Consider the following 72,089-nt stretch of genomic DNA (forward strand, 5'->3'; position numbering starts at 1 on the left):
AGATAGAGTGAATGATTGAGTTGTTCTGAATAGTGGATCCTACATAGACTAATTAAACAATGAATAAGAATAAGAAGCGTTACGGGAAGACATCTAAACCAAAATATGCTTACTGTAATTGCAGAACCTCCAAAGGGACACTAAATCTAATTGCAGAGAAATAACAATACTTTGATCGAGAATCTGCTATGGAAAAAATTACACTGGATTTGGATGTGGAGGAAACAGAGAGAGATAAAAAGAGAAAACTTTAGACACATCTGCAATCCGATACAATCTCTTCAGTATATAAACTTCTGAACAGTTACAACTCTTAAGGGAAAATGGTTCCATTGAAAATCTGAGTGTGAAAAGATACAACCTTTAAGGGAAGATAGATAATTTGTTTAGCGGACGCCTTTGAAGAGGTATGATGAAGCCGTCGATTGTTATCGTGAATCTAGGACGTCATTCTTTTGTTTCTAAACAAAATATTAACCGTTAGATTATATCATAGAGATAACTCTCAGCGCTAGATTTTTTGCTTTTTTTTTCCTATAATAAAATGATGATGTCATCAGTTAGATAAAAAAAAGTTTGCTATTATATATAGATTAGAAAATGATTATAAAAAAATCTGTTGAGGTCAAAATAATGGTGAAGCTCGACAAGAATGGACTGACAAAACCAGAAAGAAGTGTGATCCTAACAAAATAGCAGGGGCAAGTTTTCTGCAATGGTCGATGTAAGCTTATGGGCTAGCAGAATGGCCCCTTGTGATCGTTGAGTACTTCCGTCAGGGTAACGTCTGAGCATACTATCACTGGTTACAGCTCTTTGAGAGACGATACTGGCACGTCGCCCGGGTTGCATTGGACGCTGAGGGGCTTTCTCGTTCACATGAGGGGAAATTCTGCTATTGACATCGACATCGAGGGAGTGGTTCTTGAGATTGAAATTGACATGTTCATGGTTTCGACGATTATTGGCTTGCTTTGTGCTTTAGAAATCTTTATGCCCCATGGTGAACGCCAATTACCAATGTACAAATAAGGTTTAGTCAACAAAAGAAAAATTAGAAAGAAGTGCGAGTACAAAATTTCTGGAGCAGAGAAAGAATAACATGTCATCAAGGGATCTTAGAATAGAACTTCAATCGTTACAATGAATAGATTGTTCTTAAAGAGGTGTGTTTCTCTTGCAGGTCTCGGATCCCCTTCTTATGACAGATTATTTCTCTTTATATAGGTCGAGTAATCTTCTTCTTCAAAAATGGGACAGTGGAATCCTAGGCCATCATTGACCTAGCCTCTCCTGTAGTCTTCAGCAGTTCAGTGGCAATTATATTTGACGCTGCATTTAGGCTCCCACTACTGACACCCCTAGCTATCTCATTGCATGTTTCATGATTCTTTGTACTGAATTTATGATGAAAGATCAGCCTTTCTTCAGATGGCTCGGGATTGCTTCTTGAATGAGTGTAAAGTATAATAGAATACATATATTATTGTGTTGTGTTTGATATGAGAATACAAGATGCATATATATAGTGATAACATTAACATAATGTTAACACTAGATAATGCTAACTTTTCTAAACACTTAATGTAAATATGCTAAAAATGCTACAAAAAAACGAAACTTTAACGAAGAAAAATAACGAGGAAAAAAGTCCTCGTAAATTTACGTCATATTTATGAGAACTCTAACTTTTAAGTTTTGCCGTAAAACCGACGCAACGTAACGTAGTTTTTACGAGTAAACAAGACTTCGTCGTAAAGTAGACGTAACTGTAACGAGGACTTTACGTCGAAATTTCGAATGCACCAACTTTTTAGTTATAAACATGTTTTTTGTTTCGGCTAGCTAACTGTATTTCCTCGTAAATTTCTAGTAAATTTGACCTATCAGATTCAAAAATTTCCTATAAATATGGCGTTTTTGTTTCATTTGAAACACACCAAAAAGAAAAAAAAAGCTCAAAACGTGAAAGAACAAAAATGTCAGGTGGTGGGAATATATTCGAGTTGCGGAGGTGGATGTATACGTACAGAGATACTAACGGGAGAGTGACAAAAGAATATCTCGAAGGGCTGGAGATATTTATGCATCAAACATATTCTACACTGGTCGCCCAGGAAATAGGTAAGATGTTCTGTCCTTGTCGAAAATGCAACAATTCAAAATTGGCAACTCGTGAAAATGTATGGAAGCATTTAATAAATAGAGGTTTCACGCGACATTACTAGCAATAATGTTATGGAGAAGGTTATAATTATGGGAATGAAGCTAGTAGTATTAATAGCAATTTTCAGGATGAACCAGTTTATCATTTGCCTAATGAACATAGTTGCCATCAGGAGGAGCAGATGGTAGATTATGATAGGGTTCATGATATGGTAGCTGATGCATTTGTAGCTCATGATGAAGTTGAAGAACCTAATATATACGCAAATTTTTTTAATGAAATGTTAGATACTGCAAATCAGCCAATTTATAGTGGTTGTAGAGAAGACTCTTTAAATTGTCGTTGGCTGCTAGAATGATGAATATTAAAACTGATCACAATCTACCTGAAAGTTGCATGGATGCATGGGTAGACTTGTTTAAAGAGTATTTGCCGGAAGACAATGTGTCTGCTGATTCTTGTTATGAGATTCAGAAACTAGTTTATAGTCTTGGGTTGCCTTCGGAGATGATAGACGTTTGCATCAACAATGGCATGATCTACTGGGGAGATGATGATAAGTTAGAAGAATGTTGATTATGCAAAAAGCCACGATTCAAACCGCAAGGACGAGGATGTAATATGGTACAATTCAAAGCCACGATTCAAACCGCAATGTTGATTTCTGGGAAGTGGTGAAGCAGGAGAAGCTGCAAGAAGGAGATTTCGAAGTGGAAAGCTCGATGAGCTTTGACATATCGCATTAGTGTTGATCGACGCTAGACTTCGAACATGATCGACAGACTTCAATAAAAATCGATCGACTGTCTCTCCAGAGCATCGATCGATGACACCTACGGAGTCGACCGCATCTTACAATGCCTTGAGGATTATGACTCACGAGGAGTTTACAGCAAGACACCATCTGCCCAGCCCTGTTTATGTCAACATCGATCGGCAAACTGGTCATGCCATCGGTCGACAGAGAGAGACCACCATCGATCGACAACCTCCAGCATCCATCAATCGACGCACACCTCTCACATACCGAGTGCAAATGCCAAAGATAGACGTCGCCCGTCTAAATGCACTCATGCCATGACCCAATCCTTCAGTTAACCCTCCAGAGACCACCAGCACGCATTCAGATGATGCATCAGAGCCTATGGAAGTTGATAAGGCTCCTATGGAGAGAACCTTGAGGAAAATAAAAGGAAAGGTTGCTAAGCATCTGAAAAGGGAAGCTAATGAGAAGGAGATGGAAAGTTTCCAAAAAAAAGTCTTCAGGATTCCATTAGAAAAACCATTCGAGGAGGCCTATTTTACCCACAAATTGTGGATGTTGTTCAGAGAAACAAGAGAAACTGAAGAGGACATTAGGAGAATGTTCTGTGAGATCATAGAAAAGATGAAGAATATGATTACACTGAAGAAGAAGAGTGCTCATGGGAAGTTTGCAATACCATGCACGGTAAAGGGTATTGAGTTCCCACATGCATTGTGCGACACATGAGCATAAGTCAGCATCCTACCTAGGGTTATGGCAGACCATATGGGTTTGAAGGTGGAGCCTTTCAAGGAGTCATTCACTTTTGTAGATTTTTCTCATAGAAGCTTAGGAAGAATTGTAAGAGACCTAGAGGTGCATATTGGTAATGCCCTAGTTCCAGTTGATTTCCATGTCTTGGATATCAAGCTGAACTGGAACTCTTCTCTGTTGCTTGGGAGAGCCTTTTTGTCAACGGTAGGAGCAGTGTGCAACATGCAAACCAACCAGCTGTGCCTAACACTCATAGACCCCCATGTTTACAACAATCCTATTCCAGTTATGAAGACACATGCGTCCTCCAGAAGAATTAATAATCCAAGACTCATCGCAATATGCCACTGTGGAGCTTAGTATGAGATAGATTATTCGGCGTCGATCGAAACTCACAGCGCCATATCGATCGACAGTGCCAACAAGAAATCAATCGACATTCCCAAATAAGAATAGGTTGACAGTAGTCCAGGAGATTGGGATAACGACTACTACAATCTCACCTTGGCGGCACACACCAGAGACACCATTCACACAGAGGAGTATGATGAAGATTATGAGGAGGAACGAGCTATAAATTACAAAGCCATTCTTGATGAGGAAGATAGAATTCTCCACCATTCCTCTTGGAAAAGGAATGCGCCGTCGATCGACAGAACAATCTCAACATCGATCGACACTCATCTTTATCAGACAAGCCGACAACGAGCATCGATCGACATTACCTACTACCCATCGATCGTCACTAGATTCGACCGTCCACGAGAAGGAGACTACTCGATTGGCATTTGGGCAGATGATCACCATCACGAAAGCTATGCAGTAGAAACTACAATTCATGAGCCATGAGCAGACAATCTCTTCATGCAACAACGCAACAGTCCAGCACATCAGCAAATGGTTACAAACGAGATCATTAACACAGCTGATGGAGTAGATGATCGTCTCAAGAAGAAATCTCAACAGCATACTCGACTGTCGATCGATGTTGACGTCCCTTCATCGATCGACAGACTTCCAAAATTTGGAAAAAGAGCCTATGACCGTGCTAGGAGATCCACTGGAAGGAGAAAGATGAATATGGAGTCTACAGAGATGATCAGGGACATGCCAGAGATGTAGACATATACATCATCGGAGTATCTAAGGATGATATTAGAAGTCTTCTCGAGAGAGCTTCAAGAGATGAGCACAACTACCTTTGTCTTCCAGAACATACTAGGTTATTCACACACACCAAATTGGTACCAAAGATCTACACCAAAGATGAGATCAACGAGATGTTCTATGGAGTCTGTGGAGCCCAAGAAAAGAATAAAGGCGACTTCCAGATGAAGCTTGATGGTGTCTACTACCCACTGAATGATAGATCAGTTGGTGTTACAGTGTTATAAAAAAAAATTGTCAGCTATTACTATTTTTAATTTAATTTTACCTTTAATTTTAAAAACATTATATGATTTAATAAATTTTTATTATTTTGTATCCTTTAAAAAAATAAATAAATATAAGATAGCAAAATATTATCGGTTAATGAACCTGCATATTCATCTAAGAGGTGAACCTAAGAAAAAATTTCTTTTTTTTTGTCTTTCATAATTTCTTGTTTCATTTTTGGTTACATTTAATATTATCCAACTATTTTCGTGTACAATGTGAATAAATAAATACTGCAAACAGCACATGATCAAGACTCTGACACAAAGCTTGCTCATGGTATTTTGAAAAATCTATTTTCATTTGTCTCCTAAAATTGTCTATACACTCTGAGGACATGGTGGATATTTCACCCTCATATTTCAACTGGTTTGTGCAAATTCATTAAATTTGTGCATAGTTTTGCAATTTACATCTTTATTTCGTATAGTGACCTTGTTAAGCCACTAAAAAATCTATAAAAATTTAGTGACATTGGGACTACAGAATTTAGAATATAGTCTTTTGTAATTTGCATAATTTTTAATCATATTTACAACGTTTTCAAAGCATTATATATTAGTTTTCTTTCTCTTCATTGTAGTTGGATATTAACTTGTCAACACACTACTAAAAAGAGCATATTCGTCAGAAAACACACAAAATTCAACTCTAAAATGTCCAAACCATTCAAAGTTCAAACAAAGAAAGTAAGTCAAAAAGTGCTCATGCACGCTTTTAGAATCGTACGTGTATCTCGGTCAATATTGGTTTTACATTAAATTTATTATAGATTTGGAACGAAAAAAAAGAAATAGGAGAAAAAGTGCACGAAGTTTCCGCTCTTTTAATTTTTTTCGTTTAAGTTTAAGTGATGTTTAAGATTTTTGCACAAAGATTAAAAAATTACAAATTTTTATATAATTTATTTTGGCTATATAAAAATAGCATTAAATTAAAATAGTTTTACTAATAAGAAAAACACATGTTTCAGGTTCGATCTACCTGCTGCGCGAAACTAAGTCACAATTATCCTGGTCACCCAACACGGATATGGGCCCATGCTTTAGGACCTATTTGAATACCCGGAGAGAGGGTCTATCCGTGGGCTGCACCTCCCCTTGGGGATTAGTCTGGACCTCTCCCTGGGCCTGAGATATCCCCAAGTTAATCAAAAAAAAAAAAAAAACACATATTATTTTGTAATTGGTCACAACTTTTTAATGTCATTAAATTTTATATAGAATAGTGAGAACACTACTTATTATGAAACAAAATAAAAAAATTTAAACACCATTTAAATGATACGGATGGAGAATAAAATAGTAAATGCAATAAAATTAAAACATTTCTTAATTTAAATTCTATTTTATTAACAAAATTTAAATTTTATTTTGGAGTGGAATATATAGCGGTGTTGGAAGTTCTCTAAGGTTTTATAAATAAATAAATACAAGCATTTTTTTGTAAAAATATAAATACAAGCTTTTGTGAGATCTATTCGCATGCATTTACAATCTCATCAGCTTATCTTTTCAATTCCTATGCCTCACTCTCTTCCAATCACAGAATCTTCAGCCCAGAGCAAACCGGAACACATCCATGTCTGCTGACCGATGATTTTATTTGGATTGATTCCTTTTCGTTTAATTTCGAGATCTAACAGTCTAAAACCTTAACAGTCTTCTGTCGGAAAAAAAATTGAGTTCTATTTTGTCAGCCAAAAAGAAGAAGATGGTCGAGAATTCAAAGAATCGTCAGGAATTAGGTATCTCCATCGATGTTCTTCCTCGGAACAGCTCCGACTTATTCGACGAAGATGGCCGTGTCAAGCGAACCGGTATTTTTTCTAATTAATTTATACTTTTTTATTTATTTTCGTTTCCAATTCAAGTCTTGGTTTTAGGTTTTAGCTAAATTACGCTACTATTGAGCTTTAATTTTTTTTTTTACTTTAGGCCATAGGTTTTTTTGCGTTCTTTTACAATTTTAAATTTTTCAGAAGACCAAATATTAAACTGTATAAATTTTTCAGAAGACCAAATTTTCAGTTAAAATTTCTTAATTTTTCATCAGAAAATCGGGGAAAACAAATATATACATGCGAGTTCCACCGTTTACGAAAATCGTTATGATTCCTCGTGAGGCTTTCAAATGCAAAATTTGACTTTTTCTGTTTTTTTTTTTTTTGATCAAATAATTTTTCTGTTATGTCCTTAATTTCGGGTTAAATAATTTTACGGTGTGCTTTGATTGGGTTCAGGGACTGTGTGGACAGCAAGTGCACATATTATAACAGCAGTTATTGGATCGGGAGTGTTGTCTCTGGCATGGGCTGTTGCTCAGATTGGTTGGGTGGGTGGTCCAGTAGTTATGATACTCTTCTCCCTCGTCACTTATTACACTTCTATTCTCCTCTGTGCTTGTTACCGTTCAGGCGACTCTGTCACTGGCAAGAGAAACTACACTTACATGGATGCTATCCACTCTAACCTCGGTAACATCAATCACACAGTTTGACTAGTAATATCACTTGAACGCGGAATAGTCAGATGTTCAAAGCTGAATAAAGTTTTCAAAACGTTAAAAGCTTTTTGTTTTTGTAGGTTATTGACTTTCGTTTCTTTTAGTTATATTGTTAACACAATATTTTTTAAAAAAATCATGAAAAGTGGTGTACAATATGATTCTGAGTAAAGATATTTTTTTTTTTTGGAAATCTTTCAGGTGGTATTAAGGTGAAATTATGTGGAGTTGTGCAGTATGTTAATCTCTTTGGTACTGCGATTGGTTACACTATTGCATCAGCTATAAGCATGATGTAAGTTCAGACTTAGTTTTCAACTCTTTTGTTTTTTCTTATTGCGCAAAATTTTCCACGGAAAGTAGATGCGTGTCTCACTTTGCTGTTCAATATAAGTTCATACAAGTCATTTAAGTCCGGCTCAATAATGCTTTTTCAAAGTCAGTGTTTCATTATTTTTAGTTCTAGTATTAAAGAATCTGATACAGTTACTTGTCCAAGATTCTAACGGTTTCAGATTTTTCTGTCTGCTTCATTGTTTGGTTTGTGCTAACTATATATTATGACTGAAAAAAAAACAGAGCAATCCAACGGACAAGTTGCCAGCAAAGTAATGGAGATAAAGATCCATGTCATGTGAATGGAAATCCTTACATGATTGCGTTTGGTGCAATACAAATCATATTCTCTCAGATTCCGGATTTTGATCAGTTGTGGTGGCTATCCATTGTGGCTGCACTCATGTCTTTTGGTTACTCCACCATTGGTCTTGGTCTTGGCATCTCAAGAATGGTAGATAACAAAGAAATCAAAGGCACTCTCACTGGAGTCACGATTGGGACAGTGACACCCACCGAGAAAGTCTGGAGAACTTTTCAGTCTCTCGGGAACATTGCGTTTGCCTACTCTTACTCCATGATTCTCATCGAGATTCAGGTATTTTTCTACAATGCGATTGTGTACGTACCAAATCTCGGGTTTAAGAAAATGTTTTGATAATGCCAGGACACGTTAAAAGCCCCGCCTGCAGAAGAAAAGACGATGAGGAAAGCGACTCTCATAAGTGTGGCAGTGACGACGCTCTTCTACATGCTCTGTGGCTGCGTAGGGTATGCAGCATTCGGAGATTCCGCGCCAGGAAATCTCCTCGCTGCTGGAGGGTTCAGAAACCCGTATTGGTTGCTTGACATAGCCAATCTCGCCATAGTGATTCATTTAGTTGGAGCTTACCAAGTCTATTGCCAACCACTCTTTGCTTTCGTCGAGAGAGAAGCTTCAAAGAGGTATCCAGAGAGTAAGTTCATCACAAAGGAGACAAAGATCCACATCTTTCCGGGGTCCAAACCTTTCAATTTGAATCTCTTTAGGCTTGTGTGGAGGACGGTTTTTGTGATTACAACAACGTTGATCTCAATGATAATGCCTTTCTTTAACGACGTGCTTGGTCTCTTGGGGGCCATTGGTTTTTGGCCTCTAACGGTTTATTTCCCGGTGGAAATGTATATTGTTCAGAAGAATGTGCCTAGATGGAGCACAAGATGGGTTTGTCTTCAAGTCTTAAGTTTGGCTTGTCTTGTTGTGTCTGTAGCGGCCGCAGCAGGATCTGTAGTTGGGATTGTTACTGATCTCAAGAGTTACAAACCTTTCAAGACGGACTTCTGAGAGCCTACGGAAAAAAATAAACTCTTGCAATGGGGGAAGAAATTAGAATTATATGTTGTAACGTGATCTCTACTGGGCAATTCTCTCAAATAGACATTTTTTTAGTTTTTGTCACAAAAATAGATTTTAAAAAACAAAATGATCAAAATAGATTTTTTTTATTTTGAAAATTGTAATATTTTTTAGGTTTTAAATTTTGAAATCATACCCCCAAAATTTTACCCCTTAACTCTAAACCCTAAATCTTAAATCCAAAAACATATCCCTTAATAAAACATTTTGGTCATTTTGATATTTAAAAGCTATATTTGTGATAAAAACTATTTTAGGGCTATCCCAAGAAATTTTCCATTTTTATATTAGTTTAATTAACTTTGGTCAAGCGTTCGTTATAAAAATATTTTTTCCAACGGGACGTTGGGTTGAGATTTGCAAAGAAGAGAACAAATCTCATCTATGTATATTAATTGAAATGACACTTTATTGATTATGCTGACGTGTCGTTAATAGCTGAAGTTTCAAAAAATTCATCGCCTATATATTAATTGAGATATCACTTTATTGATTTTTGTTGACGTGTCGTCCATAGGTGAAGTTTCAATAAACTGCTATAATTTGATTGATTGATGACTTTTATTAAATATTTATTTTAATCAAATCTAAAAATAAAAAAAAACTCTACAACCAATTAATACAAATTACCAAAAAAAAAAATTTACAAATGATCATTTATGTTAACTAATTGCATAACTATAGAAAGACTATATATTGTTTCATCAATTATTTTTATTTTTATAAATTATTTATTTACAATTATTTAAAATATTTTTTTATAGAAATAGATATAATGGTTGTATATTCTATATAAATAATTAGATTTCTATATAAGGCATTATTAGAAGTTTAATGTTTTTTTTTTAAAACCCACACCCCCCCCCCCCCCACCCCCACCAGATTTATAAATCATTTATAAAAATTTTGAATTTTTTTAAAACATTTGTTTAATTATGGCATACAAAATCATTTTATTAGAGTTTCTAAATCATTTATGAGACTTTTATCAAATCTGTTTTTTTGTCATCAACTAGAACAAACTCAAATTGGCTATGTAAACCAAACTGGTAACTCATAATTCATGTGAACGACAAAAGACGATTGCTTCCTGGCATTACGTGCTAGACTATTCGCCCTTAAATTATGCGTTCTTGGTACATGAATGATCTCCGAGTTAAAAAAAATTTCTCTCAAGGTCTTTATGTCCTCCAAATAATTTGCAAAATCTAGCCATTTATCTGGTTCTGAAACTATCTTCACCACTTGAGAGCAATCTGTTGCAAACGTAACTGATACCACTCAAATTATCCTAAGGAATGTTACTCTCATCAAAATAGGTTCAGATGTAGTACTTAGGGATCGAATCCACAAAGAGATAAGAAACAATTAAATCTAGTGTTTATTAATTATAAGAGTTGTAAATGTTTAAATGAAATAACAATAGTAACAAGCGAAGTAAATAATAAATGTAACTTGGTTGGAAATGATATTAGATGCATGGCCACTATTCAGGTGTTGGAGATTATAATACCTATAGATGCCTATTTGTTGCATGCATGATATGTTAGAGCTCAATCCCTTAACTCAGTGATCAGCTGTCGCATGTTTCACTGGTTAACAGACTAGATCTCGTGTCTCAACGGTTAGTATGTCGACAACGAGAGAGTGTCGATCGATGGTCCTATTGGTACGTCGACCGATACACCTTTGCCAACGTCGATCGATAGTCAGTTGAGGACATCGATCGACGGGTTCTAGCCAGGCCTATGCGCGAATATGATATGCCCTATTAAGATACTAAATTGGCGGTTAGCCCTCTCTAGCAGTCCTAATATGATAGATAGATGTCAGGATGTGATAACAAGGGTGCTTGAGTATGCAATCCTATGATCAAGTTCTAGTTAGCAAGGCTAAAACAAGCAATGAATACAAATCTATCATGAATATCACAACAAGGCAGATCTATAGTTTGAGGCTAATCCCACAAATCTATCTGAACCCTGGATTTAATAATTGAACTACTCAGACATAGCAAAGCAATTCATAATAATAAAGAAATATAAACTCATAGTATAGATGAAAAGAAATGAAAACAAGGAGTTCCAATCACAAGTGATCTTCTCTCCAAAACTCTCTTATCTCTCTCTCTCAAAGTGAAACTTGTAACAAAAAGGTCTCTCTGCCGTCAAAACACTTAGGCAGTATATAATCTACTAGGTTAAAAACTTGTCAGGGCATTTTGGTAATTTGGCTTGGCCTTGGGTTTTAAGTCTGCTGAATCCGAAATGTCGCGTGTCTGATGTCTCGACATCGATCGATGGTACTTGTGTACATCGATCGATATTAATCTTCCTCTGTCGAGGCATCTCCTGGTATCGATCGACAGCACTGATGCGCATCGATCAATTGTTATTCCTCTCGTCGACCTCTACATGGTCAGCTCGGGTGAAATGTCCTTTAAGCTCCAAAATGCTCCAAAGTCATAGCTTTACTCCGAAATGCACCTGAACGTGAAAAACATACCTAGAAGAGTAGAAAACATAGATATATATATATATAGTAAAATACTTATATACCATGGATGAAAACGGGTCAAATCCAAGATATATCAGTAACCTTAACATGACTAAGTTCCTCATACACTCCATTGCCTAAACTAAAGCCTCGATCTCTGAATGAAGAGGAGACAAATTAGCCCTTACACTTTTTGCCCCCATCAAACCATCAAAACCTTCAAATAAACTATACCATCCATGTCTTGAAAAAACCTCATTTTTTTCCAAGAGCCATCTGAAAAGCACCATCGCCTTAGGATTGGCGGCATAGTTATAGACTCTACAGTTTGTGTCCCCCTCTGTGTGTTCAATACTTTTGCTTCAGCCCAAAGTGTTGACTCTGTTTCCGCCAATTTTAACGTATCTCAGGGATCAATGTCTAGATTGCTGAAAACTTTGTTGTTCCTTTCTTTCCAAATGTACCATAGAATCCATGCAAATTGATGATCATCCGTTTGTGGATATACTCTCCAGAATAAGTGATCTATATTTGTAAATAGAGCGGCAGTAGGAAAGATAGTTGGAGTAGATGGTATTTTTGAAAGGGTCCAAATTTGACGCGCTGGAAGACACTAAAAAAACACATGGTTTATCGATTCCTTTGGAGCTCCACATCTGACACAACATATATATATCCCCTTGGAGACCTTTCGCTCGCAGATTTTTCTTGACTGCTATACATCCGACACCAATTGCCACAAAAACTGTTTTATTTTTAGTGGACACTATATTTTCCAGCAAAATGTCTTTAATGAATCAACTGTGAGTCCAACCAGTACCGGTGGCTTTTCTTTATCTGGGTAAACCCTTTCCACTTGATAGCTTTATTTAACTGTGTATTTCGCATTCTTAGTAAAGTGCCATCGATCTTTATCCGCCAATTAATCCTGCTCAGTGGTATACTTTCAATGATTTTTACATCATGAGGATCCACCAGAGCCTGAATTGCATGTGAATGCCAAGTTCGCGTAGCCGAATTAATGAGAGAGTCAACTGTAAGATCCGGGTAACTGTTTTGTTGTTTTTTATTTGCTGGTCTCGGACGAGAGGTTGGGAGCCATGAATCATTCCATACAGAGATAGATGATCATGATCCCACCCGTTTAATTAGTCCTTTGCTAACCAGAGATCTAGCCGATACAATACTCCGCCAGCCATGAGAGGGAGAGTATGATCTAATCGGTTCCAAGGGCGAGGCATTCCTGAAGTACCGTCCTTTAAAGACTCAAGCATATAAAGAATTTGGTTTCTCTATCAGAAACCATAACTGTTTACCTAGCATCACCGTGTGAAAATCAGTGAGATCCTTAAAACCTAAACTCGTGTCTTCCTTATCTTCACAAACTTTGTCACATGATTTCTAGTGTATACCTTTTGTACATTCCCCTGGGCTCCACCAAAATTGTGATGTCGTGCTCGTCAGTTTCTTTACAGTTGCCTTAGGTAATCGATAGCAAGACATTACATGGTTTGGTAAAGCTGTAACCACTGATTTGATAATCACTTCCTTTCTTCCTTTAGAAAAAAACTTAAAGTCCAGCTATTAACCCTATTGTTTAAACGGTCCTGAATGAACCCAATGACTTGTATCCTAGTTCATGTCTGCTGGCTTACTCAATTTTGTGTCCAAATTGAATCGAAGATTTTTGAAAATTTATTGATTGCCCCGATACCACCTCGTGTTCCCTTAAAATCCTGAGAATGGTTAGACATTCTTCTTGTTGTGCCTTACAAAAGAAGAGACTACCGTCTGCAAAAAGCATGTGAAAAATTAATGGGCTAGCTCTGGCTCTCTTCATTCCAGTTAATTGTTTCTCTCGTTCAGCCTTTTTGATGTTTGCAATTAGAGCCTCAGTGCACATAATGAATAAATAAGACGATAATGGACCCCTATGTCGAATTATGAGACCTCGTGGTTGACCATTTATTAGAACCCGATATTGAACCGATGTTATACACTCCATAATTAATTTGATCCAGTGGAGATCAAAACCCAATTTGCGTAGGAGAGCTTGCACAAAATGTCATTCCGCTCAATCATATGCTTTGCTCATATATGCTTTGATTGCCATATAAAACCTCTATAAATTAGTAACGTTGGGACTTTGAAATTTTATTAATTTATAGAGATATTAATTTATAAAAGTTTCTTTATTTAGATTTATTATTTTAATATATATTTATTATAAGATAAGAAAAATATTTGATTTTAGTGCATAGACATTAATTGTTATTTTTTAAAATTTGAAATTTATATTAATTTTATTATATTATTTGGTCTATATAATATATATTGCATAGAACTTAAATGTTGTTTTAGATATAATATTGCTAAATCTCATCAAAAATATATTAAGTGTTAAGAAAATATAAAGATAATTCCATTGTGAATATAAAAAAATAATATAATAATAGATTCTTACTTGTATAAAATATATATATACATATAAATTTATAATGGGACCATATATTTACACATAATTTTCTAAAATATTATTATCTTATTATTTTATCGATTTGTGTCAAATTTTGAACCATCTCAAATTGAAATCCGTAAAATTTATTAATTTATAGAGATTATTAATTTATAGAATATTAATTTATAGAGGCTCTACTTTTACTGTACTGTACTTGCCTTGGCATGCTTTATTGGTTCTTAAACCATGGAACATTTCGTGAGCTATAAGGATATTATCTGAAATCAACATTTCTGCCACAAATGCCGGTTGGGTTTCTGATATAAGAATGGGAAGATAGATTTTCAATCTTTGACATAAGAGTTTTGATATGATTTTGTATCCCACATTACATAGGCTGATTTGCCGTAGTTCTGTCATCTTTGTAGATCTTTCCGTCTTCGGAATCATAAAAATGTTTGTAATGTTTAACCTTGAGTCCATTTCCCCTGAGACCAGAAAATTATTTACCAGTTCAACCAAATCTTTCTTAATTATGTGCGGAAGAAAAGCACAGTCATTCCATCCGGTCCTGGAGTCTTTTCTGGGTGCATCATAAATAGAGCATGTCGTACTTCCTCTTCCGTCGCTGCCCTTAGGAACCTTTTGTTTATCTAGGGAGTAATACCCAGCGTTATATCCGCTAGGGAACCGTCAAACTCGGTTGGAGAAGTAGTACTGAAAAGATCCTCGAAATAGTCCACAGCCACTTGTTCAACACATTTATCCTCTGTGATCGAATTTCCATTTGCATCATAGAGTCCCACAATTCTATTGTGAATATGTCGTTGTTTCGTTAGAGCATGATAAAATTTAGTATTAAGATCCCCTGATGAATACCACATATTCCTATTTTTTATGCTAGTAATCCTCTTCATCCTTATATGCGTCCTATAATTTTTTGGATACCTCTAAAATATCCTCCTGAGACTTATTGTTATCTGTCTGAACCTCTTTTAGCTCCTTTTGAAGATCACTATTTTTTTCCTTCCCATATGGTGGGTTGTTCTTTCGCCATTTAGCAATTTCATGACGGCAATTGCTAATTTTTGTAACAATATCCTCCGTACAGCCTTCATTATATTCTGACAATCCTATTGCAATCGATTCCATTAGACCTTCCTTCCCAATCCATCCCTATTAAACCAAAATTGTCCTCTTATCTTAGGGACTTTGTATTCGATGTAAGCTATGATTGGGTGATGATCAGACCCTACCATCCTTAAGTATTCTGTGTAAGAAAATAAAAAGGGTGTGTGCCAATATTCATTTGCTAGGGCACGGTCTAGACGACATCTGATCATTACTGCCCCTTTTCCTTTCTCTCTTCTGCCTTGCCATGACATTTTGTTACCCCGAACTGGAAACTCTAATAAACCACTATTTCGAATCATGTTGTTGAAAGGAACAAAAGAATATGTGCTTCTTAGATATCCTCCCTCTTTTTCATGGTTTTCAGTGATCTCATTTAAATACCCAATTATAAGCTAGGGATCTAAGTTCGATAACCCATAATGTGTTAACCGTTCCTAGACATGTTATCTTAATTTTTGGACCGGATCTCCTTAAGAAAATGTTAGAAAAATCTTTTTACCAAGAGCCTCCATATATCATCCGGTTACTCGAATACAAAACCTTAACCTGATGCATATTATTATAGAAGAGAGCCAATCCGCCACTCCTCCTAATAGGATCCACCGTAACCAGATTGTCGTATCCAAAGTGGGTTTGAAATCCGTTCACAAACTCGAAATCTTGTTTCGTAACAGACAAAAATAAAAAATCTAGTTTATGTTGATGCTATATTTTCCTAAAGTAACTTATAGTCCAATTGCTTCCCACTCTTCTGCAATTCTAACTTAGTACTCTCATTAAAAAAATTCCTGGGTTTGCTCCGTTGAGCTAAAGAATTTGGGTTTAATCTTTAATGATACCCTGATATATAGTTAATCCCATTCCATTAAACCTCAAAACCTGAAATATCACTATTCTCGTATCCATCTCCTTCTCACACACACGAATCTTTAAGAGAAAAGGACAAATACCGTGGCATGGTTTAATCCTAAGGTAACTGACTAACGAATCAGACGGTGTACTTGCCTTCCAACAAATTGGGTGTCGCTGTTGTGCTACTATGAGTAGCAAAATTGATGTTGAATTTTGAAACCGAAATTCGCACTGTCAATTTCCGTAAGCGGAGGAAAGTCAGGAAACCCTAACTTTCTCTGAGGTCCCAGATTCTCTGCGAGAGACAACGACAAGTGACCAAATAAATGCGGAAAATATGAAAATATAATAAAACGAAATTATAGAAAAGGTAGATCTTATTTCGAATCTGCGTAAGAGTGTTGCGATTATTACAAGAGAGTGTAAAAGCTTCGGCCGCAAGAGCTGTCAGTAAATTACCTAGTTCTAGCAACCTAAAATTAAACCTAGTTGAGTCGTAGCTCGATAACAGAAGACGGAAAAGATATGAAAATGGTTTTGATTGATTTTGGACTGAACCTTATGAAAGCCTGCCTACGTACCCCTTTCGAGGATCAAGCCGAACGTAGTTCAAGAGTGAACCAAGAGATCGAACTGCTTGTGCACATTTGTCTGGTAATCGGGTGCCAGTCATACAAATAGAGCATGTCGAGAATAATGCCTCAAAGTTTCTAAGTGCCAAGAGTTCTCCTTTTTGTACCTCTCGCCTAGGACTCCTTATATACTCCTCCAAGGTCGGTTTTATCTTTTTCCTTCCTACCCTTAAGCCGTCTTAAGTGAAAAATGGAGATATTCCATTTTTTACGATCTTCTTGTTTATCCGCGGAAACTTAACATTTTTTCTGCGGAAACTTATCTTTATATTTGTTTTTATAAAAACACAAACCGCCATAGTATCTACGAGCTCATTCTTAAAGAATCGTAAGTGGGCTTGTAGTCGCATTTTAGACCTCGTTGGGCCATCTTTCGACATGAAATGTTTGTTACGATTTTCTTTTTGACAAAAACAAGTTCTCACGGTTTTTATCGTAAAGTTTCTATGGTAACTTTGATCGGAATGATGTGAGAAATGATATGGCTGCAGTACATGGGAGCTAGCATTGAGGAACAGACGAGAGTGCACGGATTTGGGTCGTACCCGTTGATCGATGTCCAAGACAATTTGGTTGCTACGTAGTGACCTGGTCCGCACTGGTTCGTTCGCGGGTTGGTCGCTACATAGCGATTCACGGGTTGGTCACTACGTAGCGACGGACCGAATGGCTTGGTCAGTCGTTACGTAGCGACCGGCTCGTTCGCGGACCGGTCGCTACGTGGCAACCTTTTTTGGATCCTTTTTTGACGTTTTATGAACATGTTCTTTTTGACGGATATTTGGATGTTAACTTCGTCGTGTCCTTTTTTGACCCCAACAATATTAATAACTCGTCGTATAATCTTTTCAATAAAAATTATACGAAATTCACAAATCGAGAAATATTTTTTGGGGAGTTTTAGACATTGATTCCGTCGTAACTGATTTTGACCCAACATTGAATAAACCTTAGTACCATTGTAACCATAAGAAACATTCTCCTAATTATTTTGCAATTAAAAGACCACATCCATTCATAAATAAGAAGGGAGGCCTCCTGTTCTCTCCGCCATATGGCATACACAATGTGCCAAAGGTGATATAAAAAAGAAACATATAAAATGCTTCCCAAAGCAAGAAAGCTTGCGCCAAGACACCGACTTGTCCTGCTCAAACTTGTGTCCTTATTCCAAATCCTTAGTAAGCACTAATGATCATCCTTAATCCAACTTATCCAGGTGGTTTCCTTCCATTCCATCTTGCACTGTACTTGGTTTAATGAGAACAAATGCAGAATCTGTTGTGGTACCAATAATAAAACCCATAAATTCCAATGTACCAAAATATAACCAAAGAGCCTGAAAACTAGTGTGTTATGAGTAATCTGCCATTGAAGCCCAGTCCACTGTTAGAAGCATTTGTTTGATAGGAAATTTTAAACAAACCATGTTAATATAAAAACAATTTCTAAGCTGTAAATTAAAAAGAAATAGGATATTACGCGAAGCGATTAACATAATGCAAAATAACTTGACAACAAAATAATAGCCCATTATATTGTGAAATTTAGTTAACCGTAATGAAATTAAGGTTGAATATTATAACATCAAACAATTTTAACCGTAAAAGTTAATAGACATAATAAAATAATCAAAAGAAATAACAATTTAAAAATAATTTATAATAAATTATTTAATAATAAATATAAATTTTTAAAATATCTAATGTTTAATAGTGTTTTCTCTACGTGTCTGAATGGTATAGTTAAATTAAAATAAACACTGAGAAAAAATAAATAATTATAGTTTTTATATTTATTATAGTTAGACAAGTTAATAATTTTTAAAATGAATTTTAAATACATAGATAAAATTGTTGTAAAACAATTATGAACTTTAATAGTATTTTTAATTAAGAGTAAATTAAAAAATTGGAGTAAACTTTAATAGTATCCATAACACCGTTGAAGCAATAACCAAACAAAGCATTTTTATTCAAATGCATAATCTTGATATCAAGACTTGCAGTAAACCAATGGCCATCACAAAACCAATAAACCACAACGAATAAATGAGAAAAGATGCTCATAGAGCTTATTGAGCCACAAACACACAGGCAAACAACATACTCATAGAGCTTATTAAAATTTGAAAATTAGAAAACCCAAAAACCACAACCTGCCACCGTAGCTTGACTTCCTTATCAGACTGATCCATAAAAGTATCATGGTTTGGATGAGCTCTGATGCCTGCTTTAGCAGCTTCAGCAGACGTACATTGATTCCTTTGTCGACACGCCAAGTAAATCCAAACGAATCTTCTATTGAATAGAAAAAATCATACCTTTATTATCCAAGCCATCGCCACTTGAAGACCCAAGATCACATGTGTCTGTGTAGATCGTAGATCGTAATATCTTCCAGCCCCTATCAATTCCGGTCTTTTTCATATCTTCATTCAACCCAATCAATCCTGATTGATCCCCTCGGATCAGATCATTGCGAACTTTCCCTTGTTTGCTAATACCGTAATCCTGATGAAGATTCGGTATCTCCTGTGCTATTCCGACCCTCTTTCTCCCGGATCCCACTCTCCAAACCCCATCGGAACCCTAGATCAAATCTATTTATATAAATCTTGAGGACATCTTCTATAATTATAAGTGTACAAATGTATATTTCTAATGATTTATAAATTATAAAGAATTATGTCACACTTCTTATCTTATCTATTAAAATAAAAGTAATTTAAGTGACTTATGATTACACTACAAGAAAACACAAGTTTTACGAGGGCAGTTTTCCTCGTGATTTCGTCGTAAAAGCAGTGTTACGAGGAATTAGCGAGGAAACCCGTTTCGTCGTTATACGTTTGTCGTAACGCATATATCCTCGCTAATTCGTCGTAGCGTAGCGAGGAAATAATTTCGTCGTAAAAGCGAAGAAGAATATTTCGTCGTAAAGACCACGTAAAGCTTCCACGTAAGGACGTCGCTAAATTTCCTCGTAAATACCTCGAAAGCCATTCCTCGTTAAAGCCACGTAAATAACTCGAAAGTAAATACTCGTAAAGTAAACGTAAATATCTTGATAGCTTTCCTCGTAAAGACCACGTGAATTTTCCACGTCATTTCCTTGTAAACATTTCCTCGTAAAAACCTCGTTAAGCTTCCACGTAAAGAAGTCGCAAAATAGCTACGAAATTACTTCGTTTCGTTATTTTACAGAAATAAAAAAAATTATAATTAAAAAAATTATTTAAATTATTAATAAAATTAAAATTCTAAAAAAATCAAAACCAAAATATTTTATATATAAATAAGTTTTGAATTCATAATACAAGAACCGAAATTAAAAAGAACTAAGGGTCGTTAATCGCCCGGTAGAATTCATCACTCCTCGCCGTTACATCCGCCTCGGCATGTGAGTCGTCGGTTGGTGACTACCTGGCTCACCGAACATCTCTCTGTAATGGGCAGTAAGTCTACCTTTTCGAACCTGAGAAAAAAATTTAATTTTTTAAATTTCCGTCAACAGTATATTTTCCAACATTATCCACCTAATCAACACTAAATAACATAAGATCCGTAAACTTATCTAAATTCCCTATACTAACCGCCTAATCTACCTAAACTAACCAAATTAGAGAGGAATTAGAGAGGCTTACCATTGCAACGAAACAGGGAGGAAGTGGAGAGGAAGTAGAGAGGAAAGAAAGAGTGAGCGCTCGGGGTGTATATATAAGATTACATTCCGTCGCAAATTCCTCGTAATTTTACGACGAATTACAGAGGCCCGTGTTTTTTTTACGACGAAACAGCGAGAGATTACAAAGGCCCGCGTTTTATTATACGAGGAAGTTACGAGGAATTACAAAGGCCCGTGTTTTTTAGGTACGAGGACGTTACGACGATTTTGCTTACGTGGAATTACCGAGGAAAGCTTCCCTATAAATATACCCGTAACTCTCCTTCTCAACCCACACCCAAACTCCCAAATCACACCCTATCTCACTTCATACTCTCAAATCCAATCCTATTCAAATTATAAAAATTTGAAAAAAAGGAAGAGAAGAAGATATTGGAATTTATGTTGGTGAGACTTAAGTAATATAATTGCTGGAAGTCTTGTCACATGTAAATCCAGTATATTTCTTCTTCTTTTTTTTTCTAGTTTTTACGGTACGAGGTGTTTACGACGATTTTGGTTACGAGGTGTTTACGACGATTCCGTCCTACGTGGAATTAAAGTGGGCCGCGTTCATCATTTACTTTACGTGGTATTTACGACGAATCTCTCCTACGTGGTATTTACGACGAATCTGTCCTACGTGGTATTTACGACGAATCTGTCCTACGTGGTATTTACGACGAATCTGTCCTACGTGGTATTTACGACGAATCTGTCCTACGTGGTATTTACGAGGAATTCGTCGTAAGTTCGACGTTAACATACGAGGAATTAACGAGTATTCCATTTAAATCCCTAAAACCCGAAACCCCAAACCCCAAACCCCATATTCCTTATCTTCTACTTCATATATTCCAAACCCTATCTTTATTTTCATTCCAAACCACAATTACTTATTTTCATTCACTCAGAGAGTCTTACGTAGAATTAGCGTGCCCCGCTTTCTTTATTTTTTTTTTAATTTCGTCGTAAACTCCTCGTGGCCTTACGACAACCTTACGACGATTTTGGCTTGCGTGGAATTAGCGTGCCCCGCTTTCTTTATTTTTTTTTAATTTCGTCGTAAACTCCTCGTGGCCTTACGACAACCTTACGACGATTTTGGCTTACGAGGAATTAACGAGTATTACGTATAAATCCCTAAAATCCGAAACCCCAAACCCCATCTTCCTTATCTTCTACTTCATATATTCCAAACCCCAAACCCATCTACCCTTGAACCTCAATCTATTCTTTCACCTCAAACCCTATTTATAAAATATTCCAAACCCCAAACCACAAGTCCATATTCATAATTAAAATAAACTTTCACATTACCTTATTCATAAATCAAACTCCCACATTATCTTATTCATAAAACAAACTACATAAAATCAAATACATCAATCGGATACATCAACATTCTCGTCATCACTAGAAACATCATTATTTTCATTAAACTCGTCTTTAACAGCTTCGTCTGTGGCATCGTCGGTAAGATCTTCGTACTCGTGATTATGCGGATCAATGAGAAGGATGTCATCAATTTCTTGTTCAGGTTCCTCGACTTCATTTATCTGTTCTTCTTGCAATGGTGGTTCTTCTCCACTGATAATTCGTCCTCGAGGTGTAACTTTGATCACAGCTAACCAATTTATACCCGAATCTCTCATTCGAGGGTATGGAAGGAAGCTAACTTGGTCTGCTTGTGAAGCTAAGATGAAAGGCTCGAATTTGTTGTACCTTCGTCCACCGTTGACATCAACTACACCGAATTTGTTAGACCGAACACCTCTGTGACGACGGAATCGAACCATTCACATTGGAAGAGGACGCATTTCAGCTTCAATATCCCTGGAAATTCGACTTCAATAATCTCCGTCAAGATCCCGTAGAAATCTATTTCCCCTTTCACACATATTCCATAGTTACTGGTCGTCCGCTGTCTACCATACTCATATGTGTGAAAAGTATAGCCTCGTGTGAAATTACGACGAAAATTAATTGGATGGCCAAAAAAAACGTGAGCTACCTACCAAGTTGGTGGATTCAAAATTTCCTCGTTAAGTACACGTAAAGTATTTCGTCGTAAAGAACTCGCGAAGTTTACGTGGTATTTACAAGGAAATAGTGTTTCCTCGTAAAAGCCACGTCAATTTACATCGTCTTTACGACGAAATTGTTTTGTCGTTACCTTACGACGAAATAACGATGCTTCTCTTTTTCCACGTACTTTCCTCGTAAAATCAACGTACTTTTACGAGGATTATTTTTCCTCGTTAATTATCCTCGTTAAACTTACGTTTTCTTGTAGTGTTATTATGCTTAAAAATAATTCATTTAAATTATATAAAATTATAACACACTATTTATTTATATATTAAAATATAAATTATTTAAGTGAATTTTTGTTACATGTACGTTCATAGGTGAAATCTTACAATTTTAATAGTTGATATTTTAGATTTTTATTTATTGTTTTCAGTTCTAAAGTAAAAATAAGTTTTGCAATCAATTATCTCTGAACTTTAGATTTAAATACTGTTTAATACCTAATTCATATATAAAATTAAAATTAATTTTTAGTCATATCCGAAACTTTTTTTGCCAAATCTTAAAAAAAACACATAAAACAATTATTGTCTGTTAAATTTTAAATTAATTGAATACAATCATACAAATGAAAGTAACACAAATGAAATAAATCATTAACGAAGATGCCAAAGCTATAGAAGCTTCAAACCATCTTCGTGGAACTACACAAAATATATTTTTTATGACTAAAGTATTTTAGTTTTTCAGGTGTTAAAATAAACTAAAAGACAATTTACAACCAATTACTTGAACCAATTGTAATAATACTTGCATTTAAGGAAAACAAATTTTAGCGACTTGTATTTATGTTTTTGAATTATCTTAAATTTCACAGCTCTTTTAAAAACAGATGCTGAAATTTTTGATTATCAAACTACTAAATGTCAAAATTTTAATATTTCTAATTATTATTCAACAATTATAACATTATAAACATAATATGTACTTTTCGTATAATATTATCATCCGCAAAATCGCGGGCAAACACCTAGTTAATTATTAACTCACTATCACATCTCATAATTAATCAGTTATAAACATTTCACAAATACATAAATTTTAAATGTTGGACCAATCCTACAAATCGATTTAAAGTGCTTGACACTGCAGCTTCCCAACTCTGCATACCATATCCACAACCGTTGCATTTCAACCAGTCAGTCCTTAGTTGAGTTTTTTTTTTCTCTGTCGAATCATTATTTTGTTGACTCAAATATGTTTAGCATAAATGTATGGATTATTAACAAAACTAACCAAACTAAAGTTCAAATAGAAACTATGTAAGATTTTATAAAATAGTCATTCAATTGATGTTTTAATAATGTAAAAGCAAAACTTTTATATGAAATATTATTAACTAATTCATTTTCATTATATATAAAATTTGAAAAATACTAAATTTGAAACAAAAATTGTGTACAAAAGTATAGATAAAATGATATATATTATGTATTTATAAGAAAAAGTAAAATTTCAGTTACATTTAAAAATGAAAAAAAATTAACCCTTTCTCAAATAAATCTTCTAATTTATCGATAATATGTAAATTAAGTCTTCAAAATTTGTAAATATGTTATTTATTGCATATACTCTTTCATCTAACTAACACAACGAAAATCCAAAATCTAATCTATAAAAAGTAATGAGTAACCCAATATATGGCTAGCCGAAATAAATTAAACCTTTTTATGCAAACCATTAAATTTTAAGTTTTGAGGATGTTCATCTATTTGATAACTTCAAATTAATAGTTTATTTTTCCTCTAAATGTTTCAAAATGGATTGTGATATTCATTAACAAACAGTCATGCACAGTGCATTACGTTTAACAATATAAAACATTATGTCATAATAATAGTGTCGAACACACTACATTTACAACAATGTTGTAAATTTACATAATATGTAATAGCAAATCTTAAATAGGATAATTGGTAATTTTATTATATAAACGTATTCTTAATTGTCCACATAGACTCGTAGTTTCAAAGTTTATTTAAAAAATCTAGATAAATTATGTTATATTGCTTCATTGTGTATATAATTCTAAACCAATTTGGTTAGTACATAAATCGAAATAATACTTTGAAAGAGCAACGTTTTATAAAAAGATTTGATCGAGAATATCATGTCACTAGCCAAATCAGGAATCCAATCCTAATCATCAACAGCAAATTTTATTCATCAGTACACGTCACATAATTTTGGCCCGAAATCAAATTAAATATAATTAACAAATGTTCTCAATTGATAATATGATGTTTACATGTTCAATTCATATTTGATCATTCGTTCGGTTATTCGAAAATTGAAATCCATATCTTTTGTTGTCTCTAACTCAACTTAGGGATTATTTTAAGCAGTTCATTATACCTTAGTCTTTCTCCTATGCTTGTTTTAATTCATGAACATTTTGGGAAAGGCCACGACTTATAAGATAATACTCATTTTATATCAATCTATACATCTTTGTACTGCTAGTACACTATGGGTTTATTTTCTTTTGTAACTCAAGTACACTATGGGATTTTAAATCTTGTTATGACACGGAGATAAGTGATAACAGTTGTACAACCAACAGCTGCAAGTTTTAGTCCAATCTCATATATATTAATAGAAAAACATTTAAAAAGTTATACGTCGTAATTTATACTACTTAAAAAAATATCATACACAGTTATCACGTAATTAGAATGCTAATTTTGCGTACATGGCGGCTTGAGAATCAATTGAGAATTTTGTTAGTCAAAATTAAATTGCTAGGGAATGTTGTATTATATAGTGTGTCCATTATGGACGATTCATCTATCAAATTGAAATGATTATATATTCTTTCCTTAGATAAAACCTACAGAATTATCTAATGTGATTAAGATATATATAGCAATTAATGATTTTAAATAATAAAGATTTGCTAACAATCTGTATACTTTCTATCATGTTTGTTTAATTATTTATTATTAAAATAAACTACACAATTACATTAATTGTATAATAAAAATTTAGATTTTTTTTATATATTATATTTTGAATTTTTCAAAACGAGTATAAATGACTAAAGATGTTAAAAGTCTCACATACACTTTGTGATCAAGGTTCTTTTTTTTCTATAATAAGATACAATGATTATAAAAACATATGAATAAATAATTTTATTCTAATAGGTGTTTATGTTATATATATATATATATATATATATATATATATATATATATATAAATATATATATTTCATATCGTTTAAATTATACTATACTTATATTTTGATATATGCATTGAACATATATTGAAAAGTTAATATTTTAATTTTGAAATCTTGATTGTTTTTTTTTTAATAATTATAAATTATTGAAACCACTAAACATTCCACATTTAAAAAAAATCATTGGTGTAAACATTTGTTACATATACTATATATCTATGTTAATATCATTTAAATTTAATTATACATCATATACGATAGATAAAATTGATTGTTTTGATTTATTTATCCTAAAATGATTGCGAATAAAAAAGAGCGGCCGTTTGATTTATATGCGCACGCCAATTGATTACATAATAGTAACTGATTTCTTAGTTATTTAATATATAATTATTATTTTATTATTTCATAATATGTAGAAAACATAAAATAAGTAATAAATATAAAATATTTATACTTTTGTGCACAAGGGGCGGATTTTAACCTAATTATGTATCTCTTTAATAATTTTAAATTTTAAACATTTTCTAAATCTCAGGCCAAAATAAAAGAACGAAACGAGAATAAAATCAAAAATCAATATTTATATAGAGTAATAACTAAAATGAAAAGCGACACAAAAATAAGAAAAATATTGAAGATAGATAGGATTGACACGTGAACGAAAATTTCTCATAACCATAATTAACTTTTAAATTGCTAAATCATGATATAAAACCAAGCTGACATAGTTTCATTGTAATCAAATAGTAGGTCTGAGATTCTTCGGCCTAAACGTTAGGTTTTTATGCGATAATTGATTTTTTGACTTACAATATTTTAAAAAATGAGATCAGCTTATCAGTAAACAAATTATGTTAACAATATTTTTAAAAAAAAAATTATTTAAAAGCTAAAAATATTAATTCGATCAAGAATATAAATTTTATTTTCCTATACGATTTTTCTTAAATAATTTTCATATAATTCACCATGCGCAAGGCGCGCATGTCTTTTCCTAGTTTGTATTAATATTTCAAGAAAATTATCATAGAATTCTGTTGTATTTAAAATAAAAATGATAAAATATGGTAACTTATCTCATTAAGCTTAATGAGAAAATATTGTTAATTAACTATATGTGGTGAATTTTTTCTTCTTCTTTATATATGCCTATATTAAACTAGTTTCATTCTTATCTTGGCAGAGATAAGGGTGCCAGACGTCCCAGAAACAAAACAAAGGCAAAAGAATGCCATATATTGTTTTATGTTTGTATTTTAGTTTATTTTGTCATTAATCTCCTAATTTGATATTTTCTGTAATTTATGAAAGAATTATCTATTTTTCCAAATATTTAACGAATTGTTAGATGTTACATTCGCAATTTGTGTTTTTTGCACATATATATTATAGAAATACTCCAAATGAACTATAATTAATATAACATTTATTTTATAGAAGTAATTAAGGATCTTTGTACGTGTAGAAGAAGGTGATGATTATTTAATTGAAACGTGACACGAAACATAAACTTAGAGATATTTCCTCTTTTTTTAAAGAATAATATAAAAGGATTTTTTTTTTTGTATTTGAAGCTTCTTTATGTGATTGTATTTAATTTTTTTGTAGATGCTATTTTACGGGATTTCACTAACTATAGCAATATATTTGCAAATCATAGGAAACACAATTAGGATAAAAATATTAGTACACATATACATCAAGATAACTATAAAAATAAAATTTGTACATATATGTATCTATTGTAAACTATGATTTTTGTTACCTTCTCCGTCCCTATCAACTTAACGCACAGTTCTATTTAAATCTTTTCAAAATATGAGATTAAGGACTCATCGGAACACCAATAATATCAAGAGAAATGAACTCTTCCGACGTTAACTTCTCTCTACTACAAAGCCAACCAAATATTCCCCCAGAATTCTTCTGGCCGGAAAACGATTTGACCCCTTCAGAAGGAGACCTCAACCTTCCAATCATCGACATGAGTGGATTCCTGAATGGGGACGAGGCCGAGACACAGCGTGCAGCTAAGGCTGTAAGAGAAGCGTGCATGACTCACGGTACCTTTTTAGTGATCAATCATGGCTTCAAGTCGGGCTTGGCCGAGAAAGCTCTTGATATATCGAGTTTGTTCTTTGGACTACCCAAAGATGAGAAACTAAAGGCTTACAGGACCCCTGGGAATATCTCTGGCTATACTGCAGGTCATAGCCAGAGATTCTCCTCCAATCTTCCATGGAATGAGACCTTGACTTTGGCCTTCAAAAAGGGTCCACCTCAAGTTGTTGAGGATTTTCTAACATCAAAGCTAGGTGATCGTCGTCAAGAGATCGGGTAAATCAACTGCATGCATGTAGTGCTAGGAGAAACCCTAGTCGATATATGATTATCTATTTTTATTATATAAAGAAACAAAATATTTGGGTGTTCAAAAAAAAAAGAAACAAAATATTTGTTTTATTCCTTAGAACTTCCTGGTCACAAAATTTGTTTTTGTTTCAGTCAAGTGTTTCAGGAATTCAGTGAGACAATGAACCGTTTGAATCTGGAGCTGATGGAGCTACTAGGAATAAGTATGGGTCTAAAAGACCGGACATATTTCCGGAGATTTTTTGAAGACGGAAACGCTATCTTTAGATGCAACTATTACCCGCCGTGCAAACAGCCAGAAAAAGCTCTTGGTGTTGGCCCTCATAATGACCCGACAGCTATAACCGTTCTGCTCCAAGACGATGTTGTGGGTTTGGAAGTCTTTGCTAGTGGAAAGTGGCAGACCGTGCGCCCTCGTCCGGGTGCTCTTGTTGTCAATGTTGGAGACACCTTCATGGTACGTTTCTATTTAATTAATACGACAACACAATTTTCTCATCAATTCAAAATATTAGGGATAACTTATCAAAAAAAATTTCTTACCTTAACATCTTTCAACAAAAAGAAAAAATTGTGGAAGACAACTTATCATAACATCTTACCAAAAAGTATTTTTTTTTCTCAAGTTCATGCATAAACCAGAGGTTTGAGAAAAATGGGATATTTATCAACTACCTGTGGGAGGAATCAATAAAATTCCTAATAACAGTGCCATAAACATAAATTTGAGTACATTATTTTTTTAATATACAAGAATTTTTCTTAAGTTCACTGCTTAGGATGAACCTCTAGGTTCGTTAAACAATAGTATTTAATTATTTTAAATTCAATATCTTTAAAAAACAAAATAATAATAATTTGTGAAACTATATTATGTTTTTAAAATAAATAAAAATAGTATTAATTACCAAAGAATTTTTGAAATACTATGTATTATTATAATGATAAATTATTAATTATGCTTTCATTTGAAATTTTTACATAATATAATGTTTTTGAATATTCAATTATATACTGTATTCATTATAAAAGAATTTTACCTGATTAATATTTAGTTATGTTTTTAAATTGAACTTGTGGAAGACAACTTATCATAACATTTTTTTTAAGTTCATGCAATAACCAGAGGTTTGAGAAAAAGCGGATATTTATTACCTGTGGAAGGATGCATTAAAATTCCCAATAACAGTGCTGTAAACATAAATTTGAATACGCTCTTTTATAATATACGATATTTAAAGAATTTTTATGAAATATAATACTTATTTGGTACTGATAAGACTAGTATAAATCACTTTTCTATGTATTTACGTTGATTTTGAAACAGAGTTACAATTTGATAGAACAATTTTAGTTGAAGTAATGTGTTATTTTGGATTTGATACGGAAGGCATTGTCAAACGGAAACTACAAGAGCTGTTTCCATAGAGCAGTGGTTAACATGGAGAAAGTAAGAAGGTCACTGGTGTATTTTTCTTGTCCTAGAGAAGACAAGCTCATCATTCCTCCTCCTGAACTTGTGGAAGGCGGAGAAACTTCTAGAAAATACCCTGACTTCACATGGCATCAGCTCCAGAGATTTACCCAGTCTGGCTATCGAGTCGACAACACCACTCTCGAAAAGTTTTCTTCTTGGATCGCCTCCGACTCCTCCAGAAATTAAGCCGTCGAAAAGAGATCAGCTTCATTTGTACTTTCTCTATCCATATTTTCGGGGGTGTGTTATCATTAGCAGCTTGTTAATTATTACTCTAATTGTTTCATATTATAAATGTTATAGCTGTTTTTTATATTTGTTGAATATTTGAAGTTCATATTTATCAACTAAGATTATTATATGACTATCTTCATAATATTTGATTAGTATTAGTTAAAAGGTTCTAAAGAAAAATGTTGAAATAAGTTATATAATATTACAATCTTTTTTCATCAAGGAAAATGCCGATCTATTAAAGGAAAATCTCGTAGATATGAGTCAGACCACTGATGATGATTTTAACATAGCCAAATAAAGAAACCGGCATTAAATGTCTGATTTGGTGAGAAAACTTGAGAAATCCTATGTAAAGATTCTTTCAGCTCTATTTTCACACAACCAAGAAAAAATAGTCTAGAGAGAAGTGAGAGTATGAATGAGTGTGTAGAGAGCGAAGATCAGGAGGAGGAGCAAAGAAGTTCTACACCGGTAAACACTAGAGAGTTCAAAATCTTCGAAATCCTTGAGATTCTTCTAAAGTGAGGGTTTGATTAGTGTCAGCCCACTAATCTGTATGTTGTCTTGGTTTTGTTTGTTAGGATTAAAACTGTGCATTAAGGGAATCATTTATATAAAGTTTGTTCTTCTTCGTTTCTCGAGGTGGTTTTCAAAGATCGAAGAACGTTCTTGTGACTGTAAGAATTTTGCATCTTAGATTGCATGTGTTGATGGTATGTTTACATTGATATGTTTTGTGAATGAACATAGAAATGATCTTGAAAGAAATTGACATGTTAAGGTGAAAATGTTATAGGACAAAATTAAGAATGACGCTAATTAGGAAAATTACGGGATTAGATCAATGATATTAAATAAAAAAGTAAGTTTTGGCTTCAGACCGTAAAATATGTTTATGATTGTGTTTTGGCTATGGGTATGTATGTTGGCGTTAGCGGTGATGGACCACCGGGTCGGTGGACCTTAGGTCATATGTAATGTGGATTGCCGAGTATGTGAACCTTCAATAGTAGGGATTGTCGGGTTGGTGGACCTTTGATCATATGGAATTTTAGGTCATGGACCTTCGGTCATATGTTATGAGGATTGTCAAGTCGGTAGGCTTTGATCAAAGGAATCGTTGACTCTATGAAATCGTTGGATTAATTATCCCGAACATTTAACGTGACTCTGGAAAATGTCTTTTGTTGGGGTCAAAATCGATCCTAGAGAAATCAATAGCTAAAATCACCCGAAAATTGTATCATTCACAAGAATGAGGCAGAAATCTTGAGATAGCACAGCATACGCCGTCCATACTTGGACAAAAAATACATAGAACAAACTCTGCATATTTCTTTGCGAAAAAGAAATAAAGAGATTTTTGTCCAAACAAGATTTATTCTGAAAAACATTATTTCAAGAGGTTTTTCCGAAAAACACCGCGGTTTTACGAAATAATATTCTGTAAAATAAACTTCAAAAAGTTTCTATGGATTTTTTTTTTAAATCTAGCAAAAAGAATTTTTATGAAAAAATCTTTCGTAAAATAAGCTTCAGAAAGTTGCTACGAAAAAATTTTCGTAATATTAGCAGAACAATTCTAAAAGCATACAAAACCGTCAATGAAGAACAGAAAAGACAATACAAGGGAAGAAAGTGGCCTCATCACGGGACCACATCACCCTGCCTCATCTCCTTTCCTCAGCCCCGGATCACATTTCCTTACCTCATCGCCCTTGAGCTCCCTCTCTCTCCTCTTCGCTTTGCCTCATCATTGTGCCTCATCGCCCAACCTCATCGCCCGACCTCATATCATGAGCTCAGCTCCAAACCTTATCACATGAGCTCATCGTCCTCAGCTCATCTCAATGGTCTCATTGCTCCTCTCCGTGTATCATCGCCCTTAGCTCCTCTACATGGCATCATCACCCATTCTCATCACCCTCAGCTCCTCCCCATGGCATCATCACACATGAGGCTCTCCCTCTTCCTCATAGCCTCACCACATCGCACATGAGGCTCTCTCACTACAAGAAAAGGATTTTATTGGCGGACGGAAAACGCTATCTAACGATACAATACGGTTTATCAAGCGATGTATCATCGCCTGTTATAGTAGATCAAATACATTAGATAGTGCTTTTTTTATATGCAATTAAATATTATTTAATAGCATTTCTTTTTTTTGTTATTACAGAACAAAAATAAAATGGAAAAAATAAATCAAAAATTAAATTAAAAATCACAAATCAAAATAAACAAATTAACAATAAATTTGATGAGAAAATTGGCTTCTATGCCATAAACTAAGACCATATTTATGAGTGAAACTGTTTTGTGTCAGTGACTGCTCTCTTTCTCTCATCTCCTCTTTTAGTTCTCTGTATTTTTCTCTCTTGTTTTTTTCCTAAGTTTTTTCTTCCTCTTTCTCAATTACTTTTCATTTTATCTCTTACTTTTATATCTTCTCCTCTCAACTAAGAACAATATTCTATGTTTCTTACTAAATGATTCAAACTAGGTTTTATTGTCTCCATTGAGTTTTTTTCTGAGTTTGATTGTTCTCTTTAAAACTTCTATTTTTTTTATTTTTGTTGGGTTTTGTCATTTAGATCTGGGTTTGCAAATCGGTGCTGAGATATGTTTTGGGACGTAGGTGGAAATTGTGTTGGATCTAAAGTTAGAGCAATTGACGAAGCCCTTTCCAAATTTTTGAAAATTAGTAAACAGTGGGGCCTTTTTTAAATCCTGGTCATGATGAGTTCTTGAAGTTATTTTTCGATGTGGATAACTTTTATGTTAGTCGTTATTATATTGACTATCTGATATTATCTAGATTTCAGTGAATTTTATATCTTATTTCATTTTGGAGATACATGTTTTGTTAGTTGTTACAAACATGTACCACAAATTATAAATGTTTTGTAAGTTGTCAAATGAATATATATAATTTGTTAGAGCTTCTCCAAAAGAAACTCTAAAATTTCAAATATGAAGTTTTTTGTTCTCCAAAAATGAACTTCAAAACTTTAAATTTGAAGTTTTGAAGAGTCAAACTCTATATTTGAAGTTTCACTACTCAAAACTTCAAATTTGAAGTTTCATATTTTTATTTGTATTTTGGTCCCTACAATCACACATCATCTTTATAATTCATAAATATTTTCTTGTTTATTGTTTTAATCCTTAAAAAAATTATATCTCATATATATTTTAATTTTTGTTTACAGATTTTAAATTTTACACATAAAATTAAATAGGGCTTTTTCAAATATGACCTAAAATTTCAAGTCAAATACAAAAATAACTCATGCTTTTTCTAAAACTTTTTTCCCCTATTCACTATAGAAGTTTGAGTTATTCACGAAGATACCATTACATTTTTTTTCTTTGTTGCAAATAATTCTTTCACCTTATCATCCTCATCTTCACCAAGTATTTACAATATTGCAATTGCCATCAATACACTAACCACCATGAACAACCAATTTGAAGCTCTTAATGCATCAAAGTTTCGATTTTTACTCTTCATATCTCATTACTTATGCACACAAATCACATCTCTTTCACTCTCTTTTCAAATTCATCAAAAAAAAAAAAACTAAGATTTTGATTCCAAGCTTTCTAAGGTTCATAGAAACATTGAAGCTCATGATTCGTGGTCATTAACGACTTGATAACTTTTGTAGTGAAGTTATGGGTACTTGGAGAAGCAAAACAAGTAATCTCACAGGCTCAAGATATGAAATCATTTTTTTCTCAGATCTGTTAGCGAAGACTTTCAGAAAACTTCGGGAAGACTTTCAGAAGACATCGCTAGATGTGTTCTCCATCAAGAAGACTTCCCTAGAAGTCTTCTAACTTTCCTTTATTAATAAAAAAAAAAAGAAAATCCCAGAGAAGACTTCTCGGATAAATAGGTTAGTTTTACAATTGACCAAAGTTTGTCAGAAATTTGACTTCTTATAGAAGACTTCTCCGGAAGTCTTCTCGGAAAAACTTCTATAGAAGTCTTCTGAAAGTTTTTCCGAAGTCTTCTCACTGTCGCAAGAAGTCTGTGTGGGTTACTTTTGCAATTGAAAAATAACAGTGAAACATTTAATATTAATGAGAAGACTTCTTGAGAAGTCTTCTCAAATTTTATTCCGAGTTTTGGTCAAACCTCTGGTTACGAGGGAAGACTTCCTACGGAAGACTTCTAGAGAATTCTTCTCTGGAAAAAGCAGATATAGTCAATTGCAAAAGTATTCCAGGTAGACTTCTTGCGACATTAAGAAAACTTTCAGAAGACTTCTCCGAGAAGACTTTCCGAGAAGTCTTATATAAAAAGTTAAGTTTCTGACCAACTTCAGTCAATTGCAAAACTAACATGTTTATCCGAGAAGTCTTCTGTAGAGTAGAGACTTCTTAAGAAGTCTTCCTTCGTAAAATTGCAATTGCAAAATTGACCTAAATAGAAGACATCTTAAGACGTCTTTGATGTGGATAAAGTTTAATTTCTCTACCACTCTGCTGCAAGCCCAATAGTGCCGATATAGTAGTAAAGATGTCAATCCAACCTATGATTGTTTAAAGCATGGAGAATACAAGAAGTCATTTAATCTAAGCAAATAAAGTTTTGTTTTAGTTTGATGAACTAGTCTCGGACAACAAACGCAAACAAGAACAGATTATAATCAAGGTTAAAGGCTAAACTCATGGGACAAGTCAATCGATTTCGGGTGATAGGCTTCAGACTTAAGATGCTCAACATAATCAACTAACAAGTTTCTTTAACCTAGGAACACAATGATAAGCTACTCCACTCTCGTGATAAAATCTCCTATGCTAGTCATGCATCAATACATCAACTCTCGTTGGTCAACTACACTCAAGCATGCATTCAAACAAGTTCTAATAGTTGAAGTGCCTTTAATGCAGCAACTCTCGTTGGTCAAGCAGCAAAACACAATATGAGACATTCGGACAATTCATCGAACACCTTTCGGGCAAGAGAAAATTCAAGATCTAGAAATAGAGAGATCAAGTCTATTCTAGCATTAAGCACATCTCATTTGTAAGAAACATTATTAATCTAGCCTTAAACATCTCAAATCATCCACATTTTACCATAATCTACCTAACCCTTAAGTTTATAGGGAGATTACTCACTAATAGTCATGAAAACCTTAAACTATGGTTTAGTTTAAGGGTAATCATGATTAGGTGAAGAGATAATCAAGATAACACAAGATTAAATTGCTTAAAGATTCAAGCTTTTGCAAAAGTTCTTAAGAGAGAAAAGTAGATCTAAAAAACTAAGATCTCCTCTAGGGTTTTTCCCTTAACAAGTATTTATAGGCAATGTGGCATATGGTTAATTGCCTTAGCACTAGTGGGCTTCAAAACACAAAGACCCAAACAAAACAGCTTCCCCTAGAGCATCAATGTGCAAGATGCAACTTTACTAAGGTGGTCACTTCAGGGCTCTAGGTAATTTCAAAGATCTCCCTACAACAACAAAGTGCTGAAGACAAGTTCCTGAAGTAGGCACTTCAGAGCTGTAGGTGAAACTGCGTTTCTTCTTCCTCCTCTTCGACTTTGGCCCCCATAACTTCCATTTGTGAACTTTTGCCCTCCATTTAGCCCCATAACTTTTGATTGTGCATTCCAGCCCCTGTATATGCAATCTGTACAAATGCAACTCCTAAACACTAAAATGACCCAAATCTAATAGCTAAAAACATATAAAAACACTATACATCAACTTCCCCAAACTTGCTTCTTTACTTGTCCACAAGTAAACTTTCAAAAAGAATAAAAAAGAGAGGTTTAAATTGGTAGTTGCTAAGCAAAAGAAACTCTTCAAAGCCATCAGCGTGATATCCATACAAAATCATAGCAAACAGCCAGAACATGATTTTTTATTGAACTCTAGCTTAAGGCCTATCTAAACTCCAAATTTTGTTTCTCTACACTCACCACTTAGAATCCACTACAAGCCAATCAACCAACCCTCACATTCATTAAAAATAAGTCTTAAGGTGAGGTATCGCAAATGGGAGCTCGATCCTGATCATTTGGTGAGGTGAAGAAATGGATGTGAGTGGTGAAACAAAGGGTTTAGCGCTTTTTGGTGGGTGGTTCACTCTCAAACATAGGAGCAATGACATTATGCAAAATCCATCTAAGAAGGGAAACAATTTATGCATACAACAGTCAATCCTCATTGTTCTACCCAAGTCCTAGAGATGTGATTAGTGATCTGCCCTTTTCCTCATGTCATTCTTTCTTTCTCTCACCCAAAGCTTCAAAAATCTCTCACTTTTTTTCACTCACCAGATGAACTCACTCTTTCCTTGCCAGTCTACTTGGGATTTCTTTGGTCTATTTCTTCACTTAGCTCTATTCTCTTTCTTTTCCCCATAATCTATTGATTTTTGTTTCTTTCTATTTCTTAGATGTTCTTTTTCTTCTCTTCCTTCTAGAGCTAATAATTCTTTTGATCCCTAGTGCTTTTTTCCTTTTAGACTTTTGTGGTTCATCCTTTTTCTTCTCTCCTTGATCTAAACAAACATTTCAGCCCATACCTTATACATCGCCTAAACCCACTACCAATCCTAATTGCTAGCTCAAATGAGGTCCTAATATCTAGCCAAAATGAGAACCAACAGTTGTTTTTCCCAATACTCTCAAGTTTTTGCACATGTCAAAGCTATCAGAACATGCCTCACTCAAGCAATTGAACAACAGTGGTTTGAAAGGAAGGGTAGGGTTTTTAGGCGAGGAAACCATCCTAAGATGGCCACTTGGATTGACAAAGATTGGTAGAAATGGAGTAAAGACAATCCAAGTGTGTATACGGTATCCATGATTAAGCATTCAAGAGCCCATAAGCGAGAGAAATTAGGTTCATTAGACTCAAATACATTGGATTTGGAATCAAGGACGAGCAGTTTCAACCAAGCAATGAGTTCAAGAAGAGTTTTCAAGGCTCAAAACGTACAAGCCTTTCAAGATATGCTCATGCTACTAGCTATGATTGAAACGAGTATCACACTGAGTTCTTAGCATGAGTTCTTTGCAGCAGCTTCCTATGCACATGAATGCAACCTATATGCTTGTAGACTCGATCCTAATAATGAAATGCAACAAAAATTCTGTTTTTGTTTTTTTTTTTAACTTCAAAATTTTATGGGTTTTTGTATGCAATAAGTATTAACAATGCAATGCATGAGACTCAGACAAAACAAAAGAATATGTGAGATAGCATGTCTCTCCCCTAGACTTACTTCACACAGTCCCTAGTGTGAGAGTAAAGATGAAGGAAAGACCACAAAGGATGAATAAAACAAACTAAGTATGCACATGGAAGGGATGACACTTACTTGGAGCCTTTGCAAGATGGATGGGAGGGTAGATTGGGAGGGGAAGAGATATACCGTACCGAGCCGTCCCGCGTGCGTCCCGATTGGAGCTTCGGCTGGAACCACGTCCAGAAGACCAAACCGACTGAACCACAGCCCGTCTTCCCCGACCAACTCGACATTCTACGACCCACAGTCGAGCCAGACTTAGCTTGGGTCGTGAAGAAACCGAAGACGGACATGCATTCTTATCCGGCGGACTATCCGGACAGTCCCGGAAGAATCCTTACCCGTGCATCCATCTGGTTCAGATGAACCTGGACATTATCTGAAGGGTCATCTTTGACCAATCTGCATGGAAGACTAAGTCTTTGACTCATTAATTCAGATCTGGTCAAATTTGTATTTTCTATGCATTATTTTCGTGTATTTTCTTTATTAGTCTTTAACTACAAACAATATAAATATGTAGTCTCATTCTATGAATAAAATCAATCTATGTTTTTGAGTTTATTTTGTTTCTTCTTTTCTCTGAGTGAGAGAGAGAGAGTTATTTAGCTAGTTCATTGGTGTGAACCGGCATGTTGATTTGGTGGTCAGCCATTTCATCTTTGTGTGTTGTTTGGTGGTTAGCCAACACATTCATTCTTTCTTGGGTGGTTTGTCTTACATCGTGGGTATATCAAGAGCCATTCCGCATCTCTTGATGATCCCTTCAATCCATTTCAATTCCAGAAGTGCCATTTACCTTCTCGGTTCATTTCCAACACCCTGCTAAAGTGATCCTTCCCGATTTAGGGCGTATTAAGTGGTATCAGAGCCACTTTGGCTGATTTGTTTTCTTTCATCTTTCATCTTTCATCTTCTCATCTCTCCACTTTTTTCTTTTCTTATTTCTTGGATCCGGACTGTTCTTTTACTCCCTTGTGATCGCCTATTATTAAAAAAAAATGGATAAAAAAATAGTTCTTGGGTTGAATCACTTCTGAAGAGAAATCCAGGGGGAGTAGTAGAAGAGAAACCCTGCTGGCTGAAGAGAAACCCGACCTTAGGACAGTTAAGGCGGATCCATATCAAAAATATCTTCATCTTTCTTTATCTTTTCTTTTTCCCACAAAAGTTTGTTTCGGGTTTTGATTGCTGAATTTTGACTGCCTATCATCCTTTGAACCAGTGGAAAGAACTCTGAGTGATCACCTAAAAATCGTGATCTAAACACTTTGAGAGTGTGAAGATTTTTATTTGCTAACTCTTTTGTTACGCGTTTTAAGGATGTTTGGACTTCTCAAAAAATCAAAACCACAACAAGACATTTATTTTCCTTTTAAAACCTTGTTAGAAAAAGAGCAAATGATTTTTGGAAATAAGAAACAATTTACTTCTAATGGGTTTGATTTTGTGCAGAAACAAAGAAATCAAAGGAAGAGACAAAACAGGTTAGATGATGATGAGAAGTGGGTCAGAAGTGGTGATCGTCCCTTCTCTAAAGCCAAGAGAAGCAACCGTGATGTGTTTGATCAGAATGAGGTTCAGACTTATGTCAGTTTGGAGAAGATGTGCATAAAGCAATTCATGCTATCCGGCAACTCAAAACGAAGGGAAACACCAACTCTTATCCTGCACCAAAACAGCAAAGTAATTTTTCTTCTCTTTCAAATTCTGATTTGAAAACTAATGTGTTGTCTTTTGATAAAACCAAAATTTTGAAACCCACAAGCAAAGCTCATTCGACCAGGTGCTTCAAATGCCATAGGATGAGTCATTAAGCTAACAAGTGTCAAACGCAAAGACCGTTGGTGACTTTAAAGAATGAGAACGTTGAAACCGAGCAAAAAAGGAAGATCCATTACCAATTTTCGATGACTTCACATATGAACCAATGAAGGGGCTAGATGAAGAACAAATTCGTGGTCATTGATATACCTTGGATTTGACCCATTTTTATCCATGGTATATAAGTATTTTACTATATATATATCTATGTTTTCTACTCTTCTAGGTATGTTTTCAGGTTCAGGTGCATTTCAGAGTAAAGCTATGACTTTGGAGCATTTTGGAACTTAAAGGACATTTCACCCGAGCTGACCACGTAGAGGTCGACGAGAGGAAGAATAATCGATCGATGTGCATCAGTGCTGACGATCGATATCAGGAAATGCCTCGGCATATGAAGATTAATATCGATCGATGTACACAAGTACCATCGATCGATGTCGAGACACCAGACGCGCGACATTTGGATTCAGTAGACTTAAAAACCAAGGCCAAGCCAAATTACCAAAATGCCCTGACGAGTTTTTAACCTAGTATAATATATACTGCCTAAGTGTTTTGACGGCAGAGAGCAGAGCTTTTTCTAGACCTAGTTTTGTTACAAGTTTCATTTGGGAGAGAAGATCACTTGTGATTGGAACTCCTTGTTTCCATTTCTTTTCATCTATACTATGAGTTTCTATTCCTTTATTGTTATGAATTGCTTTGCTATGTCTGATTAGTTCAATTATTAGATCCAGAGTTCAGATAAGTTTGTGGGATTAGCCCCAAACTATAGATCTGAACCTCTTTTGATGAGAGTAACACTCCTTAGGGTAATTTGAGTGGTATCAGTCATCAAGCCAACCAAGAAGAATCATCTTCCATGCAAAAAGCAGACCGAACTCAAGGTGAGCATTGTGCTGATTATGGTTCTTTTTCTTATAATCTTTCTCCATTTAATGTTTCAGATTTGAGGACAAATCTTTTTAAAGAGGAAGGGAATGATGTGCCCCGGTTCGTGGATCAGTCCATTGGAGCCAAACAGCTTGGAGATCAGGACGTTCTGAACAATTTGACCGACGTTCGTTCATCCGACCGTACCGATCACACTGACCGAGCCGTCCCGCGTGCGTCCCGATTGGAGCTTCAGCTGGAACCACGTCTAGACGACCGAACCGACCGAACCACAGACCGTCTTCCCCGACAACCTTGTGTCATGAAGAAACCAAAGACGGACATGCATTCTTATCCAGCGGCCATCCGGACAGTCCCGCAAGCGTCTTTATCTTTACCCCGTGCATCCATCTGGTTCGGATGAACCTGGACATTATCTGAAGGGTCATCTTTGACCAATTTGAATGGAAGACTGAGTCTTTGACTCATTAATTCAGATTTGGTCAAATTTGTATTTTCTATGAAGTATTTTCGGGTATTTTCTTTATTAGTCTTTGACTACAAACACTATAAATATGTAGTCTCATTCTATGAATAAAATCAATCTATGTTTTTGAGTTTATTTTGTTTCTTCTTTTTTCTGAGTGAGAGAGAGAGAGAGAGTTCTTTAGCTAGTTCATTGGTGTGAACCGGCTTGTTGATTTGGTGGTCAGCCAATTCATCTTTGTGTGTTGTTTGGTGGTTAGCCAACACATTCATTCTTTCTTGGGTGGTTAGCCTTAGATCGTGGGTATATCAAGAGCCATTCCGCATCTCTTGACGATCCCTTCGATCCATTTCAGTTCCAAAAGTGCCATTTACCTTCTCGGTTCATATATAACACCCAGGTAAAGTGATCTTTCCCGATTTTGGGCGTATCACTATGGTTGACATACCTGTTAGTTTTAGATAGCGTTTGTATATTTTGAAACGCTATAATAGAGTGGTATATTTGGAAATGCTATGATAACATATGGTTTTATATGTAATATTTGGATTTAATAGCAAAACATGATTAAAAACGCTACTTTTGGTTTCTGAACCCCTAAACCCTAAAACAAGTTTTGAAAACTTAAACTCTAAATACAAACTTTAAACTATATTTTAACATCAGATTTTAAATTTAACATCAAAATGTTAGATATAAACTCAAAATTAATCTTTTCCAAAAATTTATCTCAAATCTTAAAATTAATATCTCAAACCTTTAACTTTTAAACCCTATACTCGTACATTTATTCTAAACTCTAAGTTTTAAATATAAACTCTACAAGTAAATAAAAAAATCGACTCTACAAGTAAATAAAAAAATCGCATCACCAAAAATTTTATTCTAAAAGTTTAAACTAATCTTTAACACTCAATACATATAATTTCTTAATGTATTTATCTCCGTATACTATTAAAACTACAATAAAAATAATCATAATTAGAAATCTCTTTGTGCTTAGAAAAAAAATATAGTAATCCTCATACTATTCTTTCATTGGCTGAAACAAAAAGTGTGTGGATTGCAAAGTGTACACCATTTGATTAAATTCATTAAATGGTTCAGATTTATTCAATCTGTGTTTCTTCCTCTCTCTCTCTCCATCTCTCCATCTCTCCATCTCTCGTGTCTTTGTTATACAATCAGACACAATTCATTATTCTTTTTAGTTTCTTTTATTCTTTTTTTCGTTTCAGATATGAAACAACTTTTTATCTATCTTCTTTCACCACGACACCATCTCTCTCTGAACATCTTTGTTCTTTCTTCTCTACAATCTCTCTCTCCCTCGTCTCTTTTGTTTCCGTCTTCAAGGCCAACCTCTCATCTTCTTCTCAGTAACTCATCTCTTCTCCACTTCTGCTCAAGCTTTCCCACGTCTTCTCATCACGGATCTCGAACTGTCGCGAGTTCTCCATCTCTGCCGTTGCCATCTTCCGATCTGTCTCCTCCTCTGTTTCGTGATGAAGTGACGTCTCCTCCCCTACTTTGTGAAAATTATACTCCTCTCTTTTGTGACAGCTCTGCTACATGACGCCTCCTCTGCCTCTCGCCTCCGTGAAGTCTATGTCCCGTGATGTCTCTCTTCCTCTGAGCGCCGCCTCTCCTCCACTCATCTTCGCCTCCAAACCTCCTCTCCTCCACAACTAGCCGAAGATGGCTCCTCCTCTGCGACAACCCTACATCTCATCCTCGCTGGAGACAGCTATGCTTCTCGTCAAAAGTGCCATGGCGGCTCGTTGGAGAACAACCAATTAGGTTTAGGTGTGAACTGTATAATTTTCGTTTTAGGTTTAGTTTTTTTTAATTAAGTTATTTTGTAACTACTTTTATTTGTAAACCAAATTCAATTATTTTGTAAATCAAAATTAATATATGATATATTTAATTGTTTTTCTTGATTTGTATTTTGTTTTAATTTTTAATAATGTAAACAATAACGAAAATTATTCGCTATTAAAAATATTTAATTGCATGCACAAAAGCGCTATTAGTATATAATAATAATTTAAAAAAATCACTATCTAAAATGTCTGATTTACTATGATGGACAATGACACAGCGCTTCATAAATCGCTATCTATCGATACGATAAGTGTTATTTGACAGTTAATCGTGTTTTACGAGATTCTGCCATGTTCACTCGTAGACATTTGATAGAGTTTTCAACAATATACGAAGTGCACTTGATCATTTTTTTTTTTTTTTGCTAAAAGGTAAATATCATATAAATGAAAGTTTAGACTTTACAAGAAAGAAAGATCTAATTATGTTACACCTTGGCAAAAAAAGCTAAAAACAAGGTAATAACCCGAATGACGATGAGCCGGACTAGTTTCCACGTTCAGCGCATCCACTTTTCCATGAGTTTAAGGAATTGCTTCCTCTCTCTTCTAGCGGTGATGATGTTTCGCATCTCCTTGTCAATGAATCTGAAGATTGTTTCCGGCGCAAGGACAAGGTTGTTGTGCAAGACATTGTTTCTTTGTTTCCAAAGATGATATACTATAGACTGAGCTGCCAATTTCCTCAAAAGAGATGGAGCAGCTGATGAGTTACCTCGAATCCAGGAGAGAAGCTCGGATCAATTTGTGAACATCCTATCTGGCGGGTTGAGATGGCCGATAGAGAGGCGCCAGACACTAGTGCTGTAGTGACAAGTCATAAACAAATGATCTCTTGTTTCATCATAAGCAGAGCAAAGGCAGCAGGTTGTAGGAACTGAGAGACCCCAAGAGGCCAGCCTAGCTCTAGTTGGCAATCTGTCCATGTTTGCAACCCACATATTGAAACTGTTTCTTGGGATGGCTCCCTTAAACCAGATAAGATTTGCTGTTGTTTGCACTGTTGCTGATGGTCTGAGGTCCTGCCAAGTATATGCAGCACTAAACTTTGGTTCCTCCTTAGCTGTAGTAGACCAGACGTATGAGTCTACATCCTCACTGAATACCGGACAGGGGATGGAAGTGAGAAAGATATGAAGCTCCAAGGCCTTATCAGATCGAGGCGAAGCAATAGACCACCCAGTGTTGTTGCACGCCTCAGCAACAGAGCTGTGGAGAGGGACCCGAAGCTGACAGGGGCCAAAGGGACCTAAGAAGGTTATTAGCTTACCAAAAGGAGTCCAAGGATCAAACCAAAAGCTGACTCTCTGACCATTGCCTAGCAAGGGCTTAATGAACCTTAATCCCAACTCTCTCAGTTTTAGAAGTTGCCTCCAGACCCAAGAATCTAAAGAGGATTCCTCTAAACTCCAAAAGCTTTTACCCTGAAGACTGTAGTGCCTGTGCCAAACTGCCCAAAGAGACTTGCTGTCCGAGAAGAGCAACCAAAGGAAACTTAGACATAGTACCTTGTTCCACATCAATAAGCTTCGTAGGCCTAATCCACCTTCAGATTTAGGCAGGCAAACCGTCGCCCAAGCAATCTTTGCCTTACCTGTGATGTCAGTGTCCCCCGACCAGAGAAATCTGGAACAGAGAGATTCAATTCTTCTAATACATCCCTTGGGTAGTGTAAACGCCGACATCCAAAAATTCACATTTCCATAGATAACAGAAGCGATTAGCTGCAGTCTGCCAGCAAAGGAGAGGGATCTCACAGCCCAAGACCGAAAACGAGCTAGAATTTTGGATATCAACGGCTCATACTCAGAGACCCGCAACTTCCGGCTCATCAAAGGAAGCCCCAAGTATCTGACAGGCAGAGTACCTGTAGTAAAACCATACAAAGAGATTTCATTTGCTTCGGTAGCGTCCAGCCCAGAGTGGTAGAGCTCGGTTTTGTTTATGTTCATAGAGAGACCAGACCAGGAAGCAAAGTCCATAAGACATTCAGTAATGCCATGCAGGGAGTCAGCTTTACCGTCAAAGAATACCATAACATCATCGGCGAACATCAAGTGAGAAATTTTAAGCTCGGAGGTTCTAGGGTGATAGCCGATAGAACCAGATTCATACCGAGAATAAAGGAGCCTGGACAGACCCTCCATAGCAAGGACGAAGAGGTATGGGGACACTGGGTCGCCCTGCCGTATACCTTTGGTGCTATTAAAGAATCCCCCAATAGAACCATTTATGGAGACCGAAAAATAAGCTGTCGAAATACACTGAGAAATCCAAGTAATAAACGTTTCAGGAATTGAGATAGCCCTTAAGCTCCCAATGATGAAATCCCATCTGACCGAGTCGAAAGCTTTCTTAAGATCGACTTTGAGCATGGCCTTCGGCTCAGTATTTGAAGAGTTGTACCCTCTAACCAAGTCGGTGGCTAAAAGAACATTCTCAGCTAGGAGCCTAGATGGCATGAAAGCAGATTGCGCGTGAGATATGACCCTAGGAAGAACATTCTTCAGCCTGTTAGATAGCAACTTAGAGACGACTTTGTAGACTGTATTTAGGCAAGAGATAGGGCGGAAGTCTGAGGCTGAAGATGCATTTGTTATCTTGGGGATGAGGATCAGAGTGGCTACATTCCACTGTCTGAGCATTTGACCTGATCTGAAAAACTCCTTAACTGCCGCAGTTACCTCTGGACCCACCACCAGCCAGCACAAGATGAAGAACTCAGAAGAGTATCCATCCGGACCGTAGTTTTATTCCTTGGCAGGGAGAAGAAAGCATCTTTGATTTCCTGACTAGTGAACTCCTCCGTAAATCTCCTTTGATCCGCCTGAGAGCATTGAAAATCAAAGAGTAAGTTCAAGTCATCCTGAATAAACATTGATGGCCCAACGTCGCCTCCCATAATATTTGCAAAGTATTGTATACAGTGATTCTCTATCGTTGCATGGGTCTCGTATCTGGTGGCGTTTTCATCAGTGAGAAAGTGAATGTGATTAATGGCCCTGCGCGCATTAACCATTCGATGGTAGTAAGCAGTAGGAGCATCACCATGACCCAACCATTGAATTCTAGAGCGTTGCAAAAGGAATGACGCTTCAGCCGTTACCAGCTCCTGCCAAATAATCTGAGCTTCAAGTTCCAGAGCTGCGTTTGACGGGGTTGGGTTTTGCAGCGTTCCAGCCTGTCTAAACTGCAGCCTAGAGTTTGCCTCGCTGACCCTTTTCTCGAGGTCTGAGTAGTTCGTCTTGCTGAAATCTCTGATGCAGTTCTTTAAAAGTCTCAGCTTCTCCGAAAGAATGAACATTGCAGAGCCCCTCACGTTGAAAGAGTACCAATGCTCAGTAATCATAGGCAAGAACTCTGGATTCTGAAGGAGATAATTGAAGAACTTGAAGGGCGCTTTCTTCCTCTGCAAATTAGGCTTGAGAGAGACTGTTGAGCAGGCATGATCAGAAAAATTTGGGTTATCGAACAGAGCCAAAGAGTCCGGGAAATTTCCATACCATACGTCGTTAACCAAAACTCTATCAAGTTTTTTAGCTATAGGAGAAGCTTTCCTTTTATTCCACCAAGTAAAAACACCACCTCTGAAGTTTAGGTCTTCCAAATCTGAGTTGGCTAAAGACAGACCGAGAGCGCGCATGTTCTTATCAATATTAAGTGACTGCGGCATAGAGTGTTCCCGAGGAGATAAGGTCTGGTTGAAGTCTCCCAGGACAACCCAAGGTTTACCCGAAATCAGAGGAGAAGCCGCAAGAGTTTCGATTTCAACCCAAAGCGCTGCCCTGAGGCCGCTTGAGTTAGCTGCGTAGATAAAAGTGACGATAAAAGCCTCAGGAAGATCAGGTAGCTGGACCTCACAAGTAATCTGCTGGAGTGATTTTGCAAGAACCCCAACCTTAACACTTGAATGCCATAATACCCAGATCTTTCCAAGCTCAGAAAAAGAGTAGTTATCTGTAAAAGACCAGCCTGGGAGTAGAGAATTTACAAATCTCCCAATTTTTGGCTGCTTAACTCTGGTCTCTACAATACCTCCGAATAGTGGTTTGTTTTTCCGAATCCATTTCTTGAAACCATTGCGATGACTGAACTTATTAAAACATCGCACGTTCCAACAAAAAAAGGTCTATACACATATTTAAAGATTTGATGGGGCCTTGCCCCTAGCATGATTTTTACCCGAGTGTCTGTTCTTCATCTTAAAGCTGGGATCCCTATCATACTCCAGGATCTCGCCCTCTTCCGTGTCTGAATCTGATGTAGCCACGTCTGAGGAGTCAAATTCCGCATCAGAGCAAGCAGAAGCTGTGCGGGAGACACGACCGCCTGATGCTGCGTAAGTGTCATGACGAACTGGAGTTGATGTTTCTTGTTGCTTAGGAGAGATGTGTCCAGTCGTCTCTGTATTTGCTGGACACTGAGAAGAGCTACTAGTTCCACCTATGTCAACCACAATTTGTTGCTTTCCCTGGGTCTCCTCAGTAGCTAACGCCTTAGGTCTGTAAATCTGAGCGATTCCAGATTGATGTTGCTTTTGGAATTCGAAGGAGCTCCTGTTTTTAGAATTAGACCTCCCTCTTCGAGTTTTCTTTCCTGCCCCATTTCCCACTGCAGGCTTGCTTTTGGGGCACTTGGAAGTAACATGAGACTCAGACTTACAAGTAGCACATGCCCTTGGCAATTTGCTGCAGCTTTTAGTGTTGTGTCCAACCTCTTTACAGTGTCCACAGATGGGAGGCATCCACGGGCTAGACACAAGTATTCGACTGATATCACCGGAGTCAAACTGCACATTGACAGCTTCTGGCAGCGGCTTTCTCGGGTCGATGATGGTGAATACCTTAGCAACCTCCAGGTTCGTCTTGTTAGCAGTCATCGGGTGCAAGAATTTTGGGTCTCCAACCAGACCAGCTATGCGTTGTAGAGCATCGTCATTGAAGAACTGATAGGGTAGCTGCCTCAGTTCCAGCCAAATAGGTGCTGATGTTAGTTCCGGCTTGACTGGAATTACTCCAGGCTCCCATTTTGCTACGAACATAGTTCGACCTTCAATCTGCCAGAGCACTTGGGTGATAACCCTGTTTCTGGTGGAGGCGTTTGGGATTCGAAAGAGATAAGCATTACCCTCAAGCTTTGAGACAGCAATGTCTCGATACTGTTTGCTCCATATGCCGTTGATGATGTTGTGAATAGTTCCTTGTGTAGGGGGGTCTGAATAGAACTGACCTATCACAAAGAAGTCCCAGGAGCGCTTGTTCTTTTCAATCACCGAGTTCGGGATTTTTATGCAGGATTCACCAGAGGGGAGTAAGAAACTTTCATCTTTTCTTTTGCGGAAAATAGTACCCTTAGCACGAGAGCACCAAGTATCAGTTTCTTTGTGCTTGGGAGCACGGTTTTCCAGTTGAGGATCAGATTGGTTCACAGCAAAGGAATGATAATTTTTAGTTGGGTTACTGGTGTTGCCTTCAGCGAGCATAGTCTGTTGAGTTGGATCTGCCAAATCAGTGGCGATCACCATTGTACCGGAGATGTCGGTGTTGACCATCGGTTCCTGAGTAGTATCCTTTCTAAGCAGCTGAGCATCCAAATCCAGAGAAGAGTTCAAGGTTTGGGCATCAGAAGCTGCTAGTGTAAGCGAGGGACCTTCCACACTGTCTGTCCCAACTTTCACTACTAGCTGAGCATCCAAATCAGACGGGGAGTCCATCAATTGGGCATCAGAAGCTAGTTCAGGGGAGGAGGAGCGAGAGAGGCTGTGCTGGGAGTCAGAGACGACCTGCTGAGCAACCAGATCTACAATCTGGGCATCGGAAGCTGGGTCTGAGACAGATGGAGCGTGAGCCAGGGCGTCACCTACTAGGTCTTGAGAAACCTCTGAACGAAGGTCCGAAACCGGAGAGACATCGTCGGAGGCTGGGTCAACTTTCGAAGGCGGAGAATCTCGAGACGGGGAGCGAATCTTGACTTTCTTCTTCTTCCTTTTCCCCATCGAGAAGGGGCTAGGGGGAATCGAGTCACGAAACCGACGTCTAACGACACGACGGCGAGCGGCTGCTAGAGATGTCACGGTGACGGAGGGGGTCGCAAAAGTCGCACGGAGAAGGAGAATTAATGTGGTTATATTCCGTGCATTGATCATTTTCTTAAAACCAACGATAAGAAGAAACTCTAACGAAACTCTAACGAGCACATCAACAACGTGAGGGAGGATTCCAATTCTCCGTTCTAAGTTTGTGTTCTTGTTTCTTCTGATCATTTTCTTAAAACCAACGATAAGAAGAAACTAGAACACAAACTTAGAACGGAGAATTGGAATCCTCCCTCACGTTGTTGATGTGCTCGTTAGAGTTTCGTTAACGACCAAATCATACGAGAATAAGAATTATCGGGCTTTGCAAAGTTCCGCACCATTGAGTCAAAAATGGTGATAGTTTTTGTTAGTTTTTTTTTTTTTTGACGTCTAACGGCCATTCTATTACTCAAGCTTGAGGTGGTCTGGGTAACCAGACCGGAATAGAACAACCAATGAAAAGTAACTCCCTGTGAAAGGTCCTAGCTGTCTTAGCTAAAAAATCAGACATCTGGTTGCGCACTCGTGGCACATGGGTGATTTTGAATTCCGGGAAACAAATCTGAAGCGTCTCTATCTTCTCCAACTCTGTCGCGAAGCTTGGCCACTCCTGGGGCTCCTTTATCATTGCAATCAGTTCCTCGCAGTCAGTTCCAAAGCTCTGGCATGGCGAGTGTTGAAGCATATTCTCCATCGCCCATCGCAGTGCTTCTACCTCCGAATGCAATGCTGATTCACGTCGAGTAAAATTCCGTGTTCTCATAAGTTGTATGTTCTCCCCGCTATCCATCCAAACCCATCCACATCCACTAAAGCGATCTGAAGTTTTCCAGGACCCATCTAGCATGCAAATATTCCCCAAGCTTAAGACTTGGATTTCCTCATTATTGCTGGCCTGTACTACCGGTGGTATCATCTCATTTGCATTAAACCATGCTTGACATTCACTTTCTGCGTATCGAACTAGTTCCAAAGGGTCTCTGTCTATTCCCCTGAATAGCTTATCATTACGAGCCTTCCAAATATACCAAATTATCCAGGGATAAGGATCCCTGTCTTGGTCTGGTTGTAAGATATCATTCTTCCTCCAGAATAGATAGTCCATGTTTGTGTAGACGCTTGTCACTGGAAATATACCTGAGCTTGTAAGAGTTGCTGATAAGGACCATATTTGGAGAGCTGGAGGGCATTCAAATATTGCATGAGTTACAGATTCTTCTATTTCTCCACACCTTGGACAATAATTATCGCACCTTATATTCCGTCTCACTAAGTTTCTCGTTACTGCCACCTGACCCGTTATCAATTGCCATATAAGATGGCACATCTTCCTTGGCGCTTTCAACTTCCAAGCAAAGGCTTGAAGTTTAGTGATGCCCGGTTCCAGTATTTCCTTTTCTTCTTCTGGCTTCAATAGATTTTGAGCAACCCAGTAGCCAGATTTAACTGTATATTGGCCATTCCTCGTGTAGTTCCAGCAGAAAGTATCACGTCGATGAGTAGAGCTTATGGCCATACTGCGTATGAGAGGTATATCATCGGGGTGGACATAATCCTCTAGTAGCCATATGTCCCATTCCTTCGATTCCTGGTTAATGAGATCACTGACTCTCATATTTGGATGCATCACAGGTGCTACAGGTGTAGCTGGTCTAGCAGGTGTCGTTGGAATCCACGGATCCTCCCACACCTTGACTTCATAACCAGAATGAATCTTCTTTCTTATTCCCAGGAGCAAAAGCTTTCTTGCGGCGTAAATGCTTGTCCACACATATGATGGGCTACTGCAGAGATTACACCTAAAGGTAATGTCATTCGATAATACCTACCCCTCATGACTCGGGCCACCAGTGAGTCAGGGTACTGAACCAATCTCCATAATTGCTTTGCCAATAATGCTAGATTAAACTCATGGATTAAGCGAAAGCCAATCCCTCCCTCTTCTTTTGGTAAACAAACCTTTTCCCATTTCGCCCAATGTATTCCTCTTTTTGGTGGATTTGAACTCCACCAAAATTGTGCAATGGCACTAGCGAGGTTTTCGCAAATCTCCAATGGGAGAAGAAACGTTGACATAACGTATGTCGGAAGAGCGAGCAAAATAGACTTGATCATTACCTCCTTCCCTCCTTTTGAGAGCCATATATCTGTCCATCCATTTACTCTATGCATCAGGTTATCTTTTAGAAATGCAAAGAGTTTGCATTTTGAACCACTGATATCCTCTGGGATTCCCAAGTACTTTCCCATTCCCCCATCATTATGTATTCCCAGTACATCTTTAATCTCTTGCCTGGTGTTCGCATTAATCCTCTTACCAAAGAGTAAGGAAGATTTGTCAAAGTTGATACATTGGCCAGATGCTTTACCATATGTCCTGACTACTTTCATTACTTCTTCACATTCACGGGGCTCCGCCTTACAGAAGAAAAGGGTATCATCAGCAAAGAGAAGGTGGGATACCGAGGGACATGCGCGTGTAACACGCATCCCCGTTATCTTTCCTTGATTCTCTGCATGATTGAGAAGGCTAACGAGCGCTTCCGTGCACAGAATAAAAATGAAAGGAGACAAAGGATCTCCTTGACGCAGGCCTCTACCTGGAACAATATTTCCTCTTGGCTGCCCATTCATAAGAACTTTATATTTTACCGACGTAATGCACCTCATGATCCAAGTGATCCATGTTTCGGAGAAACCCATCTTTCTCATCACTGCTTCAATAAACGACCATTCCATTCTATCATATGCTTTACTCATATCAGTCTTGATGGCCATCCTTTTATTACGTCCACTCGGTTTAGTTCGCAGGGCATGAAACATTTCTTGAGCAATCATGATATTATCCGAAATCTGTCTTCCAGCAACAAAGGCTGACTGGGTTTCTGATATCAATCCCGGCAATATTTTCTTTAGTCTCTGGCATAAGACCTTAGAGACAATCTTATAGCTGACATTGCACAAGCTTATGGGTCTAAATTGAGCCATATCATTAGGCTTATTTGTCTTTGGGATAAGACATATATTTGTATCATTCAGACCATTGACCATAGTCCCATCAAAGAGGAATTTATTAACCATAAGAGTCATGTCCTCTTTGACTATATCCCAAAACTTCTGGTAAAAAAGTGCAGTCATCCCATCTGGTCCTGGTGCCTTGTCTGGATGCATGGCAAAGAGAGCTAATTTGACTTCCCATTCAGAAACAGGAGCTGTGAGGCTTTCATTCATTGATCCCGTAATCGTCGTAGGAACTTCAGATAATGCCTCTTCAATGTCTTCTGGAATAGAAGACTCAAAGATCTGCCTAAAATAGCTAGTGGCAATGGCTACCAGGCCTTCCTCGTCCTCAACTAAATTCCCATTTATATCCAGTAGCTGCGTGATTTTGTTCCTTGCTCTCCTTTGCTTCGTTAAGGCATGGAAAAATTTTGTATTTTTATCTCTCTCTCTCAACCAAAATACTCTACTCTTCTGTTTCCAGAACATTTCTTCTGCTTTTAGAGCATCAGAGAGTTCCTTTAGCCTTGCTGCAATTTCTTCTGTCGTCGCATTATCGTCAGCGTATAAACCCTCGACTTTCTCCTTGAGCTCCTCCACTAACTTCGCCGAGTTAATATTGTGTTGTTTCCTCCACTCACTCAAGGCTTTTCGGCAACTGGAGATATGTTCCATTATAGTTGCATTGGGGGGAAGATCAGGAGATTTCCACCCCTTCAGAATTACTTGCCTTAGTTCCTCATTGTCTAGCCATCTTCTGTCGAATTTAAATTTTTTTGATCTTCTCGTTGGCTTTGTGAGTATGTCTGCAAGAATCGGACGATGGTCCGATCCCCATAGCCTCATATACTTCACAGATGAGTGGGAAAACTTCTCATGCCAATCCGCATTTCCTACCGCTCTGTCTAAGCGACATCGAACAGTTGTTCCCCCTGCTCTCTTCCCTACCCAAGAGAGCATATCCCCTGAGAAAGGAAACTCTAGCATCCCACAGTCATTAAGCATCTGCTTAAAGGGAAGGAATGAACTATCAGGGCGTTGTCTCCCTCCTTCTTTTTCATTATGACATGTGATCTCATTAAAGTCTCCTATCATGAACCAAGGTCCATTTCGTGTTGTTGAGAAACGCGTAAGACGTTCCCAAACCTGATCTCTACGTTCTAATACAGGGTCTCCATAAACAAACGTCATAAAGACTTTTATTCCATCAATGACTGCCTCAATGTCAATCATTCTGTTATTCGAAAATAAAACATTAACTTGAAATTCATCCATAAATAAAAGAGCTAAACCTCCGCTGAGACCAAGTGGCTCAACGGTAAACAAATGATCAAATCCTAAGTCGGCTTGAATGTCTTGCAACAGCAGCCTCCTATTCTTCGTCTCAGAAAGAAACACAAGTCCTAGGCGATGTTTCTGACACATCTCCTTAAGGCGTCGAACTGTGAGGTCGTTTCCAATCCCTCGACAGTTCCAACTGAGCGTCCTCATTGGTCAAGGTGGGATGGGTTTTTGGACCCCATCGAACCATCACTCTTAGATGAGCCGGTTTTCTGTTTCTTCGAACTATGGTGGTGGCGTCTTGAGCCTCCAGCTCCACCATGCCCACGAGCTGCAAGAGATGAAGTTGATCTCTTATGTGGAGATCCTCGAAGAAGAATCTCAAATTTCTTTTTTCTGAATGCCCAAAGAAGCACTCGATTTGGAACCATGCTTGGTATGCCTCGACGATTTGTCAGCCAACTTCTGTGTTTTTTGATCAGCAACATAGTCGGCCCTATCCCGACCAGTCGTATCCTCCATCTCAGCAAGTTCCAACCCCATCAGGTCATCATTTTGCATCTCGCAATCCATCATCCCACCATCTAGCTGCTCCGTAATATCCATATCATTAAGCGCTTCAATCACCTGATCATCCTCCATAGCCGGTTTAGGATCCTGTTCCGTCAAAGAGTTAAACGCTAGAGACCAAGGAGTCCCTTTTAAACGTTTAGTTATGTTCCCGTCTAGACTGTGATCACTCCGGGAAGGCGTAACAATAGCACTAGCTATTCTTCTCGTAACAGCAGCCACACCTAAACTCCTCTGGTCAGGACTCGTGCGCGCTTGGGACTGCAGTGGAGAAGCTTCACGTCCAGACTGTGCGCGCTTATCGCTTGTCCGCGGTGGTGGAGAGACACTGCGCCTTGGATGGCCGTAAGAACCATCTCCTCGATCAGCAGATACTCGCACCAGTCGATCATGTACCACATCGTTATCATGTCGAGATTGAGACTGAGGCTGAGGCTGCTGCTTCTTCTCGCGCCAGGTGACTCCGTTGTACCGATCATAAGGCTTTGTTCCAGCTCGTGCTCCACCATACCGCATCCTCCGGGACGGATCATCCCGACGGCGAATAATCCTATCACCATGACCCTTATAAGCCTCGCGAGAATGCTCCAAATCGTAGCTTCTCCCACCATTGTCATACCTCGCACTGTCATAGCGAGAGAGCTTGTGATGTGAAGCAACCAGCCCCTGTGGGTGCGTATCAGTAGACCGATATTCCTTCTTTACCAGCGCCTGCAAGTGCTGCTGTGGCCGGTTCTCTTGTAACTGTACTCGCGCAAAGACGCCTTGACGATGAAATGAAGGACAGTACTCCTTCTCATGAGTAAGCATGCCACATGTAGAACAATGCTTAAACAACATCTCATACTTAATTTCAATCGTAACCTCATCCCCATCAGGAGATTCAGCCGTCCTTGCAAACTTTAGTGGACGACGAGAGTCAATATCCAGGAGCATTCTGCCTTCGATCAGCTCTATTGTGTCCTGATGAACATGCCCTAGTCGAGAGCCTATTTCTTTCAGATTGTTCTCAGTCCATAGATGCAAAGGTACACCGATCAATCGAGTCCAGAACGGGATTATCCAAGGATAGTCATCATGGACAATAGGCTCCCACCGAACCAACACAAACATACAGAAGTTGAAATGAAAGGGACCCTGTCGAAGAACAGAGTTTAGCTCATCTTCAGTGGAAAAGTTGAGTAGAAACTTTCCATTTCCCAAATCATTAGCAGTGATGCGATCCTCCATGGCCCATTAAACTGGCATTTTCTGTAAAAGCTTCTCTACACTTTGCTTTTTTGGATTTAAGATCTTTCCGATCAGAGACAGCTTGAATTCATCGATGTTTTGAGAGATATCATGATCAGTTAGCTTGATCGGTTCATCATCATCCTCGTAGAGGATACCCTTACCCTTGATATCAACCATATGAGTTGATTTGGATCGGTACGAGGGCCCCATATGAGTGCCCGCGGTTCAATTTCTCTGCTACCACGAACGCAAGCAGAACAGAGCAGAAGGAACACGTCGTAAGGTCAGATCAAACGAACGGAGAAGGCGCGGTCATGATTGATGAAAAACAAGCAGATTGACTGAGATCGCGACGTAAGATCACATCAAAACTATCAGATCACATGAAGAAACGCGACCAAACAAAAACCAGAGCCGAATGAAAACAGAGACCGGAACCGAGTGAAACAGAGTGATGTAAGATCACCTTGCTGTAATCCCCACGTCAATGAACGTGAAGATCAAAGTTTCAAAGGAAACTTCAAACAGAGAGAATCGCACAAGGGGACGATCACAACCATCAGACGTTGCTTGGGTGAGACGTCACAAGGATGCGAGATGCTGAGAAGCCTCTGAACCACAAGGAGTGTATGCTAGTCTCCCTTGCGACACTGCAGCACTCGCGGAGTGCTGAATCACCGTCAGAAACGATTGGATCTAAGAATCGCCTTCTTCATCCCTCGAGAGCGGCTAGACCTTTGTTTAGTTCAGTTAACTATTATCATAGTGAATAATAAAATGCAAAATAAAAAACTTTAGAGGTTGAATTTAAAGCTGCAAATTTGGAGAGAATACATTCAAATATTAAATTTAAAGTTTAGAAAAATTCAAATATAAAATTTTGTTTCGGAGATGCTCTAACGGAAAGAGTAGCATTGACTTTGTTTGTCTCTCTAAGTTTTTTTTGGGAAAACTGTTTTTTTAGAGCAAAAAAATGGTAACTATGTCTCTTTAGACTAATCTATATTTTGTGTCATATTTTCCTATAACACCCTTTAATATTTTTGAAAATAAATTTAATAAATAGTTTTACAAACAAAAAAATTTTGGAAAAATTGTAACTTTTGATAAAATACCTATATGAACTTAGTGATATTTTTTCTAATTATAAAAAAGTTAAAATTATAAATTTCATATTATGTTCTAAATAAAGTAGAAATGACATTCTACGAAGTAGAAAACGAAATCCACTTTTTTCATTGAATCTACAATGTTTAGAATACGTGATCTACGTAAATAGGAGTATTCTAAAAATATTTAGAATACACATTCCGCGCTTAACCTATCGTTCTAAAATCTTTAGAAATCAAAATCTACACATTAATATAAATCTAAAACACGTAGAAACCGACTTCTACAGATTTACTATAAATCTAAAACATGTAGAAATCAAACTCTAAACATTACTATAATTCTAAAAAACTGTAGAAACCGATTTCTACATATTAGTTGTATTCTACGGATAAGAAATCAGTTCCTAAAAATATGGAAACAAAATATTTGAGAATATTCACTTTTATATTTTGAAAAAAAAAAATCGATTTTTTTTTTAAAAATAAAAAAACGAAAAAGGAACAAAAAAATAAAAAAAAATGAAAAAAAAATAAAAAATTACAATTTTAAGGGCATTACTGCCATTTTGAAAAAAATTAGTCTAATGGGACATAAAGTAGTATAGATTAGTATAAAGGGACATAGTTACCATTTTTTTGTTCTAAAAAAACAATTTTCCCTTTTTTCTATTTGTTTCTTTTTTTTTTTCTGTTTGTCTGTTTTTGCGTATATTATTATTGTGTGAGGAATAGGTCACCCTCTTTTGTACTTTTGCACCAAAAGAAAAGATATTTTTTCGGGGAAAAAAAAAAGAATTTGTAAGTTGGGGGTTTTTTGTTTGGTAGGCGACATGTTTTTACTTCGTCTACTATTTTCATTGTTTTTTTTTTCTGAAACTACTATTGTTATTGTTTCCCAATCACTTAATTAATTAATAAAACTTGGAAAAAAAAGAAACATGATAACAGCTTTGGTTGGATTTGGCATGTGGTTCTGTTAGATACCAAACCCAATCACTCGCATTTTCATCTTAGCATCTCTCTAAATTCCTGCTTTTTATACCATCTTCTCTCCCCCCATACCAATCACTAACCTCATTATTATTTGTTTAGATTCAACCAGATTAATTAGCGGGTTTAAAGATAAAATTCTGTAGCAAGAGAATGCCGTCAAACAGTGATCGCCTCTTTTTCTTTTCATCTTCTTCCCTTTCATCTTCGTCATCTTCTTCTCAGCTAAGCACTCCAAGGTACTTCCATAACGAGTTCAATCAACAATAAATAATTTGTATTGATATTATATGTTTTCTAATTAATTGTGGCAGTGAATGTCAAAATGGGTCTTCTCGAACCATAACTGTAAGTTCCTATTTCTAATAGTTCATTTACTTTTGATCTTTTGATAGATAAGTTTGTTTTTTGGTATTTAAAGAAATCTCCTCTCTGGGATGTGGAGAAGGCCAAGTGCAGCTTCGGTTTCTCAAAGCCTAAGGTCAACTTACAGATTCGAACGAGTTTTGTAAACCTCATTAGTTGAAATGTTAGGTCTAATTATGGGCTCTGGATTTTGCAGTCTAGCGAAGTACTGAAGGAAGAGATAGCCGAGCTTGAGACAGAGATCTTACAGTTAGAGCGGTACCTTCTCTCGCTCTACAGAACATCGTTTGGAGATCATTTGCATGCATTCACGTTACGAGATGATTCTTCGCTTCCTCCACCAAAGCCAAACACGACTAAATTTCAAAATGACAGAGTCACTTCTGTGTCTGATACATCTCTCTCGTCGAGCATCAAACCGTTGTCTGAATCGGTGAATGATCTTAATTGGAAGATACACATATTGATGTAGTTGCAGCTTGCTTTCAATAATATTATTCTATGATTGTGAACGTTTCAGGACAATAAACAAAGATCAGAGTTCAGCAACCCGAGTTTGGCAGATCTTCTTGGTCTTAACACTCTCAGTTCCAATAAACTCTCTGAAGAGATTGTGAGACTTATCTGTGTAATAATCATCAAACTCTCAGACAAGGGACAAAGTAGATTTGTCAAGAATGAAAAATATGGAGAAGAACTTGGAGTTGTTATCAATACACTTCGCCTAAATGAGGTCAATTTGAAGTCCGTAGAGAGTTTTCTTCAGAAATTCAGGTGAGATTGCGCTGTAAAAAAAGAAAAGAAAGAAATACTTGATTTACATAGACTTTAAACTTGCATTCTGACTAAACGCAGATCATGACTATTTATTTATTTTTAACTGACTAAACGCAGATCATTGGTTCAAAAGCTTGAGAAAGTTGATCCGACAAGTATGACTCGGGAGGAGAAGCTTGCATTCTGGATCAATATTCATAATGCTCTGGTGATGCACGTAAGAAAATTAGCAATTACGAGTAGAGAAATATATTTTCAGTACATTTAGTTATCATTACAAGCTTAAGAGGTGTGCTCTTACAGGCGTATATACTATATGGGACTGGTGAAGATATAACAGGCACAAAGGTCTTAAATGGTTTGAGATTTGGATCATTTTCGTTAATATATAAAGTTTATTTTGTTAGATCGTTGATCATCTGTGATATCATTTACGTTAAAACCTGTTTAGGCAGCATTTAACATAGGTGGGGAGTGGGTAAACGTATACGATGTTCAGAGTTCTATTTTAGGAATTCGTGCAAGCCATTCACCAACAGTAAGTTGATTACGACTTCAATTGTTTGTCTACATTTGCTTTATTTTGTTACTTTGTTTCAATGAAAACGACTTCAGTTGTAGTTTTCGGTTTTGAGTCTGAAAAATATAGGAACCGTTTGATTGTTTATTAACTTGGGTTTGGTTTAGGGTTGGCCATTTTAATTAGTTTTTTGGTTTGGTTCAAATAACAATGTAAGGAACTTGGTAAAAATTTGAGTTCAATTTGTTTAGTTTTATTTTCATTTTTGGATAATTTCGAATAATTTAGGATACATTATATTATATTAATGAAGAATCAAACGTATTTTTACAATAAGGTTGTTTAATATTATATAGAGATTTATAAGATATGATATAAATATTTAGGAGATTAAATGTAAGAGTAAGATGAATTAATTTTTTTATATTTTATATAAAACCATGTAGTAAATAAACGTAGACTATTTTATAGGATGGTCCAGCGTAAGCATCATATTCGTATGTAGTAAATAATAGAGTGTTATACTTATTCAAATAAGCTTGAATAATAAAATTTGTTGGAAAAAATATTAGTCAAATATTGACTGAATCTTGTAAGTAGAGTAAGTAGATACAGTGGTTCTGATCGTGTAGTAATCTTAGGAAAGATAAGTTGTTTTCTTTAAATAAATTATATCACATAAAATTAAAAAGCAATGGCTAAATATTTTGAAAACCAAGGGGATGTAATAAAAAGACTACAGTTTTTAATTGTATTGATTCTCTTGCTAATTGTAAAGGCTGATGGCCGAAAATGTAAGTAAAATAAAAACAGACTAGAATTGAGTTTCTCATTTGCAAAAGTATCTGAGAAAAAAATGACCTAATATAAGAGAAAATTTGAGAAATTTGCCATATTTTCTAAAATTGTTTCCTTTGTGAACCTATTGTTAGAATAATCAAGGCATATATTTACACATTCATCTTGAACTGTCCACAGTTCAATGTGTAAAATTTAACGTTTTTAAACGTTTTATGTTTGGTCATGATAGCGTGTATGGACGTTGTTTTCACCGGCTAGGAGTTCAAAGACAAGTAGGAGTCACACATATGCGTTGGAGTATGCGGAGCCACTTCTTCATTTTGCCCTTTCAACTGGAACATTAACTGATCCAATGGTACTAAAACCACGGACTTCTTTATCTCCATTTTATCTTCTCTCAACCGAGTTAGCCATTTAAAAAAGTATTGTAATGGTTTCACCAGGTTCGAGTTTATACAGCGGAAGGAATACTCCAAGAACTTAGGCAAGCAAGAGACAGTTTCATACAAACAAGTGTTGGATTTGAAAAGGAGACATGGATTCTATTGTCAAAGATCATTTACAACTATGCAAATGACACTTCTCTGGACATGGCTGAACTTTTCAATACAATATCAGGGTGCCTAACAGAGACACAAAGAACACAAATGAAAAGGGCTGTGAAAAAAAAGCAAGATAGATGCATTCGCTGGATGAAGCATGATTCCGACTTCCGTTATATTATCCATTGTCGGAATACGTACGAGATAGTCTAGGAATCTGAACTCATATCTTTTGTATCTATAATCGTTCCATGTTCTTGTTTTATTACAAAAAGTTGTCTGCATCACTTATTTTATATATGTGCATGATATGAGCCGACGGCGATCTCGTAACCGGTGCTGTCTTTAAACGTTAAGAAGAGAAAGAGAAGTAGCTAAGCTTCCTTTAACCCTAAGCTCACCTGGAGATTAAGGTTAATTGTTGGAAGTTGAATCTTTATTAATCATAAGAAGCTATTATATAGGTTACAAGAGATCATAACCTAAATTAAAAAGGAAAAGTAACTTAACTAAAAAGGAAAAAAACACCAAACTCTTAATCTAACGCTAAAAGGAAATCATTAAGACCGTAATCTAACTCCAAAACCATATCTCAAATCATTACTCTCCTCCTCGACTAGGAGCTTGTCCTCAAGCTCCAGGTAAGCTTCTAGCAGCTTCTCTTTTTCCTCCAACATATTCCACGAATTCTTCTTCTTTGCAATGTTCATCCTCTTGATCATCCCTGTCCATGACAGGCATTATATAAAGGAACATTTGTTGAAATGCCCTACTTTCTAAAATAAAAGGGAGAATGGTACTCTTCCAAAGAAAAATTATTAAATGAGTTCACCCGCTTGTGAAATTACCATTTAACCATTTTTAAAGAATGCCATTATTAGTTTTACAAAAATTAAAAAAATAATAAAAGATAACACTTTACTTTCATCTCTTCAATGACTATCTCTCACATCATATCTCCCATAGTTGTTCATACCTTTAAGCCTTAGCACTACTTTCTCTACTATCAGATCTCCTTATTGGTGGAAGGCGAACAGATTATATGCGATTTGATTGACAGAAACTTCGAAACCAGATCTGATACACCAGGAATGGAACAATATCTGAGACACTAGATTATATGCGATTTGATTGAACAAAGGCGAAGTCTTTTTTTCTATGGTTGCCTTAACAATCTTGTTTTCTTGCCGCTACAATTTACTATATCTTTGTTGTCTTTCTAAAAAAAAGTTAAGCAATGTGTTTTTCGGATCTACTGACGCAAGTTTTATTATGCAGATAATGTTGCACTTAATTACTGTTTTTGGACAATGGAAGATGGATAATGTTGGTTGGGAGTTCGTTCTTGATCCAAGTAAGAAGGGGAATGCTTTGTTTATTGAAGATGATACGAATTATGAAGATTTTGTCCGCATGGTTTGTGAAGATTACAAGATTAGTGAGATGGAAGCGGTCGAGTTTGCTTATATGTTGCCTACATGTATATTGGAGCAAATGCCTAGCAACACTCCTCCGATTTTCTTTAGTAACAACATACAACTTGCAAGCTTTATCACATTGTTCAAGACAAACATAATGTGTATTTATGTCTCATTGACAGCAAACAAAGGTCGTTATGATGTGAACAGAAATCAAGAGCGTGTTGTCAGAGAGAATGCTGCTGCGGATTTTGGTAGTTTAGAAATGTTCAGTACGAGACTATGAAGCCATCACAGGAGATTATGAATCAACAACCACATGATAGTATGAATCAGCAACCACATGAGCCTATGAAGCCATCACTTGAGACTATGAAGCCATCACAGCTGCGGAAGAGTGAAACCATTAATTCTGGTGACATATTCAGTGGCAAGAAGGAACTAATAATGAAATTACGCAAGCTTTCAGTAATCAAAAGGTTTGATTTCATCATAAAAAGTCTTGGAAGCATTTATTTTATGCAAAGTGCTTCGTTCCTGGATGTTCCTGGAAGATACGTGCTGCAACTATGTCGAAATCATATCCAGAATTCCTCGTTCGTAAACATACTGATCTTCATACATGCTCTGCGGCCGATAAGTATTCTCGCCACCGACATGCAAATGCAAAATGTATTGGCAAGATGTATGTCGAGGGATTTAGTGGTGGCAGAAATCTCTGCAAGAAGGCGATTTCGAGGTAGAAAGTTAATTTGATGACTTTCAGCAGGTCACGTTGGTGTCGATCGACACCAACCACCGAGCATCGAAAGACATACACCAATCAAAATCGATCGACAGGAGTACCAGAGCATCGATCAACAACGCCTACAAAATCAACCGCGTCTTGCAATGCCGTGAAGATTCTAACTCACGAGGAGTTCGCAGCAAAACACCCACATCTGCCCAGCCCTGACAATGTCCGAATCGATCGACATACCAACAGCAATGTCGCTCGACACTCAGAAGCTAATATCGATCGATACTCATCACCTCCTTTCGATCGACGAGCCCCTATCACCTACCGAGTGCAAATGCCAAAGATAGATGTGGCACGACTTAACGCACTCAGGCCCAAACCTAAACCTTCAGAATAACCACCGAAGCCTGTCAGGACACCTTTCGATGATGGAGATGATCCTATGAGAGAGGATAGGGTTTCTACTGGAAGAACCCTAAGGAGAAGAAAGAAAAAAGTGGCGAAACATTTGAAGAGGGGGGCTATTGAAAAAGAATATAAAAATTTTCAAAAGAGAGTCTTCAGGATTCCTCTACATAAGCCATTCGAAGAAGCTTATTACAGCTTTAGATTGTGGAAATTCTTCAGAGAAACCAGAGAAAAAGAAGAAGACATTATGAGAATGTTCTGTGAAGCCAGAGAAATGATGAGGAGAAAGATTACATTGAAGAAGAAGAGTGATCCTGGACAATTTGCAATACCATGCACAGTGCAGGGTATTAAATTCCCACATGCCTTGTGCGACACATGAGCATCAGTCAGCATCCTACCTAGGGTTATGGTACACCATCTGGGTCTGCAGGTGGAGCCTTCGCAGGAATTATTCACTTTTGTGGATTGTTCCCAGAAGAACTCAAGAGGAATTGTGAGAGACCTAGAGGTGCAGATTGGTAATGTCCTAGTTCCAGTTGATTTCCATGTCCTGGACATCAAGTTAAACAGGAACTCTTCTTTACTACTTGGGACAACCTTCTTGTCAACAGTGGGAGCAGTGTGCAACTTACAAACCAACCATTTGTGTCTAACACTCATCGATCCTAATGCCCACTACGACCCTATCCCAGTCAAGAAGCCAGAGACGATCTCCAGAAGAATCAATGATACCGAAATCATTGCAGCTTGCCACTATGTAGATGAGTACGAAACTGAATATTCAGCATCGATCGAGATTTACACAGCAACATCGGTCGACAGTAGTAACCAGAAATTGACCAACATACCACATGATGAATCAGTCGACACGTATCCAAATGAGTGGGAGAATGACTACTACAACCCCACTATTGACGCTTACACAAGAAAAAATATGCATACAGACGAGTATGATGAGAACTTCGAGGAGGAACGAGCCATTGAGTACAGAGCCATCCTTGATGAGGAAGATAAACTCTTACATCATTCCACTTGGAAAAGGAATGCACCATCGTTCGACAGGACGAGCTGGCAATCGATCGACACTCAACCTCAACAACGATGCCGAAAGCGAGCATCGACCGACACTGCCTGCTACAAATCGGTCGACATTGATTTCAATCGAGCGCGAGAAGGAGATTACTCGATCGGTAGTTGGGAAGATGAACCCCACCACGAGAGATTTGCAGTAGAAACAATAACCTACACACGAGGAGCAGATAAACTACAAGATAGTTTCACAGACAAAGAGCTGCTCAACATGCAAAAACGCGATGTTACAGATCAGATTTAAGCAGAAGCTGCATGGGAAAGAACTCGTTTCAGCGAATCGATCGACACTCGTCACCAGCAATCGATCGATAAGCTCCCTCAACAATCGATCGACATCAACAATACCACATCGATCGACAACCATTCAATACCGAAAACCATTGTTAGCAAAAAAGATAAATTAGATAACCAGTATCTAACTCCAAACGAATTTGGTATTTTTAGGGACCCTAATGGCTTCGCAAAAGCAATAGATAACCACACATTACACGTATCTCGAGAAGATATCGCAGATATCCTTCAGACATCCAATGTAGCAGACAATTTGTTCATGCATCAACGTAGCAACCGCGAACAGAAGACTACAAAAGAGTTCTATGACGCAGCTGGTGGCATTGAAAACAGCTTCAAACAACGATCTCGCCATACAAATCATCCATCGATCAACATAGACGTTCCCACGGTCACCAGACAGCCAGAATTCAGCCGAAGAGCTTTTGACCTTTATGGTAACAGGAAATTTTACTGGGAAGAGAAAGATGAGTATGGAGTCTACAGAGATGATCAAAAATTTGCCAGAGATCTAGATGGACACACCATCCCAGTTCATAACAAGGATATCATAAGACTTCTGGAAAGAGCTTCAAGAGATGAGCCAGCCTACATATGTCTTCTTGAACATGCTATCTCATTCACACTGACAAAGTTGGTACCAGAGATCTACACCAAGGATGAGATCAACGAGATGCTCTATGGAGTCTCTGGTGAACATGATAGGAACAAAGAAGCCTTCCAGATGAAGCTTGATGGTGTCTACTATTCATTGAATGATAGTATAAGTTGGCTAACTACTTGCATGGAGGAGATGAATAAGGACATAGCCCGAATTTAGAACGCGACCGGCACTGCTCGACAAGCATCGGTCGACAGAAGACGACCCCAATCGATCGATAGCAGACAATCACAATCGCTCGACAGCCACCATCACGCATCGATCGACAACCGCCTGGCCGCATCGATCGACACCAATCCACCACGCCCACACACAATTAAGTCTCAGCCGGATTTCTACACCAATAGATCAGTTGGTAAAAGAGATCTACAGAGCTCTGGAAACTACAGAGGAGAGGCTTGATGGGAGATGTGATGACATCTATTTTTCAATGGACCTTACCATCAGTGCATTGACCTCCAAGGTCGAAGCTATACAAGGGGAGTTGGTGGATATTCAGAGTTACATTGCACGTCGACCAGAAGCATCGATATCGATTGACAGACGTATCAATAAATCGATGGACACCAACCATTCAGCATCGATCGACAGTGATACAAACTTAGGCCGTCTAGTACCAAAGACGACATCCGAAATGTCCAACACACCTTACCATGGAAAAGAAATCTCAACTGACACTTACGCCGCACTTACCAGACATCAATTCAACCTTGAGATTCTTGGTGAAAGATTGCAGAGGATTGAAAACACAACTGCAGCAATGAAGGATAAATGGCGCAGAGGGAATGAAGCAATGTGAGACTTTACTGGTACATGGTTCAACAAGCGCAAAGAGGAGATGGATACTTGTTTTCCAACAAGTCCTAGTTCTCAACACTACTAGCCAAAACACCTCCAAAGTCAAGCTAAATGACTATAACAAAGCGCTGAGTGGGAGGCAACCCACAATTAGGTTATATTTATTAAGTTTTCATTGATTTACTATTTATGTTGGTTTTTAATTATTACAAGTCATAAAAAAAATCAGAACAAAAAGAAGATCCGAGTAGACGATTGCCATCTGTATCGACCGACGCGAACAAGTCGACATCGATCGACATTTCCTTACCTGCGTCGACCGATATCAACATCCTTACATCGGTCGACATATATTCCAGTCTGGTATATCGTTTCTACTTGTTACATTGAGTCCTTATGATTTATTTCTCACCATAACTCCGACTGAATTTACACTAGGGACAGTGTAATTTAAGTCAGGGGGAAGGTTTACTGATATTTATTTACTTATTAGTCTTATTAAAAATATTTTCAAATTAAGTTATTATTGAGTCAAGAAAGAGATTATGAACTTATAGATTTTGCTAGATATCTAACCACTCTTTAGCACCATTCTAGACTTACTGATTGAAGATAGTACTAAAGATACTAAAGTGGATCAACCTGTCAACTATCCAGTCTTGCTAAGAGTGTTTTGAAGGAACCAAAGCTGACCTCCAACACTAAACCTGACACAACTGCTTGTTTTGGGGCTTGGTATACATGGGATCGGATTCTTCAACCAAGTCTAGAAGGTAAAGCGTTGTGTATATAGATTTATCACCCTTTCTCTTTCTATTTTTGAAACTTAGATTATAAAAAAAAAATATATATTATTATATTAGAGATTTATTAGGAAGAAATTCGAACATGATTTGGTGGCTACAACCATTAAGGCTTGCTTCATAAGAATTTCATAGGTAAAGGATTAGAACAGGACTTGGTGGCTACAACCATTAAGGCTTGCTTCACAAATAATCCTAGGATATAGGTCAAAAAGAAGTGAACATGACTTGGTGGCAACCACCATTAAGGCTTGATTCATGGAAGCATGTCCAATCTTGGTTAATGATCTTGCATATAAGCAGATTTTTAACCAAGAGAGAAAATTAGTAGAGAGAGAGGATAACAACTAATGTTTACCTGCAGTCCAGATACTTGTTTGAGAATCTTTGAATCCTGTGATCGATATTCCCAAGGTAAAACCTTCACTTTTATTTTATGCTAAGTTGTTGGCTGGATGAATTTGGATGCTAAGCTAGGATATGGTATGATGTTCTTTTGTGATTAGGATTTCTTAGATGTAGATTGCAGTATTGTAGAGGTGATGATTCTAAGTCTTAAATCATGTGAATCCCTGTTGTTTTTAAAACCTCTTTCAGAGAGACTGTCTGTTTGTTTTGCTTGAGGACAAGCAAAATGGTAAGTATGAGGGAGTTGATAGACTATGGATTTGACCCATTTTCATCCATAGTTTATAGGTGTTTTTACTAATATTTATATTATTATAGAGTCTATTTATTATATTTATAAGATCAGGAATGTTTTGGAGATAAATGATGATTTTGGAGCATTTTTGAGATATTTGGAGTAAGCATCCGAGATGACCATCGAGATCGACAATCGGTCGATATTGGAGAGATAGAATCGATCGATACACAAGTCATGGTGATCATCGATAGCGAAGCGCGCTGAAAGTCCGTTTGGTCACAGCCAACTTGAAGCCCAAGATTTCGCTATTTTACAAGATTGCCCCTGACGTGTTTTACTCTAATTATATAAGCTTTGCTGCCATGTTAGAGGCAAAGTGTGTTTTCTTTGTGTTTTATTGTTTTATTGATAGATAGGAGAGAAGATCCAAAGTTATAATTTGTGATTGGAACTCCATTGATATTTATCTTATTTATTTTATGAAGTTTTTACCTAACCATTGTTATGAATTGCTTAGCCATGTCTGAGTAGTTCTCTTGTTAGATTTTAGGGTTTAAATAGGTTAGGAGGGATTAGCCCCAACTATAGATTGCTGAGTTGTGATAATCATCTTTAGGATTGTTCATTAATGTCTGTTTTTAGATTTGCTACCTAGAACATGTCCTTGGATATGTCATAGACCTCTCGTAGGAGAAGGTCTTTCTCGGGGTGAAATATAGCCTTGGCGGCTGTATAGTTGATGAGCTCTGGAGCTGAATATTTTCTCTCATAGATGGACGTGTTGCAGACATGCTTCCATGAATGTAGAACTTCATCTTGTTGGTGTTAATCGCAGGGATTCATCGGTTATAAGCATGTTGATGAAGATGGCCTTCTAGGTCTCGAATCTTGCCTCAGCGACTGTGGAGATGATGAGCTCGTGTCTCTCTCTCTATGTTATGGACATCCTCCTCTTGTTTAGGTTTAACAACCTCTCTTTATCATGGAGGCCGTGCCTCCCTCTTCAGATTTGGAAATATTCCATATATCTTTAGATGATAAAATCTTTCCATTTTTCTCAAGGGCGGCTTATCATATTGAAATATTTCCTCTTTTTCTTGGATTTAGGAAGATTCCTTTTTCTCTAAGCTGGTTACCTGATAAATGAAAGATTTCCATTTATCTTAAGGCAGGAGAAATCACTTGGCTTGAAAGACGGAGGAAGGTCCCAGACCTGGGGGCAGAGGGACCCGGGAATCAGAGGCAGGAATCCGGATCCTGGGGGCAGGGACCTGGAAGACGGAAGCTGGAGTAATCTCTTCATGGAATATTTTTCCCCAACAAGTATCAAGGATTACAGCCCCCTGATCATCTATTTTATGACCTGCTACATTATGCAGATGACCCTCCTGGTCATGCAGGTTTCCAGTCGCATCCTGAATTAGAACTATAGTCGCAACCATGGCTCGCGGCTCAGTATGGATCGATGTCCGATGTGGAGTGTTGATTGATGTCGGGTGGGAAGTGTCGGTCGACGGAAGAGTAGTCTCACGGTGGAAGGCGACTGTCGGTCGACGAACGAGTGTTGTTGTCGATCGATGTGGTGCGTTTTTCTTTGCGGATTGAGCGTTATAAACGTGCATGATCTAAAAAGAGCAGTGTTTGTTCTTTGTTGCTTTTGGTACTGCTGGGCATGTACCTGAAAGACAAGAAAAAAATTTATCAGTTTTTTGCAAGTAACAAAAAACTTAGACTAAACCTAACTAAATAAAGATGTAATGGCGATCGAAGCTCCACGGCAACGGCGCCAAATTTGATCACTCAAATTATCCTGAGGAGTAATTTGTACTCTCTCAAATGAGAGGTAAGGTCGGGTTGTAGTACTTAGGGATCGGATTCATAGGGAGCTAAGACACACAAAAGATCTAGTAGTTATGTGGTTAAGCTAGGTCGAATGGTTTAAATGTAAATAGCAGGGGTGAGCAAAGTAATTGCTCGGTTGATTGATTGGGGTTTTGAAACATATATGAAAGAATAGTCGATCAACTTCCGTATATTTTAGACTATCTATTGCCAATTATGGATTGTTGATCGATACACCTTTCAGTCTGTCGATCGATGCAACTACTAAGTTGTCAATCGACGTTCCTTCCAGCAAGCTTTACCGCACGGGTTTGACTTGTTCACTAGGTTAAACCAAATTAGTTGTCGCTTGTTTCTAGCAATCATAGCACAGTGTAAACTAGATCAGACAAAGGACCATGCTTCCGCTTGGGTCCTAATATCTATGGACAAGGTCCTAGTTATCTACTCTAGAACACATGCATTAAAGAACAGTTCAATTGATTGATATCCTAACACTTAGCAATTTTATATTTTGGGCTAATCCCTGAGGAATATCTGAACCTTAAATCTAAGAAAGAGAACTACTCAGACATAGCTAAGCAATTCATAAAAAATAATGAATAAACTGCATAAATAAATAGGAGTTGAAAACCTTGGAGTTCCAATCACAAATCTCTGAAGGAGGTTTTGGATTTTTTCTTCAAACCTAAAACTCTAAGTATTTTGCTGTGAAAGAAAGTATGAAAGTGTGTGTTGTCTATAACAATGATAGATCACATAAATATTAGGTGAAAACTCGTCAGTGGCAATTTGGTAATTCTTGTAAGACTTGGGCTTTAAATTGGCTGAAACCAAATTTGGTCTCTGCGCGCTTCGCCGTCAATCGACACACTTATCATCTTCAATCATCAACCGCTGGACTCTTCGATAGTCAGCTACGGATCTTTCTCATTTTATCTTCAAAATACACTAAAATCACTATTTTTCTCCAAATCACTCCAAAATCTGAAAACGTACTAAAAAGATTCTAAAATATAAATATATTTTTACTTTTTAATAAAAAAAATTTTAATTATTTTTCTCTTTGAAGCTATTCTTGTGACAAAATATCATAGGAAATTTCTCTATTTAATATACAAAAAAATCAATTAAAAACAACACAGAACATAAGCCAAAAGAACGAAAGCAAAACTAAACTCTACAGATCAGTAAGAAGGGTTTCTTAGTCATGCCAAGCAAAATCTCCTTTGCCTTCCCCCAAGCTTCGTCCACTTCTTCTGTAATCGATTTCTGCATCCGAACTGCACAGACCCGTCTTGTACTTTCTACTTGCCTTCGCTTGACCTCCATTACCCGGCGTGCTTGATCTCCGCATATGATCTGCGTTCATATAACAAACAAACTCAGCATCAAGAGAGGCAATACAGAGTCCCCATAGGCCCATACAAGGCAAATATCACCACCATATGCCTTAAACCGTAAGTGATATATTACCATTGTGCATATCGAGCGGGTCTTGTAAGTTGCCACATTTTTGCAGGTTCAAGCTAGCTTCCCCTGCGCCATACAAATTAATCCCTTCATCTTTTGACGCATCCAAGGTAGTACGAGGTCTCAATGAGTCATCCTGAACATGGGTTATCTCCACATATTGGCTTGTAGAGATGACATCATCTGAACTGAAACCAAAGGAAGCTCTGTATGCTTCAAGTTCTTCCATATCTTGCTTGGAAATGCGTTGACCATTTCTGTTAGTTGGGTAAACATCCGTATCTTTCGAAACGCTCAGTCTTCCACCAGCATGAGAAAACGGAGCATCATGGTCAAGATAGTAACGAGCAAAGGTTGCAGGGCAGAAGAAATTTGAACCTTGAGACGCCTTTGGGGTAGTGTTCGTCTCAGGAGTTTGTGCATAACTAGAGTCGCTCCTCGAACATTTGACTGTTCTTGGAGAAGCCAAAGAATCCCAATGCGGTGAGAACTCACGTTCGGGAAAAGACGAGGATCGAAGACCATCTCCTGAGATACAATCGGCTTTCCCGGTCAAGAACCGGGCGTAGGGTACATCAGGGGAAGAAGGAGTGGTGAGATGGGCTAACTCAGGAGGAGGTGTCAAAGGTGCAGTAGATGGCTCCGTGGTAAAAGTTGAGAAAACAGGAGGTGAAACCAACTGTGTCTCGTGAGCATAAGGCCCTGTCGCGAACATGGCGGAGGAAGGACCTCCAGGAGAGTTGGCAGATAAGGAAAGCAGGCAGTTCGGGGACTGAGCTATGGAAGGAGCAGGAGAATGTGAGAAAGAAGCTGGAGACGAAGGTGGAGCAAGCATTGCCGTAGTGTGATTACTCAATCCCGTTGTTGTTTGAGGTTGATTTGATTGAGCAGTTGCAACGTTCCCTTCAGGGGTTCGTGCAGCAGCTGGCACGATTCGTCTCTCTCCTTTCTTTGAACCGAAACAAGACAACGCTTTGAAACATCCAACCCACCGCTTCCTCTGTGAAACATGAGCATTCAACGCAATTATTAATTACTAAATTAATAATAACAAAGTGTCTACATCAAAGATTGGTCCACACAACAACTTGGAGAACAGATCGTGGAACTAAAACCCTAAATCAAAAGTGTCAAGCTTCCTTTCATCGATTTTGGATACAGCGATTACAGATTCAAGGTAAAAAAAGAGGAAGAGGAAACAGACCCGTTCTCGAAGAGGAAGTCTGTTATGATGGTTCGACCTGGCCATGACCATCAACCTCTCGATCTCTGCTGAGGAACTTCGGGAGAAAGGAAATCAGCAGATCCAAAGTGATCGGTTCAAATCTCACTTATAGTTGGAAGCAGTGGAAAGCATTTCAGTGAGAAATTAGGGCTGTAAACAAGACTAAGATACAGCCGCAATTTAGGGTTTTGTTCGTGTTCGGTTAGATTGTGCTGAATCTCGAAGACGAGTAAAGCAGAGGCTGACACCATGTAGATTTTTGCTGCTGCGAGGCAAGACAAAAGTAAACTATGGAAAGTAAGTGACTTGAATTAAAAAAAAAAAAGTGACTTGAATTATAAGAATTACTTCCTCTAAATTATAATTTTTTTAACATTCAAAATATTATTTTATTATTTAAACGAGAGTTGATATGAGAAATCATATCGGAATGAAAATGTAAATGTTTGTAAAAAGAGATTTATATTTGGAAGGCTCAGAGTAATAAACTCTTTAAGAGAATTTAAAAGAATCCTCTCGAGTTAGTCCATATGCAAAGAGTAAATGTTAAACATGGTTTAAAGCAAATGAAGTGATCTTTCCTGCTTCACAAGAGCATAGTAGCATAGAACTCCGGGTCATAAACCTGGAAAATATCTACATGATAGATAGTTCATGGACTTCCATAGCACAGTTCTGTGGGTATAGATAGATTTGGAAGGATAGCATTGGAAAGATATAGTTTATGGCATCGCAAAATTTAAAGAAGCGAGAGACTGCTTTATATTCAAAAGTAGAAGTACTACGATAGGCAATGGAGAGCATGCTTCAATATTCGTCATGTCAGTGTTTTGGGACTAATTGCAATGATCTGATCGCGATGATAAATGACCCTCAAGCTTGGCCAATGTTGTAACATACAGTGAAACCTCTATAAATTAATAATGTTGGGACTACATCAAAACTATAATTTTTTTTATTAATTTATAGATATATTCATTTATCGATATACTAATTGAACCAAAAATTCAATTTGGAACTATAAAATTATATCATTTTTTTAGAGATTTTTAGTGTATATTAATTTATAGAGTATTAATTTAAAGAGGTTATACTGTAATTGGAAGC

At 37.1% G+C, this 72,089-nt stretch overlaps 4 protein-coding genes across 5 annotated transcripts; 3 read left to right on the forward strand and 1 right to left on the reverse strand.

The window, feature by feature from the left end:
• Window positions 1-6,545: 6,545 nt before the first annotated feature.
• On the forward strand, window positions 6,546-9,458 carry LOC106371897 (amino acid permease 5). Of its 2 annotated transcripts, none has more exons than XM_013811999.3 (5): window positions 6,546-6,942; window positions 7,366-7,599; window positions 7,830-7,923; window positions 8,208-8,562; window positions 8,632-9,458. In XM_013811999.3, exons 1-5 carry the CDS (start codon window positions 6,837-6,839, stop codon window positions 9,286-9,288), a joined length of 1,446 nt encoding a protein of 481 aa, XP_013667453.2. In that variant the 5' UTR covers window positions 6,546-6,836; the 3' UTR covers window positions 9,289-9,458. The 2 variants fall into 2 exon arrangements, with proteins under 2 accessions (XP_013667453.2, XP_048593610.1); XM_048737653.1 differs by having other exon boundaries at window positions 6,871-6,942; window positions 7,329-7,599.
• A 17,259-nt stretch (window positions 9,459-26,717) lies between these two features.
• Window positions 26,718-30,087, forward strand: LOC125577020 (gibberellin 20 oxidase 5). The gene is made up of 3 exons (XM_048737654.1): window positions 26,718-28,215; window positions 28,384-28,708; window positions 29,642-30,087. The coding sequence occupies exons 1-3, from the start codon at window positions 27,740-27,742 to the stop codon at window positions 29,912-29,914; spliced, it is 1,074 nt and encodes a 357-aa protein (XP_048593611.1). The 5' UTR covers window positions 26,718-27,739; the 3' UTR covers window positions 29,915-30,087.
• A 26,338-nt stretch (window positions 30,088-56,425) lies between these two features.
• Window positions 56,426-59,874, forward strand: LOC125577021. Its single transcript, XM_048737655.1, has 10 exons — window positions 56,426-56,816; window positions 56,892-56,925; window positions 56,999-57,058; window positions 57,140-57,376; window positions 57,464-57,717; window positions 57,838-57,937; window positions 58,024-58,068; window positions 58,172-58,258; window positions 59,271-59,396; window positions 59,485-59,874. Exons 1-10 carry the CDS (start codon window positions 56,731-56,733, stop codon window positions 59,794-59,796), a joined length of 1,341 nt encoding a protein of 446 aa, XP_048593612.1. The 5' UTR covers window positions 56,426-56,730; the 3' UTR covers window positions 59,797-59,874.
• A 9,442-nt stretch (window positions 59,875-69,316) lies between these two features.
• LOC125577022 (uncharacterized protein At1g76660-like) lies at window positions 69,317-71,280 on the reverse strand. Its single transcript, XM_048737656.1, has 3 exons — window positions 70,962-71,280; window positions 69,761-70,757; window positions 69,317-69,646 (listed from the first exon to the last, which is right to left on the reverse strand). The coding sequence occupies exons 1-3, from the start codon at window positions 71,010-71,012 to the stop codon at window positions 69,489-69,491; spliced, it is 1,206 nt and encodes a 401-aa protein (XP_048593613.1). The 5' UTR covers window positions 71,013-71,280; the 3' UTR covers window positions 69,317-69,488.
• Between the last annotated feature and the right edge of the window lie 809 nt (window positions 71,281-72,089).

Source organism: Brassica napus, chromosome A8 (assembly GCF_020379485.1).
Source record: "Brassica napus cultivar Da-Ae chromosome A8, Da-Ae, whole genome shotgun sequence".
Taxonomy (NCBI): domain Eukaryota; kingdom Viridiplantae; phylum Streptophyta; class Magnoliopsida; order Brassicales; family Brassicaceae; genus Brassica; species Brassica napus.

Bases quoted from the DNA above. Each gene is read 5' to 3' on its own strand.
- LOC106371897 (XM_013811999.3), top strand. From the start codon at position 6,837: ATGGTCGAGAATTCAAAGAATCGTCAGGAATTAGGTATCTCCATCGAT. The intron at 6,943-7,365 runs GTATTTTTTCTA...GATTGGGTTCAG, and splicing joins TGGCCGTGTCAAGCGAACCG to GGACTGTGTGGACAGCAAGT. The intron at 8,563-8,631 runs GTATTTTTCTAC...TGATAATGCCAG, and splicing joins TGATTCTCATCGAGATTCAG to GACACGTTAAAAGCCCCGCC.
- LOC125577020 (XM_048737654.1), top strand. From the start codon at position 27,740: ATGAACTCTTCCGACGTTAACTTCTCTCTACTACAAAGCCAACCAAAT. The intron at 28,216-28,383 runs GTAAATCAACTG...TTTTTGTTTCAG, and splicing joins GATCGTCGTCAAGAGATCGG to TCAAGTGTTTCAGGAATTCA. The intron at 28,709-29,641 runs GTACGTTTCTAT...TTGATACGGAAG, and splicing joins ATGTTGGAGACACCTTCATG to GCATTGTCAAACGGAAACTA.
- LOC125577021 (XM_048737655.1), top strand. From the start codon at position 56,731: ATGCCGTCAAACAGTGATCGCCTCTTTTTCTTTTCATCTTCTTCCCTT. The intron at 57,718-57,837 runs GTGAGATTGCGC...GACTAAACGCAG, and splicing joins AGTTTTCTTCAGAAATTCAG to ATCATTGGTTCAAAAGCTTG. The intron at 58,069-58,171 runs GTCTTAAATGGT...AAACCTGTTTAG, and splicing joins AAGATATAACAGGCACAAAG to GCAGCATTTAACATAGGTGG.
- LOC125577022 (XM_048737656.1), bottom strand. From the start codon at position 71,012: ATGGTCATGGCCAGGTCGAACCATCATAACAGACTTCCTCTTCGAGAA. The intron at 70,758-70,961 runs GTCTGTTTCCTC...CATGTTTCACAG, and splicing joins GACTTCCTCTTCGAGAACGG to AGGAAGCGGTGGGTTGGATG. The intron at 69,647-69,760 runs GTAATATATCAC...ATATGAACGCAG, and splicing joins CCCGCTCGATATGCACAATG to ATCATATGCGGAGATCAAGC.